The sequence below is a fragment of the Electrophorus electricus genome, chromosome 10 (genome assembly GCF_013358815.1).
Source record: "Electrophorus electricus isolate fEleEle1 chromosome 10, fEleEle1.pri, whole genome shotgun sequence".
In the NCBI taxonomy this organism is placed as follows: Eukaryota; Metazoa; Chordata; class Actinopteri; order Gymnotiformes; family Gymnotidae; genus Electrophorus; species Electrophorus electricus.
Genome location: NC_049544.1, coordinates 9,263,666 through 9,324,518, shown reverse-complemented (window position 1 = coordinate 9,324,518; position 60,853 = coordinate 9,263,666). Strand labels below are relative to the sequence as shown.

The 60,853-nt window shown below is 36.5% G+C and overlaps 5 protein-coding genes and 1 long non-coding RNA gene across 9 annotated transcripts; 4 read left to right on the top strand and 2 right to left on the bottom strand.

The window, feature by feature from the left end:
* The first annotated feature begins 3,042 nt into the window (after positions 1-3,042).
* On the top strand, positions 3,043-18,877 carry cblc (Cbl proto-oncogene C, E3 ubiquitin protein ligase). 3 transcript variants are annotated; one of them, XM_035530413.1, is made up of 11 exons: positions 3,043-3,567; positions 4,209-4,486; positions 8,666-8,812; positions 9,033-9,189; positions 11,770-11,891; positions 13,349-13,486; positions 13,571-13,658; positions 15,042-15,173; positions 15,923-16,126; positions 16,308-16,463; positions 18,152-18,877. In XM_035530413.1, the coding sequence occupies exons 1-11, from the start codon at positions 3,523-3,525 to the stop codon at positions 18,185-18,187; spliced, it is 1,503 nt and encodes a 500-aa protein (XP_035386306.1). In that variant the 5' UTR covers positions 3,043-3,522; the 3' UTR covers positions 18,188-18,877. The 3 variants fall into 3 exon arrangements, with proteins under 3 accessions (XP_035386306.1, XP_035386304.1, XP_035386305.1); XM_035530411.1 differs by having other exon boundaries at positions 4,004-4,486; XM_035530412.1 differs by adding an exon at positions 17,140-17,183 and having other exon boundaries at positions 3,043-4,486.
* A 287-nt stretch (positions 18,878-19,164) lies between these two features.
* LOC113580856 (trypsin-like) lies at positions 19,165-21,956 on the bottom strand. The gene is made up of 6 exons (XM_027015675.2): positions 21,917-21,956; positions 21,333-21,489; positions 20,331-20,429; positions 20,057-20,217; positions 19,603-19,739; positions 19,165-19,317 (listed from the first exon to the last, which is right to left on the bottom strand). Exons 1-6 carry the CDS (start codon positions 21,954-21,956, stop codon positions 19,165-19,167), a joined length of 747 nt encoding a protein of 248 aa, XP_026871476.1.
* Positions 21,957-22,997: 1,041 nt separating this feature from the next.
* LOC113580845 (anionic trypsin-1-like) lies at positions 22,998-26,499 on the top strand. Its single transcript, XM_027015666.2, has 5 exons — positions 22,998-23,045; positions 23,360-23,513; positions 23,770-24,029; positions 25,693-25,829; positions 26,188-26,499. The coding sequence occupies exons 1-5, from the start codon at positions 23,009-23,011 to the stop codon at positions 26,335-26,337; spliced, it is 738 nt and encodes a 245-aa protein (XP_026871467.2). The 5' UTR covers positions 22,998-23,008; the 3' UTR covers positions 26,338-26,499.
* A 7,315-nt stretch (positions 26,500-33,814) lies between these two features.
* irgq1 (immunity-related GTPase family, q1) lies at positions 33,815-38,339 on the top strand. 2 transcript variants are annotated; one of them, XM_027015888.2, is made up of 4 exons: positions 33,815-33,888; positions 35,579-35,638; positions 36,327-37,061; positions 37,252-38,339. In XM_027015888.2, the coding sequence occupies exons 2-4, from the start codon at positions 35,628-35,630 to the stop codon at positions 37,973-37,975; spliced, it is 1,470 nt and encodes a 489-aa protein (XP_026871689.2). In that variant the 5' UTR covers positions 33,815-33,888; positions 35,579-35,627; the 3' UTR covers positions 37,976-38,339. The 2 variants fall into 2 exon arrangements, with proteins under 2 accessions (XP_026871689.2, XP_026871681.2); XM_027015880.2 differs by lacking the exon at positions 33,815-33,888 and having other exon boundaries at positions 35,499-35,638.
* Positions 38,340-39,987: 1,648 nt separating this feature from the next.
* On the top strand, positions 39,988-41,871 carry eif1b (eukaryotic translation initiation factor 1B). The gene is made up of 4 exons (XM_027015913.2): positions 39,988-40,193; positions 41,068-41,231; positions 41,365-41,466; positions 41,545-41,871. Exons 1-4 carry the CDS (start codon positions 40,163-40,165, stop codon positions 41,587-41,589), a joined length of 342 nt encoding a protein of 113 aa, XP_026871714.1. The 5' UTR covers positions 39,988-40,162; the 3' UTR covers positions 41,590-41,871.
* A 35-nt stretch (positions 41,872-41,906) lies between these two features.
* LOC113581032 lies at positions 41,907-46,898 on the bottom strand. Its single transcript, XR_003411028.2, has 2 exons — positions 46,684-46,898; positions 41,907-43,746 (listed from the first exon to the last, which is right to left on the bottom strand). It is a non-coding gene; the product is annotated as an uncharacterized LOC113581032 (long non-coding RNA).
* Between the last annotated feature and the right edge of the window lie 13,955 nt (positions 46,899-60,853).

Sequence of the window (60,853 nt, the reverse complement as noted above, 5' to 3'; positions counted from 1 at the left end):
GGGACTTTCCTCCACCTTGTGGGTAATAATGGCAAACTGAAAGATTTAATGAGCATTTAAAGTACCTAAAACACCTTTATGACCCTCAGCTGTAGAGTGTCAGTTTATAACCTGTAATATCATCTATGTGCCATGATAGTGTGATAGAAGATATCTGTGAGATTTCAAAACCCATGGAATTATAAGCTTCAAACAGAAGTAAGAACATTTCATGAACCTCATGAAGAATTTGCATAAATCCACAAAGAGAAGTAGGTAGTTTCCTATAGGGTATGAGATGTATGAGAGCAGGCCAGGGGCAATGATAGTCATAAAGAAAAAAAAAAAACTTGCTACACGTAAAAGAGTGTTGTCAAATTTCGTACTGTTTTTAATGACATTATTTTGATTTTAAAAAATGCATGCCTCTACAAAGTAAATCTGTTCAATAGTTTTTGACCAGTTGCAATCTGTTACGATTAAACTAGTCCTCAAAGCTGAAGTTTCACTAATTGTATTAAAGTTCTACTAGACAACGGAAGCTCTGTAACAGTTAGGATATATAAACCAAAAATTATTTTGTGAAAAACTATAATGTGAAAGTGTAACTTGGTTATCTTGAATTTACTATAGTCATTTGTGTTCCAACACTCTGGGAAACCAAAACCAATATTTATCTAATAGTTTGCCAAATCAAATGTATGCTAAGTTATATGTATATATTTTTAAAGTTACACATGGTAACATGACCTGTGCTGTTGAGCGTTAATTGTAAGCTATGTTCTGTACAGAAAGCCTTCTGCATTTGTATTCTGCAATTCTTACAAAAAAGTACAGCTCTGTGTGTGGTATAGGCTTATCAAACCCTCACTAGATATATCACAGCTATTGAAGGGACTGTAAAAATGTGCTAATATTTTAAACTGAGGAGTATGAGTTTTTGAGTCATATAACATATATCAATACTATCTACTCATGCCAAACATTTTAGAGCTTTTAGAGCTCTCCTAAGGGGGCTTAGTATTATTAAAATATAAACCTCCTAGATGCACTTACCAGCTAACCAGATGGTGAATAAAAAAGCAATATTACTTAACCTATTTGAATTAAAGTATATAATATATAGCACACATATATTTGTATTATATTACATATTTTCAGTAAACTAATTTGTGCTTTGTATGAAAAAAAATCAGTGCATCTACATTATGTATTACAATTTCTTAGGGCTAGAGGGCAGTAAAAATTCATAACAGAATTTTCTTAGCACACTATGAGGTAAAGGTTCCTACTGTAGTTATTCAATTTACATTATTAGTGGTTTCCATTTAGAATCAAGCTCTTAATATTAGTACAAAATTACCTGAGAACAAAAGTGAACAAAATTTTGCACGTGTCAAATATTTGTTGTTGGTCTTCCAAATGGTGATGACTCAAGTTAACAATCACAATCATGTGACTTGTAGCTGGATTTGACAAACTTAGAAATATTTGTTCATTTAGTCAAAACAAATATGTTTAATTCATTTTAGCTATGGTTTTAGGCTTCAACTTGAAGGCAAGGCATTCATGTGTACAGTGACTCACATCAGTTGCATTTTGTTGCATTCATACCAAATGTATTGTTCAGAATCTAATCAAAAATATATGAAGGCCATCAAAGGCCACTATGGGGTATATAGGGTTAAATCAAGCATTAAAAAGAGCACTAATATAGGGGCAAATGTCTTAGTATAAATATCTAATATTTCCTGCATTTATTCATTTATGATATATTCTACCAGTATCACCATACCAAAAGTATGTACTTGTTTAGTTTTGTACATTTATTGTATTTGTATTTGTATATTTGTACATATAAATGATATGAACAGGTAATTGGCAATTAAGAAGATGGAAAAATGTATAGGATTTGAGGCCCAAAAGACTTCGAACTTGACCTGACTTTGGATTGATGACCTGAGACTTAATATGCAATATATTACTTTCATTTTTATTTAAGTCATTTTCCACTAAAAAGTAGGAAACAATATTTATGATAGTGGTTATAGAAAAAATGTGAAAATAATAAATAAAGTGCAAATCATTTTATGAAAAATAAGATGAAAAATCTAATTGCTTTGTAGTCCTCAAATGAACCAGTTTGTGCTCCATAGAGCAGGTCCCCCCACTTGGAGGTGGCCATGTTTAAAACAGATTTACCACAATCAATGATCTTATAACTACGTATAATAATGCAAGACAAAAGTTAAAACTTACTGTATGGTGGAATGGTTTGTGGTAGTTGTACATCATTAACACATGGATAACCACCAGGACCAGGGTTGGTATGAACTGATGCTTTTGCATTTTGGAACTTTTGCGAGACCTGTCCTTATGCTCGAGTCCATCTTTGAATTATTTGTCACTAGTTCTTCCACATTACTTACTGACTAGGGTTAGCAAACTTGTTTGGGAGTTTTTATTAATGGAAGCTTTAATGCTAAGGCCTCTGAAGACTCTGAATTACTGCTATTTTCTCTGGCTATTCATTGCTGTTTGTTTTATCATAGGGGAAACTAAAGTTTAGTACAGAATATCGGAAATATCTGGACGCTAGGTGTCAGTATAATGGCTCATAAAGAAGAATCACTGTAATAATGACCTATTGCCCTTTTACATCTAAAAGACCTGGAATTGCTTATAATAACAAAGTGAAGACTTATTGACACCTGTCTCCTCTCCTATATATAGGAGATTTTAGCTAAATATTCAATAAATGAATACACCCATTAAAATAATCACAAAATATATACTGTCCCCACCTTGTGTAAATAAATGTAGTATTTGTTACAAAGAACTTGGTTAGCTTTAATAGCTTAATGATTTCCACTGTCTCCTTTTCGTTGCATTTATTTGGTATATATTTCTATCATGATACTACACTCCTTCTCTGCCCTCTTGAGGCCTAAAGAAAACTAACCTGTTTGTCTGCCTGCTTACTACCCGGAAACTAATCAAAGAGAGTACATATGAAAGAGAGAGGGAGAGAGACTGAGAGAGAGAGAGAGAGAGAGAGAGAGAAACATTAATGCCCACAGCTAAAATAGTTCCTCTTTTTGTTTTTGTATATGTATATATATTCTTTTTTCTTTTTCTTTTTGTAATTGTTTTTGGGGTTAAACATAGAATCAGATGGACAGCAAGAGTGAGAGCACACGGGTGGTGAAGGGAGTGAGAGTGTTATTGTGAGAAGGGGTGGAGTGATAGTGCGGGAGAGGAATTTTGCCAGAGCAGGCAGCTCTGTTTCTCTCCAAATTTATGCTGATCCATTGCAGCTATTATTACATGCGTAGGATGTAGGATGCGTAGATTTCATTGTTTTGAGTTTTTGGGACAGTTATTTTTGAGCAAAATCTTTTGAGCATAAACTTTGAATGTTTCAGCACTGCTCACTTTATTAAATGACACATTATTCTCTGTTTTACCTTCACTGATTCTGGGAAAGATTTTGTGAGACCACTGGGATTATAACATGAGTTGAGTTGGATTTAACAACAAGTTATGAAATGGACCACAAAATGGATTATTGAACAAAATATCAGAATGGTAAGATGACCTCTGAAAAAATGATTTAATTATACTGATCAGTTAAAATGACATGAAGTGCTGTTTAAAGTGTATTTGCATTGTACTCATTAGTTAAAAGAAGAAAGAATACCTCAGGAAGTGGTTTCAAATAAGAATCACAGAGTGAGTCAAAGACTTTAGGGGGAGGGGGGCCTTACTTAATGGCCTGAATGCTGGATGAGCAGTAGTTGGCTTCATTTACAGAGCTTTCTTTACCTTTGATTAAAAAAAACCTTTTGATTTTGATGATATGTTTAAATGAAGGACCACATTGTTACTGGTGCCTCATAATTTTCATACTTAGTTGTTTGGCATAGACAGACAGAGGTAGTGTTCAGGCTACATAACGGAAGTGAATGACATATAGTGCCATAGAGATCACTGCTCTCCTAGATACATGCTATATCTTCAACAGAGGTAGGAACAGGGCCTGGCCTTTGCTCCACGTGCACCTCTTTGTGTAAGAACATTGGAGAAACAAACAGAGAGAAGGGTTCCACTTCACATCCTTAATGGCAGTGGCTGGAAGTTCAGTGGGATTAGGTCAATACCTTGAGCCTGACCTGTCCAGCTCCACATCCCAGCCCCCTACCAATGCTGACTGTAAACTCCTTGACAAGGTGCTTAAAAGGCTGGACAAACTGCACCGACTCTGTACTGACCCACGGCTAGGTCTGAAGAACAGCCCCCCATACCTACCTGAACTGGTGTTGGAGACTGGAAACCTCCTGACGGATGTGTGGGCTCCCTATAGGGGCTTAGCCATAGCCACTACACGAGGAGATGAGGGGGACTACCTGAGGATCCATGTCCGACACCTGCTGGACAAGACAGACAGGGCCATCCTGCTCTTCAAGGAGGGCAGGGAGAAGATATTTGAGGAAATGTCCAGCTACAGGTGAGAGGAGACAGTTTGAAAGAACATTTCAAACATTTCCACATTTCATGAGTCGTTCAAATTGTGTTGAAATCTACCATACCTGCGCAAAAATGTTTGGCAAGTTCTGCATCTGAAAACCCTGTGTTGAATTTTTAAGAGATCTGAAAAACGTCTCAAACATTTTTGCCGAACTATCCTTTATAATCACACCATGTAAAACAATAATAACTATAGAAAACTGGTTAATTCCCAGTACATAAGAATGCAATTTCTAACTGATTGACTGAGATTAGTTCTAAATTCTAACTAATCTCCAATTTCTAACTAATCTCAGATTCAATAAAATACAAGAGGAATATATATTAAAAAAATGTTCCAATAATGACAATACAGTAAAAAGCCTTTAAAGATATCTCATTCACTCTGAATTTGTTTCCGCAGCTAATATGCTAAAAGTCATACATTTATAAAGTCACGTAACAAGGCAAGAAAAACACACTAAATATAATTCTTGTACCACAGAAACCATTTTCCCAGAGGAAAATTTGTACCAGCTGTTTAATACTAGCAAATTTTAAAATGCAACTCTGTGGTTACTTTAATGATAATTTGGTCATAACCTCTCTTTTAAATAAAAAAAACTGTAGCTACAGTCCTGTGATGGCCATAAATGTCCACTATCTTTATTCATTTTTACAAATGTAATGCATATGATAATTTTTATTGAACTCCTTTATAAACTAAAAACAGTGTGACTGGTTTTCACCCTGTTCTACACTAAGAGTGCACCAAGTTGCTGATTTACTCTGACTACTAATAGCCCATGTGTATGAGCACTAGAAGCTTACTCCATTATGATGCTAATAGAGGAAAACTATCTTCTGCCAGCTGAAGCCTGTATCTTGGCATAAGGCTTAAGCATGGACGTGAGCTTTATGACTAAACACAAAATTGAAATGGCATAGTCCAGGTGTGCTTCACAAGCAAGCTCAGAAAAAGAAAATGTTTTAAAGTGAGACAATAATGAGAAAAATGAAGTTAGCAATATTCATACAAAGAATGCAGCTCAAAGTTTTCAATGAAATTTTGTTCTAGGTTAAAAGCAGCATAAAATACATCAATAAAAATAATAAAATGGAAGTATAATATTACACATAAATCCCAATGACAAGATATGTAAAAGAAAAATAATTCAGAAAACATATAATAGTAATAATATGAAAATATTGAAATAGTAATAGATTAGGAAATTAAAAGAAATCCCAATACCAAACAGCAATTAAAAGCTTTGAGGAGTTTTAAGGTACAAGGAAGTCTTATAAATAGCATCGCCATTTATTTATTTATTTATCCACTTATTTATTTTATGTTTAATTCTTGGCACAACATAACCACCGATTAGCAATGCTGCAATGCTGTCTTAAAGAAACAGAGCAAAGTTGATAATTAACATTTGGTCATGTTATACTGACAGATTTTACATGCTGGAGTTGTTGAGTTTTTTTCACATAACTCATCACATGTTGCCTTTCAGAAGATATATTCAAAAGATATGTATTGAAATTACTGAAAAGCCTGTGCAGACATTTTATTAAAATCTGTAACATACAGACATCAAGATACTCAACAATCAAACACATCAACAGGTGATTCAAGCCACCTTCAGCAGACAGCATAATCATTCCATAGCAATATCCACAAGAATGTCATTATTCTTACAGAATCTGAAGTAATTGTTTGAATTTTAGATTTAAGATTAATGAAATCTTCAGAACATTGTCTGCAAATATTAAATGACAAGCATCGACCAACATGTTTCACTGGAGCTTGACAAGTCTGTACTCTACACTAAATGTGCCAAAATATGACAGATGTGACAATGTGTTCATGTTAAAAAGAACACATTATCACATCTTCAGTGTTTGACCTTGCAGTAGCCAAATTTAATTCTTGAACTTTCTTACTGTGTTATACGGTATCAAATGACTTTTAATACTGACTTTATTACCGACTAAAATGACTAGGTTTTTGGTTCTTGGCTCACATACAATAACTGAAGTTCTGTGAAATTTGAAAATCTTACTATTGGATATCTTCTATTGGTTATCACGATTGCCACTGAAGAAGGAAAATATATTAGTTGAAATTATCTGAATTATAGTTAAAATTATTATTATTATTATTATTATTATTAATGATCATCCAGAAAACTTTCATAAGTGTGCTGTCAGTGAGTAGTGTGCACAAAGAACATTCAGAATAAGCTCTATGGCTATCACCGTCCGCAGAACAAAGCAAGTATGAAGCCTAAAATGGTAGCGTTAAACAACAACAATGCTTGCAGTAGGCAGGTCAATAAAAATGGCCATCTTAAAGCAATACTGAGGTGGTAAGTTTGGTAGGCAGTTCCCCAAGTACCATCACTCGGAACCCAATCAAACAGAACGCGGAAACAGAGTAAACCACTATATACATATAGTTATTTATGTAGCTTAGCAAAACTGGTTATAATTAAACTAAAATAAATTATTTAACCAATTTTAATGATAAGCTCAAGAATGAGATCCCAGCATTGAACATTCATGTAAGAAACCACATAAATGCTAAATGTTAAATAGTGCTTAAAAATGAGTAAAAAAGACACAGAGAGACAGTATAAAGCACAGAGAGACAGATGTTTTTGGATTAACCTCTTTAGCTGTACGTTTTGGTGACCAGTCCTTTTTTGGTCAGCTCTATTTACTCTAAATTTAACTGATGAATGATAACATCTTGTTCTCTGTAGAGCTGTACCATGTCTCCAAAACATGTCTCCAAAGAAAGGTCTCTTTAATAGATGACATACACACACACACACGTGTGTGTGTGTGTGTGTGTGTGTGTGTGTGTGTGTGTGTGTGTGTGTGTGTGTGTGTGTGTGCACATATAAATTAGTCAAAATGAGGTTACTCATGAACAACGTGAATAAAGGTTATCACATTGTACACAGAGTGCAAGACTCTAGAACAGTCAGTCAACCGAGTTCAGAGTATAATAATGGTACTTGGTAGATAGCTATTGAGTAGGTTTAAGGGAGTGGAAAGAGTGTTGAATTTGGCAGAGAAGACTTTGTATTGAAGTTTATGTATTATATTTTCTACAATCACATTTCCAGGCATAAGCTAAAGAGTGGAAATGTTGAAAAAGTGGAAAGCTAAGAATAAACAACAACTGCAGTTACTTATGGAAACATCAGTCCTTATAAAAGGTCTGAATCATATGCAGAAGGAGTAAAAGGCATGATGAGAAGGTTTGAGAAGAGTGTGCAACAAAAGACTGATGGCTTTCAGTAAAATGTATGGAAAGGACAATACAACATACACCTAAACAAATAAATGGCATTTGCATAATCAATTTTAAAACTAAACCAGGAAAATTAATTTTGTTAGATTTTTATAAACCTTTTTCAAAAGTTTCTTTTCTGTTCCTGTAGCAGCTGATGTGCAAAGTGATTATGATAAGAATGGGGTTGCATGAGTGCATGCTTCACCCAGGGCAGTTCTGTATGCCTTTGACAAGATAGTGACAAGATTGCTCTGCTTTAAAACTTAACCATTATCTTTAGTCTTTATGGATAGTTGGCTTATTTCCCAAATTGCTATAGTTTCACAAAATGCTACCAGTTAACAGTTTGGCATACTTAATAACATTATTATTGATAATAATAATGAAATTACTTTTTCCCTCATCTTTTTCTGAAAAACAAAATTACTTGCAGACAAGTATATAAACAGTTTGAACTAAGAGGACTGTGAACGATAGCTGCTCTGTGGTATACCAGCAGTGATGCAGACATTGCCCTGGAGCTACTTTACATATGGTCATTTAACAGTGGAAAGTTTTGTTAGTGAACTGCAAAGAGTCAGGACAGGAAATGTCACTGTTTGATTTCCTGTTTGTTGTAGCTAGAATGCATGCATCTCCATGTGCATATTTACATTATTTTTAAGTGTTAATGTATTTGAAAGTCTATAATTTCTAATTTTGTATTTACAGCGTATTTTTTTTATTTGTTACATGAATATAAGTAAATGACAATTTCATAAACCAGTGGAATTCCACCTGTGCCCTATTACTAATTTATTTAACTGAAATATTCTTTTTTCTTGATATGTAATGTCTATTTTTTTGTTATTCTAATATCATTATCTCTTTCAGGAGAAACTTGACCAAGCTTTCTCTGCTGTTCAGCCACATGTTGTGGGAGTTACGAGCCTTGTTTCCAGGTGGTCAATTTCAGGGTGACACCTACAAGCTAACCAAGACAGAGGCAAAGGAGTTCTGGAGAAGTGCATTTGGAACCAAGTGAGGAAATCTACCATGTAGATTTGAATTTAAGTTACAAATTATTTTCAACAGGTTTATTTGACTCTTCAACAGTAGTTCTCTTTATTGTGCTTTGTCATACATCTGATGCACTTCCAAAGAATTTGGAATTATGCAATGCATGCATGCATTATGCATGCAAAAGATGACGTGCCCCTGAGTATTGTAAAGTTACCTCATTGTTCTCTTTCACTCTCAGGTGTATAGTTCAGTGGAGCTATTTTAAGCAGCAGTTAAGAAGGGTACATGGTTTTGAAGAGGGAATGGAGGCCATGGCCCTGAAGTCAACAGTTGATCTCACTTGTAACGACCATATTTCTATCTTTGAGTTTGATATCTTCACCAGACTCTTTCAGGTACAAGTAGTAGCCAGAACAAAATTTATTGTGAACATTCTGTTAAGACTATTGAAAGTATGCAATAAGTATTTAAAGATAATGTTCACCTGCTTTACATAATGTTATATACAGTGGGCCAGATTCATAAACATTGACGGTGAATAAAACTCCATATTTATAAAATAATACTCTAACATACAAAGTGTGCGACATGTTCATATTCATAAAGTTATCGTGGCGATAAGTACACTGGTGTCAACTTACCACTGCGGTAAATTCACCTGTGCCCATGGTTACAGACAATCAACACTGACATTTAAATGAATGCATACATATTAAAGACACACAACAAGAGACAGATGACTGACCAGTAATGATACGCTGCAAGCTGCATAAAAAGTTAACACAGTAAATTTCACCAAGATGGGGAATGCATGGATGCTCTGAGTTGAAGACTTCAGTTCTTCTAAATCATGGCAGAGCAGTAAAAAAAAAATCTCTCCTCAGTCTATATCTCTTTATAGTCTGTTCCTCTGTAACACCTAAATAAACATTTCTTATGGCTAACATTTGTGGTATTCTGAGACCCTGCTCAAGCAAATCTTCTTCCTCTTTGTGCACCAGTTGCAAATTTTGCCATCATGTTCACCAAAAATGTGCCTTTTAAATAAATTTGTCAATAGCTAAAAGGGTGAATATGTAGAATTTTCTTGATAACTTGCATGTGTAACCAAACATTATTAGAGAAAATTTACTGTTGGATAGGATTTTTGAGAAGTAGTATTCCGTTATAAATCGATAACGCCATATGCAAATGAGGTTAAAATGGAGTTTGACCATATATCACGCAAACTGTAAAATATGCTGGCAATCCATATGAATCCATATGAATGAGGAAACGTGTTACTACTCCCTATTTGCAGGTAATGTCACGTTAAATTTGGTGATATGATGCGCAGTGGTAGCTCAGTGGTTAAGGTACTCTACCAGTTCAAGCCCCACCACCTCCAAGTTGCCACTGTTGGGCTCCTGAGCAAGGCCCTTAATTGCTCAAGTTATATTCAGGCATAATTGTAAGTCACTTTTGATAAAAGTGTCAGATAAATACCATAAATGTTTTATGAATTTGGCCCAATATGTTTGTGCACATTAATCACAATCTGAAAAAGAATGTTCTTGGTGTTCTGAATAATAAAAAATCTAATAATTAGTGAACATTTTCTTTAATATAAAATGTCCAAAAGGTTACTCATATTGGCTGAAAAAAAATGCTGTTAGTTACACGGTGAGACAAACAAGGTTGTTGTGCTGTTGTGTTGTGCTGAATTCCTACTCCACGCAGAACCTTATGTCCTTGTAAAAACTTGCTTTGGATAAGCTGCTCATTAGCTGTTTAGTAGCGCAACACTTGGCAGAAGACTGGATACGCCTGTAAGACTGACGTCAGAGGGCGTGCTTCCAGAAATCACAAATGAAGTTAAATGTGTGTTTCCACCTACTGTCAACACGTCACACCTTTCGAAACACCCCTACTCCGATCCGTAGGACTCACGTCATGGTGGCGTAGGGATATTTGACGTAATTGACAGTGATGAACACGGCATTCCAGTCGCCCCGAAATTCAGTGTGATCTCGAAAATCCATTTTAGAGAACTTTACTGGAGAAACTACACTTTGCTGAGTGATTTGCTAAGATGGCTGGCTAGCTATAGATGAAAAAGTATCACAAAATACACTTATTTGGTGGTAGTTGTTTTCAGTTATAGTACCAATAAGCTAGTGAAACGTAGGTTTGCGTTAGTGTTATTTAACAGTTAGCTAATGTTAACGTAGTTTGTTAGCTATCTTGTTGTGTAGCTAATTTAGTGGTTCTGGCGAACTGAGCTAGCTAACTTGTATAGCTAGTAGCTTGCTAACGTTAGCTAGAGGTGTGTTTTAGTGGTAGTTTTGGTGAACTGAATTAAGATGAGCTCGATTTACAGCTGCGATAACCTATAATTTATAGCTAGACAATATAAGGCCACTTGTGGCAGCCACATAAACTATGTGTCATGCATAAAATTACGTCACAAATGTAGTTTTCTTTGTATGTAGCCTAAGACTTCATCCAACAATATTTGGATCTTTAGAAATTCCTACTTTTTATGTTAATATTGTGTTTGCTAATATTCCTGTATGTTTCTGAACAAGACTCAGTCTGTAATCTTATGCTGTACCTTCTATCTGAGCACATTGTAGCTGCAGTGATAATTGTCATTTATTATTTGTCTGTTGATTTTTATTGACAATTAAATTATTACTGGCTATTACACAGAACACTAGTTAGTAGTTTGTGAGAAGTTGTAATGGGATGGTTGCTGAAATTTACTGAGTAGCCTGTCACAAACAGCCCCACCTAGAATATTTTTCACCAGCTGACACTGCTTGAAAAGTACTACTGCTACCTTGTATCCCTTCATAGGTTCCAATATACTATTTTTATAATAAACAATTTTTGTTCTTGTTAGCCATGTTATTTTTGTTGAGTTACATTTTCTTTCAGTAATTCTTATGATTTTGCAGAAAGTATACATTAAGTTTAATCTCTTTTCACCTCAGCCCTGGCTGACACTGCTGAGAAACTGGAATCACTTAGCAGTTACTCACCCAGGGTACATGGCCTTCCTCACCTACGACCAAGTTAGAGCCAGACTGGCACATCACAGACACCGCCCTGGCAGGTAAGCCATGTGAAAATAGAAAAAAGTAGAGAATGCCAGCGAGTCAACATTTTAAGAAATCATGATTTTAAAAAAAATGAAAAGATAATGTTAGAGAAGGAGAAATGCATAAGAAGAGTATAAAAGAACAAGCTAAAACAAAAATAAAGTGAAATAAATTATACTTTGTTTGAATGTATATCCAGTTTAATTTAACTGATTTGTTTATCAGTTATTTGCTTTACTTAGCCTATTTATCACCCTTTTTAATGTTACAAATGTTAATTAGGCTACTAATTTTCCTTAGTCACTAATAATTACTACTAAAAACTAATAATTTGATTTGGGATTTTGAATTCAACCAGAGAACTATAAGGTCACGTTTAGATTTGTAATTCGGTTCCTCTAGTCTGGACCAAAGCAAAAAATTATACATTGTTGGATTTTACTCCTGATTCGCTTAGCATTCACACTGACATATTTGCTATTGAACCAAAAGATGTAAGCGAAAATCATATAGATACGTCACATCCTGACTGAACAGCTAGAAAAATTATGTGCTAAATGCGCTTGTAGGGTTTGTGAATGTGGGCTACTTTTACCCATCAAAAACTCGGGAAGATTTGGCAAAATGCATTAAGGAGGCAAGCAGTGTGAGTGCAATTTGAATACATTGACATTTTCCCAGTACAGCACAGATATGCTCATTGAAGCAAATATTAATGAGGTATTTTATCTCTACTACATTGGTCCATGTGTGACTTCGGCTCATTCAGCTTGATGTGTAGGGACACATCTCATGACATCATGTCCTGTGTTTGGTCAGTGTGCTGCCATTGGGCCTGACTTTGATCTGTATTGCGGTCATTGTTTAAACGAACCGCACTGGTGGTCGCTGTGTTCACATTTGCTTTAACGAAATGTCCTAGAGAGAACTCTGGACCACTCACAGAACTTGGACCACTGTTTGTTTTAATCAAAACTAGGCTGCTATGTGTAAATGCACCCTAAAATAACCATGAGTTAGTTGGCAAGTAATTTTCAGTGAATGAAAATGAAACTGATTCCTGCTGTTGATATTTCCCAGGTCTTGGAAGTCCCAGTCGTAAAGACATTGTTAGTTAATAAAAACAACACGTCAGTTCCTTTAACAGAACAGTTGAAAGGAAAGCATTTTAGAATGCTTAGCAGCTTGCTGGGTAGTGAGCCAGCAAGTGTTTGTTATTATGAACATTTTATTTTTATTTTTTTACCATCTCTTTCAAGAATTCTTAGATTCATGCATTTACATTTACCTGAATTTATCCAAAGCGACTTACAATTATGACTGAGTACAACTTGAGCAACTGAGGGTTAAGGGCCTTGCTCAGGGGCCCAACAGTGGTAACTTGGGAGAGGTGGGGCTTGAACCACTATACAACTATCCAAGTCAAGTACCTTAAGCACTGAGCTACCACTGCATATGCATGTGCTTCCAGCTACATCTTCCGCCTCAGTTGTACACGAATGGGCCAGTGGGCAATCGGTCATGTGACCACAGATGGCAACATCGTCCAGACAATTCCAGAGAATACTCCTCTCTACCAGGCTCTTATACTGGGATTTCGAGAGGGCTGGTGAGTGCATACTGTAGGTTCTTACATAGTAGAAACTCAAAGGATACAAGATATTATCTTAACCTGGAATGCATATGTTTGCAGCTATTTGTACCCAGATGGCCGTGATTTGAACCCTGACCTCACAAGTTTGTGCATGCCAACACAGAAGGGTCGAGTTAAGGTCACAGAGGTAACAGACGTCCTCAGAAGAGCTTGCTTTAGTCAGATAGTCAACCTATTCAGAAGCACACCATTATTTTACAATTGTAGTGCATGTTTCAAAAGCTGAAGACTATAATATAATATCTTTGATTTAGTTCATGTTAAAATAAACCACCTCTAAACATGCAAATAATTACAATTTCTGCATATTTTAATGATGCAATAACAATCACACAGAGAACACCATATAAAGGCTCCCTTTCTTAACATTATGTATATCATTATCTATATAAAGGCTCATTTACTTACATATCATTTGTTATCATTAACAAACCATGAACTTTGGCATTAATAATCCATAAGTAATATGAGCAAACTAATAAACATTACTGGTTGCTGTCCTTCTGCATGATCAGGTTTCATGAACTGTCATTTCCATTTTATTTTGAGGAGTACCTACAAGGTACAAATGATAGTTACTCTTAAGGTTATTAGTTCTGTTTGTTCTGGATAAGTGAGCTGAGTGTATTTCATATCTATGCTAATGCGATGTAGTTAAAAAAAAAATTATATTCTTATAGTGTGGTAGAATGTGCATCACCCCTAACAGGTGTGATATATAGCATATTAACTTGTAGTGTTTTACTGTAACTGTTAACATTTATTTCCTATAAGCAGACATTTTTAGAGGCTACTTTTTATTTTTATTTTTAGCCTATAGTTTGAATCACCTGTGTCCAGGTAAAGTTACAATGACTAATACACCTATATCTTAAAATGAGTCCTAGACTGTCCAGGGCATGTATCATACTGGTCACAGCCAAATGCTCCTATGCTTTCAGGTCTAGAATAAATATGGAGCATTTAAACATTTTATGGGAATGGAAATTGGTTGGGTGTTGGAACGACTGGACAGTCGCCTGTTTAATCTTGTATTAAGTTTGCTTTCCGTTATAGATTTAGTAGCCCTGCCCATAGGAAGAAATTTCTTTAGCTATAGAATGCAGGAAGCTGCGGATATATGAAAGTGCACAGAACCCAAAATAAGACTGGTGCTGTTATATTATTAGACAAAGCAGAACTAGAAGGCATTATTAAATTTAAGGCATAATTGAATTTGAAATAACAACAAAAACTATCTATATTAAAAGTTTTCCTGATTGGGAAAATATATTTGCTCTTTTTCAGAATTAGGTTGCTCATATCCTCAAATGTTTACAATCTCTGGGTGAATTAACTCATTTAAATCACATTAAATTTTGACTTTATTTTATTTTTAATGGCTTTATGAATGGATTTTTCAACATAAAATACTAGCTTTCAATTACTTTGATGTAATTCTCTTTCCTTCGCTCTCACTCTTTCCTTCTCTCTCTCTCTTTCTGTGTCTCCAAAATATTCCTTTTTGCAGGAGCAATATGAGTTATATTGTGAAATTGGCAGCACATTTCAGCTGTGTAAGATCTGTACAGAGAGAGACAAGGACACACGAATCCAACCCTGTGGTCATCTGCTTTGCCGCCCCTGCCTGACTGGCTGGCAGGTATGGTGATCTATAAACCATTACAAATTCGTATTATTTAACACATTGGACAATATTATATAACAAGCTCACTCTTCATATCTGATAAACTGCCAGATGACGTTTAACATAATGTTGACTGGAACAGTGTTACTTGCCAATAGCAATAAATAAATAAATAAACATTTATGCCCTCAAAATGTAGTATAGTATCTGAATACACAACTCTGTGTTTTTCCCTGTCATTGTTCAGACAGTGATTCAGAATTATAAAAAACACAGCAAGCCTCAACTTGACTTCCTGTCTGTGCTTCAACAAGCATGAGTGTATGTGTGTGTGCATAAGTGTGTGTGTCTAATTTTCCACTGCTTTCGCATTCACTGTCACACCCAAGAGCAAGCTAGCATTGACATGTGTAACAGCAGGTCACATGCATTTCTGCTGCCTTTCACTGGAAAAGTAATTTCCAATGAACTCAAATCTTTATGCAAAACAAAATACAGCTACAGAGATCAGCTTGCATATAAAATATTTACACATGTTGAACCTAAAAATTATGTTGTAAATTACTTCCTTTTGAAATACTGCATTAAGCTTTTTTGAGCTATACCAGAAGCTGTATTCTTTACTGTACTTTAAATAGCTTTCATTCCTCCATGTTCTCCAGTTATGTGCAGCTAAAGGTACACTGCTCTGGCCAGTTGCCTGAGTGCATATGTGCTTGTGCATGTGTGTGTAGATGCATTACATTATTAATCCCCATACACAGAAATCAGATGCACACACCTGCCCCTACTGCCGCTGTGACATCAGAGGGACAGAGTCCATCCTCATCGAGCCATATCTGCCCACAACAGGCAGAATAGCTGAAAGAAGAGATGATGATGATGATGATGATGATGAGGAAGATGATGAGGAAGATGACCATGAAGATGTTCAAATAGTCATGAAAAAACTGGCTGCCATGAAAAGGGTGAGAGTGCACTACATGCATTATACAGTTGTGGTGGAAGTGACCTTTTCCTTTCATACACATTTAACACACTAGAAATCCTCTGTTACATCCCTCAGATGTGTTTGCACTATGCTTGACTTGAATCATGCTGTCTGGTTGCATACTTGTCATCACTGACACCTCCCTTCTGCTGTAACAGGCATCGCAGGAGGAGTGCCAGGTCCCTACTTCCAGCTTAATGCCTCCTCCCCTCCCCCCAAAGCACAGCTCCTGTACTTCCTCTTCCTGCTCTTCCCCCATACCACCTGGCAGGCCTTCCTTAATGGACATGTTGGCTAAGGGACACAGCAGTTCAGTGAGTGTCATCTCAGAGCAATAAATATGTCCTGTAATTCAGTACTTCCAGAAGTGGGGGAATAGGGGTATTTTATCATTTAAAACTTGAATTTATACAGATGCCTTTTTCTGAATCCATCAGTAAATTAGCATTCTTTGTAATAGTTTTATTATAATATGCAGACACCTATCAAACATGTAAACTATTATGTTTTTACAAAATATACAAGAATATATAAGGTCTATATAAGGTTAAAATAACCAAAATAAGGTTAAGCATACCAGCTAAATCAGAGTGAAGCATCCTTATTTGGGTAAGATCAATTTTTTTTTTAAATTGAACACAAAACTTTAATAACATAATAAATTAGTGTAATTGTGATTGTTCTTTTCTTGGTAAAAACTAATAAATGCAACATATGCTAAAATATCATATTAATATGTTATGTTAGAGGGTTTAAGGTAATGACAAAGTTAAATATGCTATAAAGGACTATCATGTTATGATACTTTAAAATGACTGACAGAGTTCACAGATAGCTGACAGTCATGTTTTAGTTCACGACAACAAAATGGTAATGTGTTAAATATTGTAATAAATATTCTTAAATCATCCCAATGAAGAATGAAGGCAGTCTTTTCTCTCTGTGTTCTGACCCATCTCTCTCTCTCTCTCTCTCTCTCTCTCTCTCTAGTGAGGAGCAGAGTGATCGATCACTCTCACAGTTAGGCAGAAGCTGTAAGAAACTACTATAATATTCTTTTAACAATAAACATGTAGTGGCTATTAAAGATGTTTATTTACTACACTTAACATTGTTTAACAGGAGCTAAAATGTGTTACGCTTTTAGGTTACAGATTTGTAATGTTCCAACAAAAATGAAATAATCACTGTTGAACTGGACTACTGTAATGAGTTGCAGTTGTCATTATATGACTGTCAAAAACATATGCTTCCCCTGAGTAGTGGAAACTCAAGTGTCCCCACCTACATTTCCATTCTGGCCTTTCTGATTGTGGCTTCCTCACGTGCTACTGTCTTCTAACCCCTTTTACTTCTCTCCTAGCAACCTGCACATGCATAAGGTACACATTGGCACATACTGGTTGCTGCAATGTCTGGTTGCTACAAAAAAAGAAGAAAGCCATAAAAATTATCCTAAATTTAAAAATGCATCTAGAAAATCTTAAAAATATTAAATGTACATAAATGCGGAGTATACAGTAAAAGCGGTAATGATTTATTCAACCATAATCGACACTGAAGCTCTGTGCACTGGTCAAGTCCTCATAGAGGTCAGAGGCAGTCCTGGTGCAGTTGAACATATTGTACATTTACATTAGATTATAGGTAAGATCTCTTAAGATCAAGTTATTTAGATCTATAATTTCCTGATTGCAATTGGTGAGCAATTTTGCTTTTTAGGATGATGATTTGAGAAGTCTGTTCCAATATACACACACACTATATCACAATTACATCTGAATTGCTATATCCATGCAAAAGTTAAATGGTTTCAATTTGCACTTTAAAAAATGAAATCAATCAGTTTGTCCAGTCTGTCCAATCTGTCGAATCTGTCCACAGACCCAAAGGTTCAGTAAAACAAGCAAACTCATGCTTTTATATTGACATCTTGTGGCAGATGTTAGCAAAACAAATTTGCTTATTTAAAAACCCTCTCTCTTCTTTCCTTTTTATTCAGGTGGAGTACCATGGGCAGGGCCGGTCAAGTCAGTAAAAAAGAGAAAAGGCAAATAAAGGGAACAGGGAGAGGAAAGGAGTTTGGTCGATACAGGTCTATCAACTGGAAGACACAGTCAAAAGATCTCAGGAAGACATGTCTCATCCTAACAGTGCTGCATTTGCAGGATTTACAGATCACCAGGGTTTCACCATGAAAACCAACATAATGCAAGATTAAATTGTGTTTGCATCAGTCAAATAGTCCAAAACAGATTTCTTTATCCATAGCATAATTTATGGCACCATCAATCCATAATGAAACCACATATTCTTAATTGTCTCAACTGTCTTAAAGTGTAAATTTTGCCTCACTTTTACTACATAAATGACTGTACATATACTGAAGTACAGTAAGTTGAAATTTAGGTGTAGACTAAAGGATTGTAGTTCTGTTAACAACTGTTAATGCTGAACATAACAGTGGGGCAAAGATTACATGTTTATAAATTAAAAGTATTATTACAAAGCATCTTAGACAGAAATGCAGCCAGTGATCATATGAAAAAAATATCTGTAGGACAGCTGTAGCTAATTAATATTCATGTCATTGTCTCAAACAATGTATTTACAATTCTTATCTGTTTGCCTGAATAAGAAATACCTAATATGGGGCAACCAAAGTAGCTTACTGATAACAGTTAGCAGTTTATTTTAGAAATGAAAATAAACTGCACATTAACTCAAACATTGTTCTGTTTCTGGTCATTGATTGAATAACATTTAATCATAGATATAGTATTGTTTTACAGTCATCACTGACACAGCAAGGATGTAACTCACAGTTTATTCTTATATACTAGTCCCATATTATCACTTATTTCTGATAAACGCTTTAAAGAGCTAAGCATTAAAAAATGAATTCCAAAAATCATACAGGATTACACACTGATGAAAAGGAATGAGGGAGGAATAACAACAACAACAAAAAAATTCAAAAAGGATGCTGAATGAATAGTGGGGTTCAAGCAGAAACTAAGGGTTGGCTGCCATGACATCCCTGATCCAGTAGAGGAACTCGCACACCTTGGTGTACACACCCGGGTAACCTGGCAGGCCACAGCCCCGACCCCATGACACCAGGCCATGGACCTCTCCATAGCATACTAGCGGACTGCCTGAATCACTCTGAAAAGAAAAAAAATCCAAGATCCTCTTACATTTCAGTAGAGGCTTTAAATCTTCAGACATGACCAAAAATTTATCTGTATAGTGTTTCTAAAGTATTAGGTCCATGTACCATCTTATCACAAGTTTAAATGAGTCTCGCTCCCTTGAAGCAACTTGTCTCACTCAAAATTCTTACTCTGCATGTAAAGTCAGGTAATATATCGGTGACAGCCTTTCACCGGCTGCCTGTGTAAGCCTGTGCAAGGTCTGAGACTGCATGCTTAAGAGTGTGAGAGTACGTACACTGCATGCATCTTGGCCTCCCTCAGGATGACCAGCACACAGCATCCTACGAGTCAGCATGCCAGGATAAGACTTCTCACACTCCTCATCACTCACAACTGGGACATCAGCACACTGCAGGTGGAAGGGCATAAATGCTGTTTGGAGAATGACAGAAAACAAAGCAGATGCATGCTGTAAACCATCTCTTTTACATATCTATATATACAGCTCTATTCTGTATTATACCCTTTGGTCAATGAGGATAATGCCAATTAATTACAAAAAAAAAAAAAACTATGACAATTCCACAGATCATGTCCATACTAGTTTTACATTCATAGATCCCTAAGATACAAAAGATACACATGCCTCCAAGGCCAAGATCTGATGGATAATGCAATGCATTCACACTAAAATGTCAATATTCCTGGTAGAATTTAGAATTTTGCTTAGATGAGGGTGAAGGTCGTACAGGAGTCAGAGTAGATAGATCCCCACCCAGAGACAGTACATGGCATTCCTGCAAATGGACAGCCAGTGGGCAGAGAGATAGGTCTCACAGCATCAGTCACTTTCACTGGATGGAAGAGCTTAATCAGCATGATGTCATAGTCCAGAGTCTGGTAATTATAACTAAAGACATGAGAGGTTAGAGGCAAAGTGTTTCAGTGGGATGTGCAGTAATTATAAAAAGTAAAAGACAGTGAGATGTGTTAGTGGTATATACTGCTCTGGGAAACACTTGCTTGGGGTGCCAGATAATGTTATCTGTCTTCAGAAGCTGCTCAGTGCCCTCAAACATGCGTACATTATGATCGCCCACAATAAGTTGCATACTGTATGGACTAATAGGTGGACAAGACAAGAGAGAAAATGGCAAAGAGAAAATTATAAACTTTTTCAACTTCTCAGTTAACTGAAAATCACAGCAATGCACAAAAATGACAGTTTTATTAGGGTAGTTGAGCAAAATAATTGAAACAGCACAGGAATAAGGACAAAGGTTTTTACGTAGGGAAGTTAGACAAGCTACAGAAGAAGTCAGATAAAAAGCAACAAGAAGCTACAGAAATCCAAAGAGTTAGTGGATATAATGCAGTCGCAGTGGGCACAAAAAAAACTAAATGATTAAATGACTTGAACTGAAGAGTCTCAAAAATCATAGCATATGGAAAAATGTGCAAGATGAAATGATGGAAACAGATAGATACTTAAAGAACAGGCTCAACACCACATAACTAAGTTTATTGCTTACTGTGAAATATGACAGTAGATGATGACAGATCCATAATTGGCTTTTTATCTTTTATTTATATATCATAAATTAATGTTAATGTTGTGGTTTTTACTATTGAATAAATATTTATTATTTCTTGTTCTTATGTCATAATTTTTTTCACATATTTTAAAGTGGTTTGAGCCTTAAGACTATATAAGTAATATAGTAACACAAAAGTAAACGTGTTGTTATTATTATTATTATTATTATTATTATTATTATTATTATTATTATTATATGGACAGGCATGAAATGGTATTTAGTATATGCAGATATCACTCAGCATGGTTGTATGATAGTCAAGCAATAAGTCAAAAGGTGGTCCTACACCATTATAAGTTTTTAATATTTTGCTTAATGTTTCCATTATTTTCCCCATGATCTATGAATTACACCAACAAAATTAAATTGTTTGATGGGAAGGAACCAATAGTAAGGAAGTTCTCCTATATTATTCTGTAGTACTTACTTGTACCAACACTGGGCAGCAGAGAGCACCCACTGTTCACTGATGAGCACTCCACCACAGAAGTGATAACCATAGTGGAGGGAGACCATCCATGGCTGTGAATGAGGGGTGCACTCATAGCCTCCAACGATCCTTCCATCAAAGCTGCGTGCTGTCGCTGCAATACCAAACACATACACGCATACATATGATAGAGTTATGCAGCAGCTGAGGTTTAACAAGAAAGACCACAACTGAACCTCTTCTCTCCTATCTAATTTCTAAGTATGCATATTCCCAGTTCTTAGCTAGTGCCAGTAACTTCTACCCTTCACTCTTCAGCAAAGGTGGTTCAGCCTTTGAGTTCAAAGCAGAAGCAACCAGCATTCCAGGCAAAGTTCTTTCCCACCTTCTCTGGTTTCTCAAGCACTCCTGGAAGCATAGGCATCAGCTAACTCAGATTTTTTAAAACTAAAGGTGACAACCATATATATTGTCACTAATTAATCATTTTTAACATTACAGGCACTAAATCAGTGAAGTTGAGCTGGTTAAATTTACAACATACACTGAAATTTAAGATGTGAAAATGACTTTTGATTTACCAGCAGCTCCCACTAGAATCAGCAGAATGAGCAATGCCATGGTGAACACTTCAGCAGCCCAAACAGTGGCTGCCCTTCAGGCATTATATATCATCTTCACCCACTTACCTAGTGTGTACACACACACTCACTCACTGTCTCTCTCACTCTCTCTCTCTCTCTCTCTCTCTCTCTCTCTCTCATGCAAACACACACACACACACACCACACACACACACTTGATTCAAAGCAATGATTAACTTCTTGTAAGAAGGCATATCACTGGTTGGCATGACCAATAATTGAAACAACAGAAATGTACACTCTTAATTAAAAATCTAACAGCCAAATCACCTTAACTGAATCATGTCATTTTAGTCAATCCAGGACAACATTAGGTAACATGCTTATCAGAATTATTATTATCATCATTTATATCCTTATTACTGTCAACTTTTAATGCTGTAGTTATAATTCCACCTGTCCTTCATTGGATGCCAAGCACTGTGTGAATTAGCCACATGTTTTACTGACCATGATACTCCAAAATAATCTGTTTCAGACATTGGATATTACATTATCTTCTAAAAACTGATATCAAGGCTGAGAGTTGAGCATCTGTGGTAAATACTTTGTAGAATTAAGGATAAAGCTTTGATGGTAATGAAAAATAGACACACTGACTTTATATGCTTAACTACAGCTGTCATTTATTCTGCAAAGATGGATCTGTGTGCTGGCTGGACAAGAATTTCAAACTGTAGGATTACTAATTAAGATAGCGCTGCAACAGTTCATTTTTTGTTAGATCTCAATATATATATATATATATATATATATATATATATGCCCCACTGTAATTTGTATTTAGGGTTATCTATCTATTTATCTATCTAAGAGCTTACACAGGAATGCTGGTGTGTGTGTGTGTGTGTGTGTGTGTGTGTGTGTGTGTGTGTGTGTGTGTGTGTGTGTAAAAAGAGAAATAGTCAGAGGGGGAAGAGAGAGAGAGAGAGAGAGAGAGAGAGAGAGAGAGAGAGAGAATGTTCTCACTACTATAAATGGAGCACACCTTAAGGGTCTGTGTCCAGTCAGATGAACAGAGTAGGCAGCATGATGATCTTATTGTTAGCACTTCTGGGTGCAGCAGGTAAGAAAAATGTAGATAAAGCTACAATGATATATTTCAGTGTATATAAATAGCTTTGCACTGACAAAACTTACGGTATTTTGAAACAAAACAGGTTGTAGATCAGTGAATGCTTGACTGCATTACACTTTGTAGTATGGGGCTAGTCATTGTGATGACATTATTTAATATTTCTCTCTCTCTCTCTGTGCGTGTTTGTGTGTGTGTGTGTGTGTGTGTGTGTGTGTGTGTGTGTGTGTGTGTGTGTGTGTGTGTGTGTGTGTATGTGTGTGTGTGTGTGTGTGTGTGTGTGTGTGTGCGGGTATATACTACAGCTGCAGCACCTCTGAATGATAAGATAGTTGGTGGTTATGAGTGTAGGGCTCACTCTCAGCCTTGGCAAACTTCTTTGAACATTGGATATCATTACTGTGGCGGCTCCCTCATCAATGATCAATGGGTCATTTCTGCTGCCCACTGCTGGATTGAGTTAGTATTGCAAATATCTTACCCAACACTTCTTTGTTGAACCCATATTGCTAGAATCAGGGTGCCACCAACATTTATTATTTTATTATTTATTTATTTAGTCATTTATTATGCTGAAATTATGTTAATGTCTACTTCGGTCTTGCGCTTTAGTAACTGTTGTATACTATATCGCCAAATTACATGTAATTTTAATAGCTGTTAATGAAGTTTGACAAATGTTAAAACTGAATAAAGATTTATTTCTATCTCTTAGCCCCTATGCCCAAATTGTTATCCTGGGTGAGCACCATATCTGGATGTATGAGGGCACAGAGCAATACATGACTGTGGATGCCATCTACTGGCACCAAAGTTATGACTACCAGACATTAGACTTTGACATCATGCTGATGAAGCTGTCTCACCCTGTGACCATAAATGAGTTTGTGAAGCCTATTGCTCTGCCTAAGGCATGCCCTACTCCTGGGGACATGTGCGTGGTGTCGGGCTGGGGCAACATCTATTCAGATTCAGGTAAGTAGAAGTGTGTTGAGTTCAAAACCTTTACAGGTCTTTGCAATCAAATGACTTTTTATTTCTTACATGGTATTCTTGATTCATCTACACTTCAATTCAGAGTCATGTTTCTGTTTTGAATGATTTTCTTCCACCATCCAAATGGCAACTTTCATATCCTGTGGGTTAAAGGGGCATTAATCAAGAGGCAATAAACACCACCTCTAGGGGTTCTGTAGGCGAACACAATACTGGATCGATTTTATGTTTTACTCTTTGGGTCCACCTTCCATTTTCGCCCATGCACCTAAAGCCCACCTCTAAAATCTAAGGTGTACAGTGGGCTTCTAGCATTACCAAACTTGTCATGACTTCGCTTAAGGAATGATGTTTATTAATAATATGTCAGTATTTAACAAGTTTTTGGCAAAAGTGGTACCTATTATCTCTGGGTGGGTGTGCTAGCAGAAGTCTAGATGAATGATAAGCATCAGGAAAGGGTTGATCTCCCTGGCAAAGAATTGAATTATTTTACTTGGCAAATTCTTGTGACATTACATTTAACTTTTTTTCACAGAGAAAATTATTGTCTCTAGCAGTGGCTTTGGCCAGAGAAGGCATCAAACTCCACGGTCTGGAGATGTGATGGTGTTAGAATTGTACCCTGAAATGTGGTGTTGTACACTCCGAAGTTTAGCTTAAACCTATGAACACTTAGAATTCAATTCATAACAGTTTGCTGCTGAAAATAGAGGAGTGTTTTCACTGTGCAATATTTTTTGTAATGAGCACCCATTAGCTTATCAGTCACTAACAGTTTTCATAAGCGAAACTCTGCTTTGAAAAGTGCTGGGCACAAGAATGCGGACCGAGTGATGCCTTCAGTTCAGCTGCCCCTCAAATTCACATTCAAATCAAACAAATGAAATCAGTGGTATTTGGCCACATTTGTCAAGCCTGTCGTTGTTGAACAATACAAGAGACATCAGCATTATGATTTAAAGTACATTTTGTTCCTACTTAGAATGATTTTAATTAAAATTAATTTGTTTTGTTATAAGAAAAGTCGGTTATGCCACGTTTAATATCTATATAAGCACTGGTGTTTTCTTATTCTGTTATAGGAACATAGTAGGTTTCATTTTTTTGTTTTGTTTTGTTTTGTTTTTTTTACTAAAACAATTTGATTAAAATTATTATATAATAAATGAAGGAAAGACTGCTTGTAGAGTACACTTTCAAGTGTAAAATCAGCCATTCCAAAATGTGGTGAGGACATATCTCTAGCGTAAATTACATCTATGCCTGCGATAGTTAGCTAGATAACATTATTAGCTGCAAGGGAATTTGATGCAATTTACCATTACATAGGCATATATTCCTCTGAAGGTGGTTGACACAATGTATTAGTTTACTTAGCCCTCTTAGTTCTAAGCGATAAAGATTTATCTATTCGATTAGTTATCTAAACTCTGCCACTCAAGCTGTAGCCTAGGCCTATACAGATCACTTTTACACAGCTACTTGTTCAGGAAGAACTTCAGCCCCTTTGCATGTAATAGTTCTTTCCATACTAGTAAAGCACTTTTAATGTTAACTCACAGTATTGAGTCATTAAAAATATTAAGCCTTAAGCACATTCCACCTTTATATAAACATTTCCTCTCTTCCTCTCTTTAAGTGTTCAACCCATTTAACCTCCAGTGTGTAGACGTGCCCATTCTCTCCCATGAGGTCTGTGAGAACTCCTACCCAGGCAAGATCTCAAATAATATGGTCTGTGCTGGATATCTGGAGGGAGGCAAGGATTCTTGTCAGGTATCCCATGTATTTCAATACATAAATGATTCAGGGTATATTTGTATGTGTCTACAATGTACATGCAAACATAACTTAGAATTTATTTTAATTTCAAATTTAAACATTACATAATGAATATAATTAATTGAATTAAATAGTTTCACATTTAAATAATTTTTAATTATTGTTTTATCATTGTATGATAATGGTAATGCATCTGTTTACACCATGTAACGTGACCAATGTATATGCAGCTTAATCCACTAAAAGTCATGAATGTAACATTAATTCATGTCTATCTATCTATCTATCTATCTCTCTCTCTCTCTCTCTCTCTCTCTCTCTCTCTCTCTCTCTCTCTCTCTCTCTCTCTCAGGGTGACTCTGGTGGTCCTCTGGTGTGTAATGGTGAACTGCAGGGTATCGTATCATGGGGTTATGGCTGTGCCCAGCCTGATTTCCCTGGTGTCTACACTAAAGTCTGTGCTTTACTGCCTTGGATCTATGACATTCTTAAAAGTTACTAGGCCTCTAGGCAACCAGAGAGACACCAGTCTGAATCCTCCATAACAACAATACTTCTCTGAATTTACACAATCATCTTTGAGGTTCTTATAATATAACATTATCAGAGTTAAAGAATTTAACAGAATGTAATAAAAATCTAATGCATACATACATTTTATAAATTTTGCACCTAATAAATAAATAAATAAACTTCATTCTGTCTTGACACTTGAATTGGAGTAACTATACATAAACTTTTTATCCTATATTTAGTCATTGTCAGTTTCCAGCCACTAGTAAACTCTGTCATATTGTACTAATGTGAGTGGGTGAAAATATACCCATATGGAAACAACACGTGGAAACAAACACTCTATCTTGTTGATCTTCCATTAATGCAACATCAAATTTTCTTCTGAAATTTTCAGAACCCTGCACACAATCCAAACTCTGCACACAATCCACCTTTCCATTCCTGCAACCTCCTATGCTATACTAATTCCATTTGAAACCAATACTTTTATAACTTAACAATATTTTATTTGTCAAATCATAGCCCTAAACTTAAGAGTATTTTACCATGTAAACTTTTATGAGTGTAACTTCTGTTTTCACTCTATAGGCCTTGGACTTTGCAAATGTTCTGGTAATTTCCTCTATGTCCAATGCTCTTTTCATCTTATGCTAAGCAGAGATAATTACAGGTAGTTAAACTTAAGATATAGATTAGCAGAGAAAGAAAAGTTCCACTTGCCTGATGCTGCAGTAATCAGAACTGTACTATTGCACAGACAAATTATATTTTTGAAAGCATTTCACCTTATTGTTACTGCTATCAACAAAAAAAGATCGTTACAATTGGTTATGTTACATATGTTACATTTTTATTCAACATCAGTGCAGCTTCAGTTTTCATCAAAAGTGTTAATAATCGTTGTACACCATTCTCAGCCTGTTATGCAAACAGATGAGTTTTCTGTTATTTATTTACACCAAAAAAAAATTTCACATTATATTACCACTGTTAATAACTGTTCATTTGAGTTGTGTTAGTTTGATAGATGTATCCTGGTAGCCTTTTACCTTATTGTGTTATCACTGTTTGAAGATAATCTGTGATTACACCAATAATTAAGTAAAAAATGTGACATGGAGTGTGTGTGTGTGTGTGTGTGTGTGTGTGTACGTTTAATTTCTACTAATGACAGAATGACAAGTAGACATGTGCATTTTAACAATTTCAGTCAGTGACAAGTCAAACCCCATGTACACCATATACACCTGTTCCCCATTTACCTGTATATATATTACATCCCCCGGTTGCATTCTTTGTGAAGTCTCAAGGCATCTTTGCTCAGCATTTCTAATCCCTTTTTTGACATCGTTGCCAGTGTACCAACCTGTTTAGCCTGTTTCTGCATATGCCGTCTGTTTGTCTAGCCCTTTTGTATGCTTGCCTGATATTCTGCTTTTAAAGTTATGACTCTCACCTCTGGCCCATTTTCCTTGTTGTTTTTGGATTTTATACTTCTTCCTTGTTCTGCATTAAAGTCAGAGAGTTTTTTCTACCTACGCACGACTCACTCCTCTGTTCCGAAAGTGACACAAGTTGGATCATAATAAAAATTTACGTTGGAAGTTTTATCTGTTTTAGTTCCTCTTCACATGCACTGCGCACTGCAGTTTATCGTATCATGGGGTTTTGGCTGTGTTCTGCCTGATTTGTCTGGCGTCTGCATTAAACAGGCAATCTGCTTCAAGGATCTTGTAATATAGCAACAGGGTTGTCACTACAAATATATGAATGGGGGCCTAAGCCCCCCAGGAGAATTGCAAAAATGAAAAGAACCATCTATTAACACCTTCCCTAAATGCTGCATTGTTTAATGCAAAAGTGTTTTTAGTTTGCTTGTTAGGGAAGGTTACATTAGCATATGTTCATCAATCATCTGGGTCCTTATGTCAATTTTCTTTCGTACAATTGTAATAGACATTCATATTACGTATTTTCTTTACTTTTATATTAAAGTTAGGCTTCTAGAACATTCTCTGACACAAAGATATTCTGTCTCATACACAGCGCAACACAAACTGGTTGAGATTTTAATAAAGCAGTGCAGAGCAATCATAGACAGAGGCGTCAATAGAGATATAGGAATGGGGGTCTAAGCCCTCCAGGAGAATAGGAAAAAGAACAAGCCATCCATTAACACCTACCCTACATGTCAAATTGTTTAATGCTGAAGTGGTTTTAGTCACATTTGCTCATCACTCATCCTTTCCTAGTTTAATAGAATTTTCACTTGCATGTCAACGTGATTTCATTTTGGACAATTCTATCAGACATAAAATTATGTAATTACTTTACTTTTATGTTGAAGTTACATAGTCTTCAGCAACTTTCTCTGACACAGAGATCCTCTGCCTCATAGCATGACACAAACTGATCAAGATTATGCAGCGCAGTGCGATTGGTAAAGGTGTCAGACCAAACGTGAAATCTTTCAGTCTCAAAATGGGGTTCGGGTTTCAGGTCTGTTGTACAATAGCAGTACCTGTACCAGGTTCTAGTGTCTCAGTAAATGGTGAATTTTGAGACACGGTGGCACGGTCGAATAACATGACTAACAAGAAACTGACGATTTAAACTAAAAATGCATGCCTATTTGGGTGGGGGGCAGGAAATATAACTTGTTCATTTATTACTGAACACAGTTCCCCATAGGTTTTTAACAGATTCTATTCTTATTCAAAGCTACAACATCCCCCTTATTTGCAGACAGAAACGAAGGCTAACAAAGCACATTATAACAAATGATACACAAAACATTTCTAAACTCTGCGGCTTCTTTTTTTTAAAAACAAACACTTTCAATACAAAACAAACATTTCTTGGTAATTGTCCTGTTTCAAGCCTTTATCTTTTAAAGGGTCAGTCTATCAGGCACTTTCACTGTGTGTAGATCTTCTCATAAAAAACTGCAAAAGACAACATACTATAACAGCTTAGCTCTAATGTTGTAAAACTGCTGACATGACATATAAATTATGATCTGTTGTAGGATGTTGTCTTTGGACGTTTCACTTGCAATCAGTTTGGGTTTCATATCCGACACTAGAACAGTTTCACTTATTATTGTTCACATGCAGGTTCACATCTATTTCAGTGGAATTCTCATTGTGTTGCTAATCTTGTGTTGCTGTAGGGCATCTGCAAGAACAATTAATTTTCCTGGGGTGTAGACCAATTCAAAATCATAGTGCTTAAGTTTCATTATTAACCTTTGGATTCATAGAGACATTTCAATCAAAGTTTTCATAACGATTGCTACAAATTGCCACGATTGCCACAAATATTGGTAGGTCATACACATACATGGTTCAACAATAATGATTTCTCAAGTGCCTGGGACAAGTAAAATGTGATGTCGGGACACCAGTAGCCCGATGACTGGGGTGGGCGGTCGCAACAGTCGCATATGTAAAGCCAGTTTATTTTCATGTTAATAGCAAGAACAATGTAACATTTGGATAGTAGGCTCAGAATTTGGTGTAAACAACATGAAATCACAGATCTATCCTGCAGTTTAGGCTGCTGGTGGTGTAATGGTGTGAGAGATATTTTCTTGGCACACTTTGTGCCCCTTATTACCAATTAAGCATTGTTTAAACATCCCAGCCTACCTGAGTATTGTTGCTGACCATGTCCATCCCTTTATGACCACAGTTTAGCCATGTCACAAAGCTCAAATCAGCTCAGCCTGGTTTCTTGAATGTGAAGAGTTCACTGTAATTACCTGGCCTCCATAGTCACCAGATCTCAATCCAACAGAGTATCTTAGGGATGTGGTGGAACTCAAGATTTTCATCATGGATGTGCATCTGACAAATCTACAGCAAATGTGTTGAAACACAGTTGGTAAATTGTTATATGTATCAAAAAAAGGTAAAATAGCTCTAACATGTCTTCATTTACTGCATTTAGCAGATGCGTTTATCCAAAGCGACTTACAATTATGATTGAGTACAACTTGAGCAATTGAGGGTTAAGGGCCTTGCTCAGGGGCCCAACAGTGGCAACTAGGCAGTGCCCTGTATGGCAGTGGTAGTCTGTATGGCAAGTGATCCTTTGGCTCATATTACATGTTAAATCATCTCCTGCAGTAAACAGTCACATAAGTAACTTTTTTTTGATGCCATTTAGAACCTTACTACTCTGCTCATCACCTTAATAAAAGATAATGACAAGGAGGATAATGGGTGCTCCCTGCTGAAGCATGTTCAGCTGGAGAATGACATTAACACCTACTTAATGAGCAACAGAATTTATGAGTACTGACTTTATGTTGTCCTGTTCAAATGTCTCAAAGAGGTCTCCCAATTGGTCTTGATTGAGATCTCAATCAAATTCACATACATTTGTGATATAGACCAAAGTTTTGTATTATACATACGTTTTGTTGGCTGTAACTGCTCATTTCTTATAGAAAGCAGATATGATTTGTAAAATATTATTTTCTATATTATTATTTTTATATTAGCCTGCATTAAGTAAAAACATGTTTACCATTTGCATTTCACCCTATGTATGTTTACGGAATTTTAAAATCAATAATTGTCAAAATGAAGCATTCTGCTATTTAAGCTTACAGAACCTTAAATTTTACTGAAATGTTATGGAGGCTGATGGAATTTTACAGCCTGCTGACCAAAGTGATTTGGCTTTGGGGTGGCAGGTTGACTTGTACATTGGGCCCATATGCTTTTGCTGCATATTTGATTCATGTTTGATGACTACCTGGAGCAGGTCCTGCTGTTTGGCTACATCAGTCGCTTCTTCTGGCTGCTCTGCTTGTGGTACTTAGCAACATGATGGAGGTCTACTCCAATGCCTCCAACATGTGTCATGTTCAAGCGGCCTTCTCTGAGCTGGCATCTTACATAGGAGTGTGGCAGGTGAGGGGAGGCTGGCAATTCTGGGCAGTGATGTGGACCTCACAGTTCAAGACCTGGGTGTTCTTATATGCCTCACATGAAAAGATGTGTCACAATCAATTTAGGACGGGGGACAAAATAACACATTTGTGCCCAGAGGAACCATTCCTGAGCTCTTCTGTACATGATCTCTTTAAAGAGTACCATGCAGGATCCTTTACAAGGCCACACACATCTTTCCTTTGATTTTCCAGCCTGATGCATCATCCATAACCTTAGAAGTAAAGTTAACTACTTTTAAGATAACCAACCAGACAGAGAATCGAACATATCAACGAGTGCATTTTTTTTTTTTCCTTTGTAGCAGGAAATAATTTTTAAACACACAGTCCTGGTAGCACAAGTTTGACAAGTCAACACAGCATAAAGTCATGATAAATGATACATTTGTATTCAGTGCTAAAATTCTGAACTGTTGCTTTTTTCTCTTTTCACTCACTCCTCCAGATGGAATTTGAGGCATTGAGTGTTATTGCTGTGGTGACCAAATGTGCTTTGATTGGCTTCTCTCCGCAAGGCAAATACACATCTTATACTGTGGTAGCTATAGAGGTAATCCCTCCTCTCCTCTCTGAGAATCCATCTTGCCATCAGGTGGTGCTACTGCGCTGTTTTCCTGTTGCATCTGAAAGGCTGTTAGATCTGACTGAAGAAATTAATTGAGTCCAGAAATCTTGTTGGACTGAAATAATGCAGGTGCTAGAGATTTGGACAGTGTCTGTGTATTTTTACACAACCCTAGTCCACATGTGTTAGCAGAATTAAAGACACTGCACAGATTGCCTAGCTTTGCCTTTGTGCCCCAAGAGACTGACTCAGGAGACACACGCACACATTCATGTGCATGCACATATAAACACATACACAAAGTTTTCAGGAAGAACAAAGTGAGCTGCATTTTCCTATGCATTTTGAAAGGAAATCACTGTGCCATTTATTGTTTTCTACTAATTAGGCTTTGCAGTAATCACTGGAGTCATTCCCAGGAAAGGATGGTTAGCTGGTGGTTTGCCTAAGTACAAATCTGATTTGGGCATTAGAGTCAGCAGTCTTCAGATAAGCCTCCTCTCAGACTCTGTGCTCTGATTACTCCAAACTCAGCGTCCCTCTTTGCTCCTCTTCATTATGGACTCCATGCCACTCAGCTCCACTCTACTTCCCTTAAAGAGCCTTTCTGGATTTGGGACAACACCAGCACCACATTAGTCTCCTCCCAAGACCAAAGCTCCTCCCAGGCCTGTTAGACCTATACATGTCTTTGTTTAACTATTGCCTACTATTGCCTTTACTGTCTGTTTAACTATCAGAGCCAGAGCCAGAGGGTATAAAAATTCATACTTGTTGGTTAGGTCAATCATTACAGTATATTAAATTAATATAAAATGTATTATGCTCCTTACTCCTTACATTCATTACTAAGGTTTCCATGGCTACTCCTGTCAAGTTTGTCCTTATTGAGGTTTAACTGTTAATTGTTTGTGAGAAAATAATCTTCCTACTATACTCATGAAGAATGTATACATTGAGTACACCCCACAAAGGCCTCAAAATGTTATATATTCAGAATTCACACATATATGTGATAAGATATACTTAAAATATAAATAATATATACTTATTGGTAATTTTTGTATTAGTCACTGAATATAATCCTTACTACCCAGCCCTTATGTCATTTAGTTTGGAATGATGAAATATATTCTTTGGCTCATGGTTTTGGGGTGGGGAAGATATGTTTATTTGAGTCAATCTTAATGAAGGTGAGGTGTGCTTACACGGTGCTGTCCCAATGGGCATTCAATGCAGAACTGAATGAGTGGCTGTTATTTCATCTGAAAACACCCCCACTCTTGGCCCTCGGCCAGCAAAGTGCTCTGTGGTTGTTGGAGCAGACCTGACCCCATTCCCCTTCCATTCCTTGCTCCAGTGCTGTTCCAACAGAGATGCATCTACAGCAGTGGGGCTCAGTAACACAGAGTCATGCACAGAATCAGTGAACCAATCATAATGCTGAAAATGAAGACAAATGATCATGTAAACTTTGTTTCTTTACATGGGGAAATGCTTCTTTCCAATGGAGATCAAAGAAAGTGACACGAGTGCGTGATCAGAGTTTCTTTATTCTCTATGTGAATGACAAGAGTGCACAGTGACAAAATGGGTGGAAAAAACACCAAAAATAAAGCAAAAGAACTGCAGTAAAGGTAGGAAGCACAGCGGTTCACCAGCAGTAAACACACTCAGGGCATCAGCAACACAGTAGTAAGGAGTAATACACAACACTAGATATGTGTTCCTGTGGTCTTAAATAGAAAGGAGAAACAAAAGAGGCAAACAAGGCACAGATGCATGTACTCAGTAATCAGGTAATTGGGCATGGGGCTTTGATTAGAGCCCCCAGACATAACTTTCCTTGTGCTCCCAGAAATGCCAAGTCTATCCCTGGGGGCACCAAACGACACCATCCTACACAGTTCCTAGACTGGTATTCCAAAGGCTGGTTGGGGGAGACCAGTTGACTCTCGTTGAATGGTCAGCAGTCCCCAGATGATGTTGCATTCACTGTCTGGAGGCTGGTAAGTGCTATGTTCTATTTCTATCTTTACTGAAGATTCCAAAGCAGCTGTCCACCTGACAAAAAGATCCGTCTCAATCAGCAGCTAAAAAAGTGTGATGGGGGGGAAAGTGTGATGAGGGAATTTAAAAAATAAATGTAAAATAATTTTATCTAAGAAAAATAAGATGAAACCAATGATATCTGATTTTTACAAGAGTCTCATGGTTTTAGTTTCTCTTTTTTATTTGTTTCAAATATGACCTTACCCTGTTTCCCTTCAGGGTTTTTTAAAGTTCATTTTATTTTCCTTGTCTCAACAATCTGGGGAAATTCCTTATCAAGACATTCTAAAGAGGGTCACAATGGAAAAAAGAAAATTCAAAGTCAAACTAAAATAAAATTAGGTAATTATTTTGTTTCATACTTCATGAACACAATCACTGAACCTTGTACCAAGCAGATTAACAGGAGCATCTAATTATTTTGTGATAACTAGGCTACCTTGACTTAAAAGATACAGGCTAATATTTAACTAATAAACTATAAACTATTTTTTTTTTCTAACTGCTCTGTATAAGATTACCAGTAAACACAATTACAAATGGTTACCTATTTTGTTTATGGTGAGTATGACCCAAGCAAATGGTAATAAACAAGTAAAGAGAAAAAGAACTGTTAGTACTTTGTAGAATTATGTTAAGAGAAATATAATATTACAACACTTCTCATTGCCGGGTTAATTTCATGACCTAGGAATGCATAGACAGTTAAATTTGGTCTGGTGTAATTTAAGGTCTAATGGAAGTTCCTTAAGTAAATATAATGGAGTTGGTGTGTTAGTACCAACTTCTGGATAGGACAAGTGATCTATTGTTGAAAATGGTTACCATGGTAAAAATCCAATTATCACTTAAACTTCAAAATGGCATTTTCCATAAAGGTTCATGTGTTTTGACTATGCCAGTATCAATAAATTACCAGCACAAAAACTACATTTCCCATCCACTCTATTTTGAGTTGAGCTGTACACACAAATTGAGAGTTAAATCCACTGCTTTTGACTCATCGCCTAGCATATGTTCTCCTCTTTGTCCAAAGACCTATACTTAATGGCATTTTCTTGAAGGCTCTTGTGTCTTGACAATGAAAAATGTCAATAAAGTGCCAGCACAAAACTGCATTTTCTAGATACTCAGGCTTGATTACAGATTGTACACCACAAAGAACAGACATCCACTGTTTTCAACTCCTCGCTTATGCGTTTAGTTGTCCAAAGACCCTTTTCACTTTAAAAAGTGTAAAGGTGTCAATAAAGTGACGTCCCAAAATTGTAATTCCTAACCATGCTAGTTTGAACTTTGTTTACATCGTATTGATTTTCATCAGTGTATAATTGCTATGTTTTTAATACATTTTCTTAATTTTCTTTTAATAATTAAATTCAAACTGTGAAGTGTTAATTGAATTTTTTTCTTATTGTTTTTTATGCACGTTTGAAATAATATTTGAGACTTTTATTTTGGCCGATTTGATTCGCTATTGTAGCCGTGTCGCTAAAATCACAAATCCTGTATAAAGGTGTTGCTTACGAAACAGGAAATTACGCTTTCCAGTGTCATTAAACCAGTTTAAAGACTCATTACTATGAACAGCTTTAAGCTGTTCAAATGATTTTACACAGGTCTATGACAAAGCGTTTTCCTCCGTAGGTTACTTTATTGACGTTTCACTTTCACTCCCTTGTCATAAAGTAGTAAAATGGATACCAGGTGAGTAGACTTTATTACTTTACACTTTTAAGTATATGATAAGATCAAGCTATATTACACACACAAAAAACCCCCACAAAAAAACAGACCGTTTGTGAAAAACCAGACTAGCGTCACTAATACTACTTCACGATTTGCGATTATTTGTTTTACATTAACAATCGGGTGCGCCTATAGTCCAAGGTGAACATAAATTAGCTACAGTTTCTAACCATGTTATTATTTTTCCTGAGATGTTTAATAAACGTGATGTACTTCTAATTCTTTTGAGTTTCACCGATGACACTAAAAATAAAAACCATAAGTGAATGACGCATAGGATGTTACTTAGGTGCGATCATAGTAGGCCTACATAAGATATTATCCATTTCACTTTAGAAACTCCCCTTTTCCCTGTGCTTTGTTAGTCTATCACGATTTGTTTTTATTTATTTATTTTTTGTGACTTCAGGGTAACAATTAGTTTTCTTGTTATAGCAACGTCTCGTTATCTCAAGATAACAATTATGGGATTTTGAGAACATATGATGTATTATTTATGCTACTGAACAAACTAAATAACATGCAGAAATCTTCCATCATTTTTGGCAAGAACCAGAGCCAGTTATCAGCCATAGGTGGGGGGCCGGTGCATAAATTGATAAAAATCAAACTGGATGTGAACTCACGTCACTTTTTCCTCAATTAGGTTTAGTATGCCACAAAAGGTCCCAGAAGAGTGCATCACCAAAATCACAGAGGCACTGCAGTCTGTAAAATCCATGAAAACAACACGAGAGTTTATGACTGTTCTGGAGGTGTTCAGTCAGTTTAAGATGGACATTGCTGTGACTGGAGAGTCTGGCTCAGGAAAGTCTACACTTATTAATGCACTGCTTGGACTAGACCATGATGATGAAGGGGCAGCATCAACAGGAGTAGTGGAGACGACATCAGAGCCAGCCATGTATCAATATCCAAATTTACCTTATGTGAGACTCTGGGATCTTCCAGGGATGGGCACACCCTCTTTTGCATCAAAGACTTATGTGGAGGCAATGAACTTTGTCCTATATGACATGTTCATTGTAGTGATATCTGAGAGATTTAGAGAAAACAACATGCTTGTGATTGATGAAATACAAAGACAAAATAAGCCTTTTTATATTGTCAGGACCAAAGTGGACAATGATTTGCTTTCCCAGAGTAGAAAACTTGCCTTCACTGAAACCAGAGCCTTGGGTCTAATGAGAGATGAATGTTTGAAATATTTAAATGATAAAAACCTACATCCCTCTGTGTTCCTAGTGTCAGTTCATGGCACACAGAAATATGACCTGCAGAAACTAAAGGACACACTTGAGAATGAGGCTTCAAAACTCAAAATAGAGGTTTTTCCTCTGTTCATGGCCAATGTGTTCACCAAAGGTAGAACAAAAGCAAGGTGAGTATGCTATGTGTAAGGGTATTCAACATATTTAGCATTCTATAAATAAGCTAAGTTAAAAAAAAATATATATACTAACATATCAGCCATTATATTACTTACATGTGATGTCAAATTTGTAAGCTCCAGGTAAAGCATTAGTTTTCATCTCTCTTTCTCTTTCTCTCACAAACGCATACCACATTAGGACTATCCAGCAGCATGCCTTGCAGAGTGGGAAAATCAGCGAAGAGGACCTTCAGAAGATATGCACAATTTGCAAACACTCTGACTTTGCACATGGTACAGAAGCACTGAAGACAGTACTGGATGCATTAGAGCATTTCCAGCTTGATGTGGCCATCTTGGGGGAAACTGGCTCAGGGGTCTCCACTTTGTTGGATGCCCTATCCGGGAAGCAGAATAGCACTAACAGCACAACTTCAGCCACAAGCCTTCAGTACCCAGATGTCAGATTTTGGGCTGTGTCGGGAATAGAGAGAATCACTGATAACTTGGAGGATATTAAACTATTTATGGATAATTTTGACTTCTTTGTGATTATTGTGTCAGAGTGGCAGCAGGCACTCCACGTGGAACTTGCAAGAGCTGCAGATCAGTTAAGGAAACATTACCACTTTGTTCAGACAAAGGTTGATTGCTATTTGCAGACCCAAGGTGATTTATGTTATCCAGAGATTCAACTCCTGGATGGACTTCGAGCACAGTCTGCTGAAGAACTTAAGAAGGCAAACCTTGCCCATTCTCAGCTGTTTCTCATAAATGGCTTGGACAAAAATACCTTTGACTTTGTCAGTTTGGAGTGTGTATTGAGCAGTGACCTGAATGCAATAAGGTTGAGTGCTTTTGCATATTGGGTGGATGGTATGGTCAGACAGAAACAAAACTATAGCACTTGTCAGATACTATAGTTATTAGATTTTAGCAATTTTGTTTCTGATTATATTGTTTTGAAAATTGACTATTTTATGCAACTTTATGAGAAGGAATTTAATGTTTTCAAGTAGGTAATTAAATGATGCAATTACCTGTCCCTGTCTTTTGAGGATGGTTTGCAGCTTTCAGGGTGAATAAATGTATAGGCTGTTATGCCACCTAAGGAACAAAGTATGCTTTTGTATAGAAGTATAATTTGTTGTTGTTGTTGTTGTTGTCTGATTTTTGAAGTCTAATATATCTACTGGTAGGGCAGTGGTTCAGGCACTTGACTTGTAATGGGATGGTTGCTGGTTCAAGCCCCACCACTGCCAAGTTGCCACTGTTGGGCCCCTGAGCAAGACCCTTAACACTTATGACTGAGTACAACTTGAGTGTAAGTTGCTTTGGATAAATGCATGGTAATGTGGGGGAATAGAATATTGTTGTATTGTACAAAATGAAAAGTCTGTTGTGGAAAAATGAAATGGAGCCTAGGATCTATACACTAGCTATTAACTATCTGAGCACTAACTACATTCTTTATTGTTTAGTTTTTGTATGCCCTAAGTATTTTTCTCTGTCTCTGCAAAACATTGAACTAAGTTCCTTGTTGTGTTTTAAAAGGTCAGGGTTTGCACAGTGCCAAGACTCTTTCATGAATGTCAAAGTTGCCAAAAAGGACAGTAAGAAGCCGAGGCCTTTTTCTCCCTTTTTACTGAAATTAAAAATGTGTAGACAACCTCTGTGCTGAGAGATGTCTCTGTGATTCAGAACACACACTGAGGAGGACTTCTAACACTGCTCCAAATGAATGGCAGTGGATCCATCCAACAGCCATTAAACTGTAACCAGTTCTAGCTGAGCTTTGAATATTTCTTAAGGGCCCTTCCCATTATATTTTAGATGTTCCCATTATACAGCACCAACTGTAACAGAACCATAGTGGTCTTATCTGGTGAGTCACCATTGCCTTCAATTAGGCTGGCAGCACATTCACCATGCTGCACTGTCCAGCCAGCCTTCTTTGGCAGTGTCCAGGGTCAGCATCTCTTCTTCCAACCCTGAGATCACCAGTTTAATGTGTGCCAGCTTCAGTTAATTTGTGAGATGTATAAAGGGTTGAATTATGAACATTCTTTAGCCCTGCATTGTAGGTATATTAGTAATTAAATTATATTTCTGATTGCCTGATTGTATACAGTGGTACCTGGGGAAGGTGTGAAGTGTGTGATTGAGTAAGCTCAGGGGCACATAGTACTGTTACTCTCACCACCACTCTGTTATTTGTGAATGTTATAAATGGATTTGGTCATAGCACCTACAGTGTGTAACATCACTCAGGCCTTTAAGGGTCTCAGGTTTTTCCTATTCAGGTGTGCTACTGTGTTGGTTAATTTTTAAAAGAAAAGTGATCTCTGTTCCTGTTTTTGGAAGTAGTGCCAGGAGACTGAAATTTTCAGTCTGTTTTTTTTTTTCCTAAAGTAAATTAGAATTGCTGATTAAAAGTTATGTTTTTTCTGTGAAAGCGTTATTTTCTTTTTATCGTCCAGTATAACAGATCTATTGGGTTAGATTATTAAGAATTGGGCCGTTTCCCGAATGTTAATGCTTTGCAAATTCTACAAAACTGGCAAAATTTAAGAACTTTGCACCATCAAAATCTAATTGGTAGATCGACACTTAGCATAAGTGAATAAATAAAACTACCTTCGTATTCCTTTAAAAAAAAATTATCCTCATTTTTTGTTGTGTATCCTTTGCGTTAATGCAAGGATTTCACTTGAGAGTGCTTAATTACCCGTAAAGAGAAATAGACAAAAATTTATTTTGATTGGGAAAATAGCAATTGAAGGGGAATAATAAACAAACCAAGTAGTCGAATATCAATCAGTAGCTCCGACGACCTCGACAGCCCAGGAAAAACTCAACCCCGCCTTTGCTTGTATTTGGCCAATGAGCTTCTTGCTTTACGGTTGCTTAAGAACAAAGCAAAAAGATTCTGTTCGCTTTGATTTCGGTCTTTCGAGCTAGGACTGTATGTTGTAAGCTGTAGTTTGATAGGTAGCTTAGCCTGTTAGGCCATTATCGCATTTGCTTTAGCTATAACAAATACTAGTAATAAAAGAAACGCCGTTAGGTGCACATATCTTTCGTATATAAAGTTACTGTAATAATATCGCATGTCCTCTATCCAGAACCTCCAGTCTTTTGGTAAGTTGTCTAGCTAGCTATCTTACAACTTGAACACAATACGCTTGCTAGCTGGCTACCTAAGCCATACAGGGGATATGAACAACATGGCACCCCAACCTACAGCCACATATCATAACTAGCTTAATTAAATAATTCGATGCATCTGTGTCTTAACTAGCGGGCTAACAAAAAAGCTTGAGGTGAATAAATTCCAAGAACAGCTACTTCAAGTTGTTGGGTTACGTTTTCAGGAGCAAATTAGCTGCTTGGGTGATGAAATGTCCCAACCACGCAAATAGCGGACAACAAACTAGCAAGCTAACTAGCCAATTGTGTCTGCGCACGCTAGATACGGTGGACAGTTTTTTATTTAGTTAGCGGTTAGCTAGCCTGTTACACGAATGGCCATAAAGCCTGTTGTATACACAACTACGGTTATTAGCTTGCCAAGTAGCTAAGTCAGCTAGCTAGCTATGATGGATTCGCAAGTTACATCTAGCTAACGCTACCATGGCAAGATAGCTAGCGATGCTAGGTACTTAACACAGCTAGCTGTTTACAACAAACTTCAAACATTCATTCTTTTGCGATTTACAGTTCAGAGATATGTAACCCATGTCAAAATTATGATAATATGGGAGTCCTGTGTAAAAAGGTTTCTGTATGTTGTGGCCACGGTAATTTTAAAATGTTGATTAGTGCAAAGGGGGCAAAACTAGCTAACGCCAAGTTTCATGTAGAAATTAAATTCGATGTAAACACTCACCACTAGACAAGTGTCTTAATAACACTTTTCTTGATTACAACACAGTAAGTGTTAGCTAAATGGCAAATTGATTTGATCTGTTTTGTAGCACGTTTTAGTTGATTGTTAAATGTTTTGCCTTTTCAGATCCCTTTGCTGATGCAACTAAGGGTGACCACTTGCTCCCTGCTGGGACAGAAGATAAAATACACATAAGGATACAGCAACGAAACGGGCGCAAGACGCTTACTACTGTGCAAGGAATTGCAGATGATTATGACAAGAAAAAGCTTGTGAAGGCCTTCAAAAAGGTTTGCGTTTTTTGTTTATGAAGACCGTGATGTACTGTGAACATGTAGACTTGTCACTTCATCAAAGTAAAAGCACTATTTAATACTTCTGTTAAATTTTACTTCTAAGAGTTATGCTGCTTTTATTTTGCAGAAATTTGCATGCAATGGTACTGTGATTGAGCACCCTGAGTATGGAGAAGTTATTCAATTACAAGGAGACCAAAGAAAAAATATTTGCCAGTTTCTTCTTGAGGTAAATTGCCTGTGTGTCTGTGTTTTTGCCACATTTGATGAATTTGGGTCTCACTTTTTTTCCTCCCCTCCTCTACAGATTAACATTGTAAAGGAAGAGCAGTTGAAGGTCCATGGTTTTTAAAATAATGGATTTACCAGAGGATCAGGACTACAGCAATTTTTAGAACACCAGATTAGGGCTCTGAAGTTTCCTGACCCCATTCCAGCCTGATAAACATGGCTGTGAAAGTGAAATGTTGTCTATACAAAAGTTTTTACAAGTATTCCTTATTCATAAACATTTGATAGAACATGACTGCTTTGAATCAGGGAATAAGTTGGATGTTTGCTGACTAAAATGAACATTTGATGGACACACTTGGCTAAATATTTCTCTACACAATAAAATGATTTTTGAGACCTATTTTTTACAACTGATTTAGTTCTTTGTTGTTGTTGTTTTTTTTTTTTCTGAAATAGAATTTCAAGTGTGAGCCAATGGGGAAGTGACGTATGTATGAATGTACATAATGATGGGCTGTACTTGACACTGATACTAAACCATCACAAGTTGCCAGTGGCTTTTCTTTACTGCTTCACTGTGAAATAACTTGCCTTTTTTAACAAAATACCAACATGAATCAAATCTCAGATAGTGTATCTCATCTCTCTGCAAATGAATTGTGAATTAATATTTATGCCGGAGGTTGGTTTTGTTTAGCCGGGTATAAAACCTGAACTTTGAGCTTTTACTATGAAATCGTAGATTTCGCCTGTGGGAGGTGAGTGACAAATTAGGAAGTATATCTTTTTCATTGAATGGTCAATAAGTAATTTAACAAATTCAGAACTTTTAAGAATTTATTTAGATGTGTTTTATATTAACATTTTTGCAAACATGTTTGGGTTTTATTGAAGGATATCTACATTCTTGTCAGTCTCAGGTTTTCCAAGCACAGCTGTCAGCCTGCAGGCCTACTGTCCAATTGGAACAACTCAGCATAAATAAACCCACCCCTCATTTGAAGTCAATCTATAAATTAGCAAAGTAAACCTTATTTAAGTAAATCTATAAATATGAAATAATGGTGTTTCAAGAAAAAAAAATGTTTAAAAGCCTATTGATAATTTATTTCTTGGATGATGTATGGAAATATTGATGGATTTTATGACTTTTTTTAAAATTCAATTTTTGCCTGCCATAACTAGAATTGTCTTTGACAGTGAGACCACTGGTGAAAGCATGACCCCAAACAATATGAATGAAGTTAAGGTTTTTGCAGGATAAGATTAAACTTAGTGTTGGACCTAAATACATAGGCAGATATATAGGTGACTGGGAAAGGTCATTAGGCTTATGGGGTATCTTTTGACTTGTAAAATTGTGAATTATGCTATCTTATTTATTCACAGAAAATGGAGCAAAATGGATAGCTATCAAGATGCACGATTCACAATTGTCTGCTAGTGTAAATGTCAGTTTTTGTTCTTGTGCATTGTATCATGCAGGTATGGTTGCATTCTTATGCACTTTTTTTTGCCTTATTGCATCATTAGGGAATACCTAACTTATTTTCTCTATGATCCTTTAAGTGGTGGCATAGGATATTGACCTGTCCTGCTAAACTGAAACAGAAGAGTAACCCTCGAAACCAGGGAATAAGGAGGAAGTTTTGTAGCACTATATCAGCAAAGTTATGCTGATAATTAGAATCTGTCTAATTGTTTAACCGTTACAGTTCTGCAACTGCTGATTGAGAGCATGTTCATTTGTTGCTTTTGTACCACAAAGCATTGACCTTGACCTTGACTTTTACTATGGAGTGTTCTTGTTACCCAGTGAAGAATTCTCTAATGTAGCTTTTTTCTGGGTCCTTTTAGAAGGGATAGCCTGTTAAACCTCAGGTGCTATTACAAAGTTAAGCAAAGCATGAGGGGATTTTTATCAATTTACTTTGTATTTAGAATCATGGGAAGGTCTACAAAACATAAAAAAAAAAAAAAACATGAATAAGCTTTTAGTGTAGTGTATATGCTATGTCATATTATCTTGTTTAACAAGATTATATATTGACCTGCTCATGCTGTACACATTGGTTAGTTCTTTCATATACAAAATAATTTGAGGCAAAGATCAGCATTTTGTTAACTGAGACATGGACATCCACTGGGCGGTTTTGTGAGTTTTTGGCATCAGCAGTTTGGTGGGCCTGTGCCTGTACGAGGAAGCAGGAACAGACGGTAGAGGCAGTCCAGCCTCAGGCTCAATGCCGGCCTCTCTGTGCCACTCAATTAATTTCTGCAAGAGGATGCAAGAAAATGCACAGAGTTAATGATGGATGTTTCATATTAGTCACCAGCCTTTCTTTCTTTTCTCTGCAACTTAATGGCTTAATTGTTGAGTGGTTGAGTGCAGTGAGTTGATATTTTCAGAATGCTAAAATCAGTGCCTATTGGATTTTTAAAGAGCCATTTGTAAACCATTAATAACTTAGTTGAGTTAGTTGTTTATAACAATTCTAATTACCTATAGAAAATATCACAAACTGTCCAGACACAAGCACAGAACACTGTGCTCGAGCACAGAATTATTGTGCTGGCTTCAGCAACTGGCAGATTTGTTTTTAAACAATTTAGCTAGAGGCCAGCCAGCTGTTATTGTTTTTGTCTTAATTGCTGCCTACCCACTTACACCCCTCAGTTTTTATTTGGCCTACCTCTCTATGCTCTTGCCAGCAAGTTAGCTTCAGATGGAACATTAATATGTAGGCTCCTTAACAGAGGTCAATAACTACTATATTTTGGTTCCTAACCAAAAACTGTGATGCTACATCTCACCAGCAGAGGGAGCTACCAGTCCACTCCAACTAGTAAATCCTGTTGCCTCCAAATAGCAAATGTATTTTTTAAGGTATTGATCTAAAAATCTGTAATTGTAGAAGGATAATACACATATTGTAGAGTGCAGCAAAGAGGATTTACACATAACCTCATCAGAAAAGCCTTTAAAGGAGGTTTGTACTATATGAGGTAGTTGTGCTATTGGCAAAGATAATGTTCTGTTACAAACAGAATTCTGTCTGAGATACATCTATAAAAATGATCAGACACTGGGCCAGAGTGTTTATGTGTCAGTTGTCTTGAACAGTGTTAATGCAAGGTTGCACCTTGCAGTTATATAACAAAAATACTTATATACAAATATAAATAATGTAAATAAACATCTAGGTAAAGCTGTTATAAGGTCCTAGAGCTTCTGAAATATAGTTAATTAATATATGTCTTTTAGTACTGATCATAATGAAGTGCCTTCTTTTTTTTTAGATTTTTGCTATCATACGCCCTCATTTTGTAGAAGTAACATTGCATTTATTATTTATAAGACTTATCCTTTACAGGTGTGGACTTTCACGCATCTGGTATGTGTGTGTGTGTGTGTTGTATATTAATATGTTTTCTGTCATGCCTTCCCAACCAGCTTTATTATAATTGTAATTCAGGTCTCACTGTCGGTCTTCTTTTATCTCTGCAGCATTTGTCAGTGACACTGGACTTAAACTAATTGTGGTGATCTCTGAAGAATAACAACCCATTGATTATACTGCCTTGTGCATTACCAGCAGCTAATGACTACATAACCTCTTTATATATTACTTGATATAAAATGCAAATCAATAAGATCCATGAACACTCTTGATAAGTATAAAGAAAACAATCAAATGAAACACTTAAGCCTATATAATACGCCAATTTGAAGCAAGTGGTAGTATTTTTCAATGATCCCTTGATAATTTAAACATCTAGAAAATAATATATTTGTTTAACAAATCAAATAAAAATCATTATTGTCATCAATGTGAGGAACAAAAATATTAGGTGACAGGCTACAATCCATACTAACAAACTATTTGGAAGGTTTCTTACAAGAGTATCTGCTGGAGGAAGAAAATTGAAGTGTCTGGAGTTTGTGAAATGCTACTGGCGATTTGATGGGATGATGTAATCAGAAGAATGCATATTCCAGAAGAACATCAAATAATATCAGGAGCTTTGGCGCTCTGTGGTTACTTTGTTGCCAGTGCTCACTGTGCCTTTGTGAAGTCCAGACAAATGATACCAGGATATTTTAGTCCTGGTTACCAATGTGAGGAGACAACATTTTGGCTCCTTATGTTTTTTTTTATTGTTTGTTTGATTTGTTTGTTTCATTCCATTAAATCATTAATAAAGGATGCTTTCTTATTGGAAATATATTTTAGAGTATAATGAGCTTTCTTTTTCATTTTTTTACTTCACATTTGTCACATTTCCAGAGTTCACTGCATCTGGTGGATTTCTGTGTGTGTGTGTGTGTGTGAGAGAGAGAGAGAGAGAGAGAGAGAGAGAGAGAGAGAGAGAGAGAGAGAGAGAGAGAGAGAGAGAGAGAGAGAGAGAGAGAGAGAGAGAGAGAGAGAGAGAGAGAGAGAGAGAGAGAGAGAGAGAGAGAGAGAGAGAGAGAGAGAGAGAGAGAGAGAGAGAGAGAGAGAATATGTGTGTATTAGTACACTGCCCAGAGGTGCTGGCAAAGATTTAAATTACAAGACAAGTAGCAGATAAGTAAGAATCCATCCACTGTGTAGGTACAATGGTTTATACATATCATTAAAAGACAATCCATTTTTTTTGCCCCAAATTAACTATGTAAATGTACATTTAGGATTGCATATATTTTCAAGTTCTAAAATGATCTAGTGTAGTATGAATTCATCATACATGTAGTCAGTTGCATCCCATCACTAATGAGGATTCTGTTTAAACTCATGTTATATAATTATTGTTTCATTTTAAAGAGAAACACTATTTAGGGACGATGGGATAACTGAATCCCATTTTGACTTAGAGTTTTCAGGTTTCTCTAGTTTGCATTTGGCTTGGTGTCAAAATACTGCTGCCTGTACCAATTAATATGACTGTCATTACTTTTGCCTCCCCAGAAGGCAATATGTAATTGATAAAAGCCTTCCTTGATCATTTCTATTTTTTAATAGATTTCACTGAGCATTTAATATGTCCCATTATATAGACATGTCCCTGTACACCTAAATGTTAAAAACATATCCATACATATTCAGTCATTCTTTCTTTGCCAAACAAGATAGGTCTTTAAGATACTGTAATCGATGCTGGCATAACATATGGTGTAGGATTATTGCCTGATCCATGGAGACAAATGCCTCTTCCCCCTTTTCAAACTCACTCATATTAAAAACAGCAGCTCCAGTGGAGGTGGCATGATTCCAGCTCTGGAGGAGTGGACTTAGTCCATCCTCTTCATCTTTCATGAAAAATGTCAAATGCATCATTTTCCACTTTGTTTGTCTGGTTTAAAAAAATTGCCAGAGTGGCCCAGCAGTACCTGGTGCAGTGACAGAATGCACCAGTGGGTTAGTGATGTATCCTAGGGAGCCATGTGTAGGCACACAGCCTCCGCTGTTAATGGCACTAAAATATCCCAATTAAAAGTGGAGACAGGGGACTATGTGTTTTCATTGGCCCTTGCTCAGATTGTTGGCCGCTGCCAGCGAAAGGCAGACTCTGGTTCTGTTGCAATATGTTCCTTTGAGCGTTCCATTTTTAGACATGAGAGGTGGAGAAAAGAGATCCTGTGAGTGTCTAACATGAGTGTACCATATGCATGTAATAGTGACACACAGCCATGTATTCCAGATTTTCTGTGCATCTTGTACATATATTGGGTTAATTGCTAAGACATAGCAAACTTGTTTGTAATTATGTTTAACTTTTTTTCAAACCCTCGAGAGCTTTGCGGGCATTGTGAGCACACTGCTAACCTTTCTGCAAAGAATGTAGAAAAGCTTAGTTTGTAATGAGCATTTATGACTCATAGATTAATGAGTCCAGCAGCATATTTTAGTAGCCTATTATTAGTCTTTAAGCTTCCTGACTAAATAGATCATTTTCATGAAGTGTCATTGAGACCCCTGTAAAGTTTGTATACAGCAACTTAATTTATCTTCCAGAAACTCATTCTTTCGTGGGTATGTGAATTAGAAAGTTGATAAAAATTCAGGTGAGGTGTGTGCAATAAAATGCCTTTCCATGTCATAAACTGACAATGTTATTTAGAACACACAAAGTTTACCTGTTTGAGATGCTCCATACCTGAAGAAATGTTATATGCAGTCTGTCGTGTGTGTGTGTGCGTGTGTGTGTGTGTGTGTGTGTGTGTGCTTGTGTGTGCTTGTGTGCTTGCATGCATGCATCAGGCTTCCTGCTGAGAGCAGCTCCACTACACTGACAGGAACCTCAGAGAGACTGGGAGTGATTTACAGCCATGTGCTCGCATTATAGCAAAGACACAGCAGTCCAACAAGGCCCACGTGAATACTGCATCTCCCAGTGCCCTGAAGAATGGTCAGCAGTGCCACCATGGCAGCCTTTTAGTGCACGTGGACAACTGTACCATTATCATTCATTAACTTATGAAGCTTTACGCATTTTACAATCACATTGTTTTATCATTGGGGCTTTGGTTTGATTAAAGAACCTCCTGAGATCTCCTTGTCTTGAGCCACCAAGTTATCATTTTGACCTGTAAAGGAGACAGTTTTGTGTAAACAACTTATGTAGTAATGCATTGTGTATGCAGTATAATCAAGTGAAACACAAACTTGTAATAGTCTATTACATATATCTATAATGAACCTAGTAAGGTAGCAATTGAGTTCAAATAGTATCTATTTGTTAGATACTATTTATGGCTGAAAATGTAGCATGGTGACCGTGACTCAAACAAAAGACATGAAATTAGGGAATAAAGAAATCATCAGCAACAGTGATGCTCCCTCATAAGAGTGAGAGATAATCTCTAATAAGGTAAAGGACCTTAACCAAAATGTATACATTTTTGTAACAAAAGCAATCATGTGTTTAAAAGTAGCATGTGCGGCTAAAGCATGAAGATGGCTCACTGGACATTCATGATCTGGCTCACTGTTTCCTTTTAGCATTCTATCAATATTTTATAGTAGACTCATATAAAGTAGCTTTATTCTGCTATTATTATTATTACTTATGTAGTACAGTATGTTCTGTACATTGCTCCTAGTGTCAATTATTCCTTAGATATATAAGATTGGAAAACAAGGTTTGGTTGGCAATCGATATGGTCTATGAAGGCAATCTGGATTCTATCTAGTCTAGTTTGTCTTAACATAGTGCCTAGTTTGACTTTTTTCCTGATGTTTTTGCAACATTATTTTTGGTGTCCCAAAATAATCATAGTTTTATCATTATTATTATTTGGTAGATTTTGAACAATTGGTTGATCCAGGATGGATTCATACGATCATTGAACCAACAGAAACAGAAGGAAGCTAAATAACCATTTTGAGGGCCCGTAAAGGATTGAAGATAGATGTTTTCAGATGAACCAATTTTAATAAATCAAACTTTTGATAGAAGGGCTGATACTGATATTGGCACAAATGATGTAAGAGGAATTAAAACTGTAGTATTTTCCACAGCAGATGGCGCTGTAGTTCTGAGTCAGTGGGGGTTCTGGACTTTTGATTTTTTTTCAAAAGTATTGTTAAAGGGGGACTAAAATGTTTTTGTTTTTTTTTTATCAACGAATGAGGACAAACAAAATAATTGGGTAAAAGAATTCATTATACTGTATATAAAAAAGGCCACTTACTGGAAGGTGAGAATGTTTTTCTTTATTTTTTAATTAAAATACATAATATAAAATAAATCAGATCTATTATCTAAAGTGTACTTTAATTTCTTCACAATACCAAAATCTTTAATTCTGCCTCAACTGAGGGTATAGCTTCGGCTTTATTTTACTGACTATAGTATTTTGATTGAGGGTTTGTTCCTAGTGTCAATCCACTCTTCCATTCCAAATATTGCTGTCAATGGATCAGATAAAAAGTCTCTATTTGGGATTCCAAAATTGGTTATCAAAATATGTTTTAAGCACATCCAATAATAAGGCATTAGTTTGTCCTCTTCAGATTTTGTCTTCTATTTTTTACAGTCAAAGTGTATCCTCCCACATCTCTTCTACTCAAAGAGTATCCTCCCACATATCTTCTACTCAAAGAGTATCCTCCCCCATATCTTCTACTCAAAGAGTATCCTCCCCCATTTTCTTACATATGCACTCATCTAGCTCCACCTCCTATGTATATTTTTAAAAGCAACTTATCATAAAAACAGGAACTGTCCCTTTGACCTGAGCACTAATACAGTGTCCTCCATGGAAGAATGAGATGGTTTTGGTTCAAACTCAGGGCATGTATCCAAATGAATTATCAGACTAGCTCTGTCTAATTACCCATAGAAACATGAAAAATAAATTTGTATGCATATTTTGTTTCTATGTTGACTACTTGAGAGAATGCAATTCCATTATCAGTGTAGGTATTAACCAACTCAAGTGCTTTGCTTTTCAGTTCCAAGAAAGTACATCTTTCACTAACACTGGGAAGGTATGAATGTATATTTGATTATCTGTGTATATCAGTTTTAAAATTTTTCAGACAGTTCTGTAAGGCTGGTTGTGAGGTATGCTGACAAAAAAAAATGTTCAAAGCACAGCCAAGAAGTACCAGTGCTTTTGTAGCCTGGAGTCGTCTAGACGTCTAGACTAGAAAGTTGAAATGACAGTTGCTGCCCAGTAGTAGAACTTAAAATAGAGTAGACCAAATTTTGTCTTCTGTTTACATAGATTTATTTAGGAAGTTCTAGCTGTTTTGTCCTTTCATATAAAAATGCTAATCATAGTACTCATTTATTTCAAATAACTTCTCAAAAAGAGCACTGAATGAGCCACTATCTGGGAATGGTCACTTCAACCTCTGGAAGAGTGTTCCAGAGTTTAGTGCTCTCTTTCATTTATTTTCTATCAGTAAATCTTCATTGGACTTTCCATCATTCTTGTTTTACCTCTGCCCATGGCTATAAAATGTAACGATTCCATGCAAGCTCACTACTCCCTTCAAGGATTTGCACAAAGTGCAACCTAAGCTGGGTAACTTTAATGTCATAATGAGTTATCAGGAAACATAATTTGCATAAACAGCTGAGTTATATTTGATTGCTCGGGGTAGCTGTACTGAAGTTGTCCTGTGAATTAAACGCAAATTAATTATGTCTCTTTTTATTTTAATTATGTTGAGGCCTGAAATAGTTTTGTAAGCCTCTGAGAATTGGTTGTACAGTGGCACATTTATGTAAAGATTGTGCAATCTAGGAGTTGGGAAAGGACAATACATAGACTTTTCCTTATTTGTTTGTAAATTCCCCAGTTAATTTCCAATGCATAGATACATTTCTGCAGGTGTGTCTCAGATCCCATAGATCTCCATAGAGCAACTGCAATTAAGTAGGAACCAGGAATTTCAAGCACTTAGAAATATTTTTAAATACTAGAAGTGCATTTACTGCAGATCTATTTAGTGCAATTATATTTATTGAGTCTTACCAAAGATGGGAGTGATTACAATATATTTCACCCTACTATATAATTAAAAAAAACATGGTTAGTAAAATCAAAAAATTGTATACTGATGTGTCAAAGTAACGTGTGCTTCATTTCTTGTTATATAAACCATTAAGATCTGAAACACATATTTGTCCTCTTTAACAACATTATTATTTTAATGGTTTCATAAATACAATATTACAAGGCATGGTCCATGTTTCATGGCAAACCTATGAACCCATCAGTTTCTAATGTTTCTACTCAGACCTCCTGTATGATCTGTATGAAGTAATTACTGAATGTATGTCTGCATTGTTGAGGCCACTGTAGAAATGGTTTTATCACCTTAATCTGGTTGAATTAGCACTGAATTTTCAGACTCACAACTCCTATATGCTTTGTGAATTTGTAGCTTTCAGAAGAGTATTTGTATTTGTCTGCTTTTAATTTTGTTTTGTGAGTACATTGTGTTGTTAAGGATGAGCCAACCACTATATTTTGGTAATGGAAGGAAAGAAACGTTATCTCCTTCATTAATTGTTCTTTAAATGTTCTCTGAAAGGTGATTTTCCTCTCTATAGATATGTGTGTAAAACTATAGTGACATCAGCTGCAGAAATATACCTTCAAGAAGTGTATGATTAAATATGCACTGCAGGAGATTTATATACAAAACAAAGTTTAACAGCTTCTCTATGCTGAAATAAAAACATTTAGTGTGTGAATAATATTTGCTATAATGAGTTGTTTTTTTCCCAAGTAAATTTAATGAAACATCATTGTCACTTAGACAAGACTGACTTTATATGAAAAGTGTTCTGGAATAGCCATAATCATTGCAACAATTTGATTGTAAAGGCAATAATTGCAAAGACACTTTTTGTCATGCAGACACTTTTTGACATGTTTAATTATGAATCAATTCCATACCTCATGATTGAACAGTACAAATAAAAATACAGCCAGTTTCTTAGGTTGGAAGAGTATATCGCCTATTTGTACATACCAAGATAAGTAGTCATACACAGCATACAAATACACCTCCAGTTATACCTATTAAATGGTCTAAATGTAGCATCACATACCACTGTTTTTTATTAATAAGGTATGTAAGATATATCTGGTGAGATTTAATTAGTATTTACTTGTTAACATTAAGCTACTTGTGGTAACTCATAACTCATGTGCTTATGAGCATATTTATATCATAATGGAATTTTTACAAATTCCATCATCCACTTTTTAATAACAATGAAATTCTTTTTTTTTTCTTTTCTTTTATCTTTTCAGTTTCTTTTTCTGGTTGTGTCAGACTTTTGGAAAGTGGACCAAAGTGCTTTTAAATAGCATGGAGTATGACTAATGATAGAAACATGTTAAAATCATTGCAAGAAAGTCCTTGGAAGACAAATGAATTTTCAGCAGAATAATTAACTTAATTAACAAATTTGCATGCATATTCATCAAGCTATTCAAGTCTCTCCAGCTCAGCTTGATGAACATTCGTGTAATAACCATCTCATTTACATTCTGCCATCCACCACCATTTGTAGATGAAGATGAAAAATAAAGAAAATGGCACACATACATATATAAATATACCCACACTTTTCTTCATGGATCATCTTAGAATAGAATAGACCACAACATATATATGGTATTGTCCAATTAAAGTATGCACTTGCATTATCATGATTAGATATTGCTGTAAAGAGCTCCCGAGACCCTGTGCTCCCCTCCACATGGCAAGCCTATTCTGTGCCGCCTGGTTCTGGGCTGTGCCTGTTCCTCATGCCCCTACCCCCTCTGCTCTCTCCTGGGTATAGTCTTGGCAGCGGTCCCTGACTCACGGCTCTCCAGGGCCAGCAGACTGTAGCGTGTAGAAATTGCCGCTCTCCTTGCTGTCTCCGCAGGGCAATCTTAAAAGGCAGCAAGGTGTAACGGCACAGACTGGCAGGCTGGCACACAGCGCCTGAGGATACCAGCACGACTGACAATCAAGCCACACAAACCCGCCCCTTCACACACACGAGTACACACCTTCATCTGTGCAGGCATTTAAGTGCTCTCTTCAGTGCAGCACATGTTTATACACACAGATATAGTAAGCATTTTTTTGCCACATTATGTATGATGATTATTTCTGTCCTATAAGTTTATTTGTTCTGAGAAATGTATTTTTCTTAGTGGCTAAAAGTCAAATCTGTGATGTGCATAAAGATAGCTGCTGAAATGAGAAATATAAGATGAGTTTGTCATTTCTTGTCAATTCAGATTTATGAGGGGGTTTATATGCATATGGGACAATTAAGAGGTGACAGCAATTTGCAAACACGTTTGAGAAGTTCATTAAAATAGTTCTAAAACTGAGAAATCAGCCGTAGGCCTAACTTGACTTCATTTTGATCATACAAACTTGTGATAATTTAAGAACACAACATATGTTCAACATAATCTGCAGTCTTTTGTTTCACAAAGCATCAGTTCACTATAAACTAATTTAACTGTTTTATATAGAAGCAGGTTAGTATAGCATTGGAAGAGTAACTGGCTTTTTTTTTTTCATACATGCAGACATCAGTGTTATGAATGAACATTTGTTTAGTACTGTTAGTTGCATTACCATAGGATGGTGATGACTGATAAAAGATTCAGTCCGTCCCCAAATGCATCTTGTTTTTACAAATTTTAAACTTAAAGACAACTGTTTTTCCTATTTGATGAAAAATATATTTTAAAATGATGAGTTTCTAGAGCTTGTCATTTAGCTTGCTGTAGCTTATGGCAAATTGTTTTGCAAATAGCAGAGCATGCTTTATAGACGTATATTGTCTGAAGCCTTCCAATACAGTATTTTTTTTTTCTTTGTGTTTATGTGCAGATATCCTTGATGTACAGGATGGAGTTCAGCTTAGGGCACTTTGGTCCTATTATCATTTTTTAACTGTGGTTTTGTAACATTTTGTAAAGTGGTTGAGACCTAAAGGCAACACTAGCACCAACAATACTTTGACTTGTTGCTTACTGTGATTTGAAAAGTGAAATGCCATAGGGCATGAGCAACTTGAAGGCTCCATTGACTATAGCACATTTCTGGAAATTGACAGCAGAACATGGCATAGTCTTTCAGAACCCAGGCCATGCTGCTCTACTGGAGCTGTACCATGCAGAGAGAGTTTGATGGTGGTATGGGGAAAGTTCTGAAGAAAGTCCCAAATTCACAGAGGAATTTGATTACCTCTATCCATTATCCACACAGTGAGTGATGGAGCCACTAACCATCTGTCATCTGTTTCATTTGCATCATCAACACCTGCCTGCCTGTTTATTGCTCACCATTTTTTTTTATAACCCACTCACACATTTTTAGGTCTTTGATAGAATCTGAAAATGTTTTGTTAAAATATAAATGAATGCACCCTTGCTTTGAACAGCATCTTTTTGCTTTAATTCTACACAAGCAAATCTGTTTTTAGACTTGGTTTTTGCCCAGGTGACACAAACTGATATACAGAAATGCTTACAAAATCCAGACATTGCTTTCACATAGCAAGATAAATTATGCTTAGTCCTCTCAGCTATTTTTAAAAATTATACTAGATAGTAATGTAAGACTTAGCATTTTTGAATAGCACTACGTGAAGTAGCAATATCTAATTAACGAGTGAGAAATGAAATCACGTGGTTTGACCCTTAGCAGTAACCACTCCTGTTAGGCCTTTGTGTATCTGTGTGCCACTCTCTCTTTCTTCTCTCTCTTCTCCTCCTCTCCAGGTGGCGTCTGACACTACAGAGACTGAGGGGTTGGGCTCTGGCTCCAGCTGGTGATACATGGTCTACTATGACACTTTTTTGGAACATGACCAAGTACCAAAACACCCCCAACTCCCAGACTCCACCACTTTTTACTACCATATAAAATCAGCAAAGTTCAACCAATCTGTTCCCTGAGGTCTGCACAGGGAAAAGGCTACTCAGGCATGCCACCAATGTCAGCCTGGCAAATGTGGCCCCAATGGAGAGGATACAGTGGCAGTGTGCCAAAGGAGGAGGTATATAGCAAAGATGAACTCTGCTGATTACTATGGTAAATTTACTATGGATGACATCCATTATCCAGTAGCAGGCATGTAAACATGAAGCCATGGAGATGCTGTGGAAAATGAGAGTGAAGAGATCATTTTTCTAGTGACAAATCAGAAGAAATGCTGTATTGAGAGAGTAAAGAATTAACATGACTATCAGACTTAATGGCCTAAATTTCTTTGCTGTGGTATTGATCAACATATTGATATGTTGGGCCACGGAACTGGTCAAATTCCTTTGAAAGCTTGAACCTTTCCCCTGCTGTTCTTGATGGAGGGAGATGGATGCAGGCATTATAATTCAGTGCTGCCTTCTACCTCCTGCTGCTTGCTCCCCCTCGCCTCCCCTTTCCAAACAACCACGTGCATGCACATGCACAAATATGCCACATATGTGCACACATAACTACTGCAGTTCTGCTTATTAGCATGTGAGTGCAGGATAACCTGTGACCAATGTGCATTACAATGCAAGCATTCATTTCTTATTACACATTCAAAACAACTAGCTAAAAGAGATCAACATTGTACAAATAGTACATAGTACAAATAATTCTGACATACACTTTTTTTGTAAACCTTGCAAACCTCTTATGTATACCTTTAATTATTTTACATGACTATATGACAAATTGTTTCCTCATTAAATGTGGATATATGTTATTTATCTATTTTAGAACAGAAATGTGTTAATTAATGTAAGACCATCATAAAAAAACAACATATATAATCATTTTAAGACGTCATTTAAAGACCTTTGGATAGGCTACATTTTGAACCTAGTGAGAAATATAAATGTCTGCTTACAAATAAGTGCCATGTACTGAACATGGTGTTAGCATGGCATTTACAGTGCCTTGTGAAAGTATTCACCCCTTGATTTTTCATGTTTTGTTGGATTACAACCTGGAATTAAAATTGATTTTTGGGGTGTTTGTACCATGTTATTTACATAACATGCCTACCCACTTTGAAGTTGCAAAATATTTGTGACAAGAAAAAAAAAAATATTTAAAAACATCTTTAATGTGCATAGGCAACCCCACTCAAAGAGCCACATTTTGCTGCAGTTACAGCTGCAAGTCTCTTGGGGTTTGTTTCTATTATCTTAGCATGTCTAGTCCTTGGGATTTTTGCCTATTCTTCAAAGCAAAGCTGTTCCAGCTCCTTCATTTTAGATGGGTTGCATTGGTACAGCAATCTTCAAGTCATGCCACAGATTCTTTATTGGTTTGAGGTCTGGGCTTTGACTAGACCATTCCAAGACATTTAAATTTCCACTCCACTCCAGTGTAGCTTTAGTGGTATGCTTAGGGTCGGTGTCCTGCTGGTGAACCTCAGACTCTCAAAGTCTCAAAACTCTGGCAGACTGAAACAGGTATTCTTTAAAAAATTGCCCTTATTTATTGCCATCCATCTTTCCTTTAATCCTGATCAGTTTTCAAGCCCTGCTGATGAAAAGCATCTCCACAGCATGATACTGCCACCACCATGCTTCACTGTGGGAATGGTGTTCTCGGAGTGATGGTAAGTGGTGGGTTTGTGCCAAACAAAAAGTTCAATTTCAGTCTCATCTGACCAGAGAACCTTTTTTCAATGTGATTGATGCCAAACTTGTTGTTTAGCAACTCCAAACATGTTTTCTAAATTGTTTTCTTCCATAAAACCTTGTTCTGTAGAGTGTATGACTCAAAGTTATCCTCTGGACAGATTCTCCCATCTCTTTGGAGCTCCTTCAATGTTATCTGTGGTGTTTATTCCTCCTTGCTTGGTCTGTGTATTTTGGTAGGTGGCCTCCTCTTGCCATCTTTGTGGTGCTGCTATATCCTTTATTTTGTTTTAATTAATTTAGTGGGTAGATTTTGTTAGGTCCATTACATGAAATAGAAAAATAAAAATCCATTTTGATTCCTGGTTGTAATACAACAAAACAAGAAAAACACCAAAAGGGGTGAATAGTTTCACAAGGCACTGTAGATATTGTCTCCTCAGTAAATGATAGTAGAAATTTATGGCTTTGAATCTGATGCCAAGAGACCATTTGGTCCTTGTGTCTGTGCCAGTTCACTCTTACTGTCACCTCCACCCCCCAATACACACACACACACACACACACATACACACCCTCATACACACAAAATGTTAACAAGGAGTTACTTATTTATGTTTTTCCCCATATGGAACTATATGAATCATTTTGGTGCACTGAAGTTTACACTAATGTGTACAGCTTGTATATAAAATATTTTTTTTTCTTTAAAACCATACTTCATCTAATTTTATAATGGTGAATTTATCATGGTGGTTACATTAACTGGATTTTTTGTTGCTGTTGTATTACATTTTTGTCAACGTTTTGTAATAATGACATCAACTGAATAAAAGTAATGTTTAATCCAACCAAAGTGAGTGTTATAGAAATACTAGTGATGCCTCAGGTCTGTTCAGATATTCTTTTCTTACTTCCCAATTATTTGCAATTTTTGCAAAATTAAAGGCTTATACAAAGTAGCACTGGTATAGGCAATGTCATATTCTGTGCACAGGGCTAGTGGTAGCTTGGTGCTTATGGTACTTGACTGGTAATCAGATGGTTGCCAGTTCAAATCCTACAACTGCCCAGTTGCCACTGTTGGGGCCCCTGTGCAAGACCCTTAATCCTCAATTGCTCGTGTTGTCTTCACCCATAACTGGAAGTTGCTTTGGATTAAAATAGTGGCTATATGAACTTCACATTGCTTTATAGGTAAGGAGAGTGGAAGTCAGTGTAATACAATTGTAATGGAATTTGTGACCTGAGAACTCCTCTGGCTCCTCTACAGCTTACTGGTCCTGTCGTCTGACTCCACTCTGCCACCACTCCTCATTATCACCCACACCTGTTCTCACTGACTCATTAACACACAAGTTTATATACTTCTATTTCCCTCAATATTGTGTGAAGTGTTGGCAGTTGAATCTAGTGTGATTGAGATGTATTTTAGTGTCCTTGTTTATATGGACTTACTTCTGCTCTTGCATTACATTTGCCTGTCTATTCCTGTATGTGTATTATGAATCTGTTTTTGAGAACCCTGTTGGCCTGTGTTTCTGACTGGTTTGTCTGTTTGCCTGAAAATACCAAAATAAAACAAAAAAGAATTCTATTGCTCATGCATCCTATACATGTAAACGGTAATTTAGACACAATTGGAATAAAAAATGTCTTTTGGCATGGTACTGATTTTTGATAAATTCTTGGCCTGCTAAAGTTAAATGTGTCTCTGAACTTCACAATAGTCAAATTGTCTGGATTACATCCAGGGTGTTGAGCCAAAGACCTCGGGTCAAATGTACGTTTGAGTAATCACTGTACCCTACTTCAATGAAGTAGATACAATACGGGTGTGAATAATCTTTTGTGCTGAAATTGCACTTTAAGCTTTTCTGCACTAGCAAATGCATTTATCAGAGAGCTCTGGTCATTAAGCTTTTTTAAAATCTTGTCTTAAACAGGAATACAAATTACCTTATTGTCTAACTTCCTTTTTAAATTACCCCTAAATGTGCTTCAGATTAGCCCATGTCTAATGCAGACAAACTTCATGTAATTTGTCCAAATGGGAGTAGCTCTTACATATTTAATATTGGGCTTTTAAATTCACATCAAGGCCTCCATAGACTGATGAGGTCAACGTCTTGTTGAATTGTGTCAGAGTGTGTCATCTTTACAGTGCCGAAATTATGTGACTGTTTGAAACATGTAAAACTACTGTATATATAAACTGGCCCATCTCCTGAATGTATACATTTTTTTCTTCACTCAATGAACCCATAAATAAACATGTGTTAGGGAGAATCACATTGTTTCTGTGCTAAAAAGTGTATACTGATCTCTTTCAGCATATACACCATAGCTTATAACTCCTAATACTAAAACACTCACACCATGCCAGAATAAGTGGCGAATATGCCAAGTTCAGAAATAGGGGAGTTTTCTCAACCAGGATGAGTGCCAACCTGACACCAATCTAATATGTAAACGAGTTGCTGGCTGACGATGTGGTTGCAACTTCTGTTTAGAGGATCACCTGCACCCACCTCTCAGAGGACACGCTTTTCAAAGGGGCTTAGCTCCTTAAACCCTCTAATTAAAATGAGAAATCCCTATGCCTCACCCCCCTCTGCCACCAGCACTGCAAAAAAGATTATTAGGAATTTAATGGGGAAAATTCTGTGTCCCACACCATCTGCGACCCGGGACTTGTGGAGAATTTTGGGAACGATGACAGAGAAAATGAGAGGGAGAACGTGTGTGTGTGTGTGTGTGTGTGTGTGTGTGTATACACAAAGACAGAAAGAGAATGACAGCACTCTCTCAGCCAAGTTGAGGTGGATGTGTGAGGAGAAGGCCATAGCCCCACACAGATAAATCAACATCATGCGAGCACAACATTTTTCACTTTTAATTACCTGGATGTTATTATTAACAGGCTATTCATTCTGTGCAGTGTCTCATAGGCACTCAGGTGTCTGTTACCCAGGGTTACTGAGTGAACCTTTGGTAGTGACAGTGAACAAAATACACCTTTCTGCTACATGCACATACACCAGGTCATAACTCACCCCGAAAAGCAGATTCCATTATTCAGAACCAGACATCCAGACACTCAGCATTTAATATGCTGATATGGTCAATGACCTTGTGATGATCTGCCATGTGCATGTCCAGACACTTTCACTGTCATATCGCCGACTTTATCATGCCATAGGACCATACTCAACAACCTCTCCAATATGGAAGTTAAGAGCATGGGCTAATGTGATCATGTCATGCAGGCTGAAATAATGAGCAATGAGCACTGGCCAATAGGGAAAATGATTCACATACCTAACTCACCTACAGCCACCCACACCCACACACACTGCAGTGCCATATGCTCCGTTACACTATTAACATTGTTCAGATACCACAGCTTATTTTAACGATGCTAACACCAAGAAATGCTCCTGCAGATATATGGCTTTAAAAGGCCAAATCCCAATCATGAAAGTGAGCAGATTTTCATGAAAATCGCTCATTGTAAAAATGTTTTCGGGCCTTTCCCACACTTATTCCACTTGAATACTATTAAAATTTTGTAAATCTGAATCAATAATAAATATATTTACTAAAGAATTCAAAGAGTTGTTGAGAGGACAAGGGAAGGACAGTATGATCTGACGTCTGTAGGATAGCCTGTTCTGGGTCATATTTGATGACCATTTACACCAGCTACGTAGCACTCCACTTCTGTGTTTTCCTGGTGCCTGGCTCAGCGTGAACAGGACAAGTGTCCCTCACCATCTCAGCCTCAGCCTTCACCATCTGCTGCTCTCACCATAGAGACTGAGTCACCTCAGCTATTGTCAGTCACATGTGAAGACAGAGAAGTCCTTTTGCAACTTTGCAAATCACATTTGGTTCTTCACATCTGACAATCACCACATAAATTCAACCTATAGAAAAAATAGCCCACATGGTATAATGCACCTTGTTGTTTTAATTTTATTTAACCTTTTTATTGACTTTGATTAGTTTATTTAATTAAACCTCATATATTTATTCTTTAAATATCACAGTTGTATTTAAATTAAGTTTAACAGTAAGACTATCCATAAAATTATTCTTAATTCTAATTTATTTAAGTTATATAGTTATAATAATAATAATAATAATAATAATAATAATAATAATAATAATAATAATAATAATATTAATAATAGTAGTAGTAGTAGTAGTAGTAGTAGCATTCTATAGCGATGGCGGTGGCGATGATTGAAGAACGAAAGACTAGACGACATAAAAA

Bases quoted from the DNA above. Each gene is read 5' to 3' on its own strand.
- cblc (XM_035530411.1), top strand. From the start codon at position 4,101: ATGGCAGTGGCTGGAAGTTCAGTGGGATTAGGTCAATACCTTGAGCCT. The intron at 8,813-9,032 runs GTGAGGAAATCT...TTTCACTCTCAG, and splicing joins AGAAGTGCATTTGGAACCAA to GTGTATAGTTCAGTGGAGCT. The intron at 11,892-13,348 runs GTAAGCCATGTG...ATGTGCTTCCAG, and splicing joins CACAGACACCGCCCTGGCAG to CTACATCTTCCGCCTCAGTT.
- LOC113580856 (XM_027015675.2), bottom strand. From the start codon at position 21,956: ATGGCATTGCTCATTCTGCTGATTCTAGTGGGAGCTGCTG. The intron at 21,490-21,916 runs GTAAATCAAAAG...TTGGTATTGCAG, and splicing joins GATTCTAGTGGGAGCTGCTG to CGACAGCACGCAGCTTTGAT. The intron at 20,218-20,330 runs GCAAGTGTTTCC...TCATGTCTTTAG, and splicing joins AACATTATCTGGCACCCCAA to TTATAATTACCAGACTCTGG.
- LOC113580845 (XM_027015666.2), top strand. From the start codon at position 23,009: ATGATGATCTTATTGTTAGCACTTCTGGGTGCAGCAG. The intron at 23,046-23,359 runs GTAAGAAAAATG...TATATACTACAG, and splicing joins AGCACTTCTGGGTGCAGCAG to CTGCAGCACCTCTGAATGAT. The intron at 25,830-26,187 runs GTATCCCATGTA...TCTCTCTCTCAG, and splicing joins GAGGCAAGGATTCTTGTCAG to GGTGACTCTGGTGGTCCTCT.
- irgq1 (XM_027015888.2), top strand. The intron at 37,062-37,251 runs GTGAGTATGCTA...ATACCACATTAG, and splicing joins AAAGGTAGAACAAAAGCAAG to GACTATCCAGCAGCATGCCT.
- eif1b (XM_027015913.2), top strand. From the start codon at position 40,163: ATGTCCTCTATCCAGAACCTCCAGTCTTTTG. The intron at 41,232-41,364 runs GTTTGCGTTTTT...TTTATTTTGCAG, and splicing joins TTGTGAAGGCCTTCAAAAAG to AAATTTGCATGCAATGGTAC. The intron at 41,467-41,544 runs GTAAATTGCCTG...CCTCCTCTACAG, and splicing joins TTTGCCAGTTTCTTCTTGAG to ATTAACATTGTAAAGGAAGA.